At 44.4% G+C, this 68612-nt stretch overlaps 2 protein-coding genes and 2 long non-coding RNA genes across 4 annotated transcripts; 1 reads left to right on the forward strand and 3 right to left on the reverse strand.

The window, feature by feature from the left end:
• The first annotated feature begins 611 nt into the window (after positions 1–611).
• Positions 612–27896, forward strand: LOC146969672 (uncharacterized). Its single transcript, XM_085803671.1, has 16 exons — positions 612–665; positions 729–2415; positions 5843–6016; positions 9134–9307; positions 11346–11522; positions 12395–12568; positions 13664–13840; positions 14136–14312; positions 19306–19349; positions 21991–22865; positions 24690–24742; positions 24988–25202; positions 25382–25647; positions 25855–25968; positions 26056–26197; positions 27251–27896. The coding sequence occupies exons 2-16, from the start codon at positions 1220–1222 to the stop codon at positions 27589–27591; spliced, it is 4299 nt and encodes a 1432-aa protein (XP_085659797.1). The 5' UTR covers positions 612–665; positions 729–1219; the 3' UTR covers positions 27592–27896.
• A 6794-nt stretch (positions 27897–34690) lies between these two features.
• Positions 34691–35842, reverse strand: LOC146969673 (carbohydrate sulfotransferase 5-like). The gene has a single exon (XM_085804489.1). It carries the CDS (start codon positions 35840–35842, stop codon positions 34691–34693), a length of 1152 nt encoding a protein of 383 aa, XP_085660615.1.
• Positions 35843–50370: 14528 nt separating this feature from the next.
• LOC146969674 (uncharacterized) lies at positions 50371–52562 on the reverse strand. Its single transcript, XR_015038079.1, has 4 exons — positions 52502–52562; positions 51418–51620; positions 50714–50972; positions 50371–50563 (listed from the first exon to the last, which is right to left on the reverse strand). It is a non-coding gene; the product is annotated as an uncharacterized LOC146969674 (long non-coding RNA).
• A 5544-nt stretch (positions 52563–58106) lies between these two features.
• Positions 58107–60009, reverse strand: LOC146969675 (uncharacterized). Its single transcript, XR_015037992.1, has 3 exons — positions 59812–60009; positions 58568–58622; positions 58107–58162 (listed from the first exon to the last, which is right to left on the reverse strand). It is a non-coding gene; the product is annotated as an uncharacterized LOC146969675 (long non-coding RNA).
• Between the last annotated feature and the right edge of the window lie 8603 nt (positions 60010–68612).

The following is a 68612-nucleotide window of genomic DNA, read 5'->3' on the forward strand; positions in this document are numbered from 1 at the left end:
GATCAACATAAGATCAGTCTGAGGAGCAGATGTGAACGAGTGACTGAAGGAACTGAGGGAACAGGAAGTGGAACAGAAAGTAGAACCCTCCTCAACAGGGTCTACACTGAGCTCTACATCACAGAGGGACAGAGTGAAGAGGTTAATACCCAACATGAGGTGAGACAGCTGGAGACAACGTCCAAGAAGATGACCCTCCATGGGACTACAATCAAGTGCAACAGCATCTTTAAAGACTTAACTGTTAAACAGAGAGAGGACGTCTCTACGGTCTCACCTGTCCAACAGAGAGAGGACGTCTCTACGGTCTCACCTGTCCAACAGAGAGACAAAGTCTCTACGGTCTCACCTGTCCAACAGAGAGAGGACGACTCTACGGTCTCACCTGTCCAACAGAGAGACAAAGTCTCTACGGTCTCACCTGTCCAACAGAGAGAGGACGTCTCTACGGTCTCACCTGTCCAACAGAGAGAGGACGTCTCTACGGTCTCACCTGTCCAACAGACAGAGGACGTCTCTACGGTCTCACCTGTCCAGACAGAGAGAGGACGTCTCTACGGTCTCACCTGTCCAACAGAGAGAGGACGTCTCACCTGTCCAACAGAGAGAGGACGTCTCTAAGGTCTCACCTGTCCAACAGAGAGAAGACATCTCTACGGTCTCACCTGTCCAACAGAGAGAGGACGTCTCTACGGTCTCACCTGTCCAACAGAGAGAGGACGTCTCACCTGTCCAACAGATCCCCATCAGAGTGGTTCTGACCAACGGCGTCGCTGGCGTTGGAAAAACCTTCTCGGTGCAGAAGTTCACTCTGGACTGGGCCGAGGGCTTGGAGAACCAAGATGTCAGTCTGCTGGTTCTGCTTTCGTTCAGGGAGCTGAACCTGATCAGAGATCAGCGGTTGAGTCTTCTCAGGCTGCTCCATGTTTTCCATCCAACATTACAGAAGGTCACAGCAGAGCAGCTGGCTGTCTGTAAACTTCTCTTCATCTTTGACGGCCTGGATGAAAGCCGACTGTCACTGGACTTCAACAACAGGGAGGTTGTGTCTGATGTCACACAGACGTCATCAGTCAACGTGCTGCTGACAAACCTCATCCGGGGGAATCTGCTTCCCTCGGCTCTGGTCTGGATCACCTCCAGACCTGCAGCAGCCAATCAGATCCCTCCTACATGTGTCGACAGGGTAACAGAGGTCCGAGGCTTCACCGACGCCCAGATGGAGGACTACTTCAGGAGGAGGTCCAGTGATGAAGATCTGTCCAGAAGAATCATCTCACACATCAAGACGTCCAGGACCCTCCACATCATGTGTCAAGTCCCAGTCTTCTGCTGGATCAGTGCTACAGTTCTGGAGCACATGTTGACCACAGACCAGAGAGGAGAGCTGCCCAAGACCACGACGGACCTGTTCTCACACTTCCTGCTGGTCCAGACAAAGAGGAAGAAGAACAAGTACGGTGAAGGACATGAGACGAGTCCACAGGAGCTGATGGAGGCCGACAGGGAAGTTCTTCTGAAGCTGGGGAGGCTGGCGTTTGAACAGCTGGAGGAAGGAAACATCATGTTCTACCAAGAAGACCTGGAGCAGTGTGGTCTGGATGTCACAGAGGCCTTGGTGAACTCAGGACTCTGTACTGAGATCTTCAAAAGAGAGAGTGTGATCTTCCAGAAAACAGTCTACTGCTTTGTTCATCTGAGTGTTCAGGAGTTTCTGGCTGCAGTCTACATGTTCCACTGTTTCACCAACAGGAACACACAGGTCCTGGAGAACTTCCTGGGAGAAGACTACGTTCATTTAAGCCAAGTGAACGGAGAAGATCACAAACAGGGAGAATCAAAGCCAAAGCCAAAATCTTTCTTTAAGAAGTTTTCCACATTTTTTAGATTAAAGGCACACAGGCATCCACCAATCAATAACAGTCCTCCACCAATCAATAACAGTCTTCCACCCCTGGATGACTTCCTGCAGAGAGCCATGCAGAAATCCCTCCGCAGTAGAAGTGGTCACCTGGACCTGTTTGTCCGCTTCCTTCATGGCCTCTCTCTGGAGTCCAAACAGAGGCTGTTAGGAGGTCTGCTGGGTCAGACAGACAACAGTCCAGAAACCATCCAGAGAACCATCAACAACCTGAAGAAGATGAACAGTGATGAAATCTCTCCTGACAGAAGCATCAACATCTTCCACTGTCTGACGGAGATGAAGGACCAGTCAGTTCATCAGCAGATCCAACAGTTCCTCAAGTCAGAGAACAGATCAGAGGAGAAACTCTCTGTGATCCAGTGTTCAGCTCTGGCCTACATGCTGCAGATGTCAGAGCAGGTTCTGGACCAGTTTGACCTGAGGAAGTACAACACATCAGTAGAGGGACGACTGAGACTGATCCCAGCGGTGAGGAACTGCAGGAAGGCTCGGTGAGTTCAGACATGATCAATATGATTACCCCCTCCCCCATACAGACACACACACTTTATCTCCGCGCACCCATCTCTCTCTAGCTGTCCTTTCAAAATAAAGGCAGAGGGGGAAAAAAACGACTTCTGAGCTCCTGTACTGCGAAGGAGACTCAACAGATCCAGCCCCGGTCCGAGTTACCACGGTACTACGAAGCTGGTTATCAACTTGGTTTGTTAAGTCCGGCTCTCAGCTTCATGCTCTGTGCGCGTTCACATCAACGGTGTTTGGTGTCATATTATTCTACTTCCTCACTAAATGGAGCGACAACCGGCTGATTTCAGCCAAGAGCAGCAGGTTGTTTTGATGGAGAGAGAGTATGAGCGATACAAAAAAGCTTGATCGCAGCCTGAAGCAATGTTGCTGCAAATATGACGAAATGAGGCTGCTTTTAATTTCTGACAGCTCTACATTGCGCTACTTTTCATTTAAATATGAAGCTTTATTCATTTAAACTAAATAAACTACACAAACAACTCAAATTTAAAAATTTTATTTTATTGTTTTCATATCGCAATTATGAAATGCGAGTGGGTGTTTTATTGAAAGCGAGGCTGGTGTGCGTATGAAAATAGGTTTCAGTGCATTTTAGGTGCTGTAAATGTGAAAACAGCGGAGACCTATTCAAGATTTGCGTTTGGGCAACACTGACATATAACAGGCGATCGTAACATCGGAATTAATTTATTCATGGCCACATTAAGTCAAATTATTAACTTTACCGATTATCCATCTGATTATCTGTCCTGCTGCGAGCGGACAACTTCTTTCAGCATTGACTGTATATAAAAGTGAAATATAGGCTATAGCCTATAACGAGCCCCTGACGCGAGTCGGATCAACAGCTGAGCAGCGTATTCCCTCAGCTGAACGTCTGCAGGCGGAGACGCTCAGAGAGAAAGTTAACAGCAGTGGATCAGTGTGATCTCTCCCTCCGTAATCTAAGCATAAATTACCATGGTGATCTAGTCAGGTTAAAAGAGAGCCACCTTTGTAGTACAGGAGAGCCTGGCTTTAGACTCAACCTCGCTAACCCACTAAACTCGCTTCACCCCTCCGTCTCCTTCTCTCTCTCTTCACGCTGCGCCGGTGGGGTGCGTTCACGCTCAGCACAACGTCTGAATGGAGTGGAGCCTCAATGAGCCCCGTCCCCGCGGGCACACAAGCCGCACGCCAACATCATCTTGCGGCCCGGCCCGGAGTTGAAATCAAACGCACCTGCTGCGGTCGAGTTGAACCGAGTTGAAAACAGCGCCACTGAGCTTCCATAGAACTACCGTACATTGGGTCTCATTCATGAAACGTGAGTAAATCTGTGTGTAGATTTGCACATAAAAGCTCACTCTACTAAAACTCTACTCCGGATTCATGAACGGTGCGGGAAACTCAGATTTGATCGTAAACACGTGTGTAAGATGATGAATCCCAACCCATCGTAAACTAACAACACGCCCCCGGTGATCAGCAATTAGCATAGATCTCCATAAATGAATAGCCATATAAGGAGATCCTGACCACCATATTAGGAGGTAGGTGCATCCTGCTCACCTGCGGCCATGACGCAAACGAGGAAAGAGGGAGAGAGAGAAAAAAAGAGAGATCACGGATCGAAGTCATTTTGGGTGAAGTGGAGTCCAGAAAAATACTTAATTCTCTTCTGTTAGTCGTGGTGTGACTGGGACAGGTCAAAGGCTGGAGGGAAGAAACAGATTTAGTGAATTAAGTGGGCTTATCCTTGGTTGATTAAAGAACTGTTTAAGAAATAAAGCCAGAATAGTTTGATATGAAACATGAAAAAAATAAAAATAAAAATACACACAACTACAGAGCTACAGCAGCGACGGGAGGAGGAGGCTCTTCACAGCCTCAGCTGTAGAGGAGCATGGTTGTATCAACACATGAAGTTATATAGGCAGGTAACAGGTTATATTGTTACAGAAGCACCAGCCGTCTGTCACAGCTCCATCCAAACCGGGGTGCCGACTGCGCTGCTGCGCAGGGTGAAGTGTGCGCCCACCGAGCGTGCAGCAACACAAAAAAGTTTTTTCCGGTTTTATATCAGATTATTATCATCATTAGATGGAGCCTTGACGTGTTTGTGCGTGTCCGATCCCTAAAACGTCTCTCTCTCCAAATATTTCTAATTGTTTGTCATGTTTAAATTACGTGTTTCAAAGGCGTCGGCATATTTTGAACATGAGAGAGAGTAATACGGATTAAAATTGTAATTTTCAACAGTGACAAGCAGTATTTATTTGCATTCCTACATTTACACAAGCGCTACACACAGTCCGGAGCAGGTGTAGATTTTGTGAGTAGCTACGAAAAAATCAGCACTACTAAAAGATTGATGAATGCGGAAATCCACGTAAATTTGCGCTGCTCAGGGTTTACACAAAAATCCGTGCTGCTCACGTTTCATGAATGAGACCCATTGAGTTTCAATCAAGATTCCAGCGCGGCGGCAGACAATTTCAGCGAGGCGGCCGCCTCAAAATTTATAATGCAGAAAAAACCCTGGTATATGAGTCCTAAGCGAGATAGTAACTGGGGTCCACCTTCTTATAAACAGGTACCTACTTTTAGCTGTAACAGTTCAGTCATATAGTTAGTCATAACATGTTTTACTTTCTGTAACCACTGAGTGATCATGGGAGGGTCAGTCTTCATCCAAATGATAGTAACAATTTTTCTTGCAATCATCAACAAACCCCCAACCTCCTTGTGGCATCTGGAGCATATGTTTTCCCAAGAGTCATCATCTATTATTGCATTCAGCTCCAGTTCCCATTGTTGCTTGATGTGTAGTGTATTGTCTGACATATCCATCATTAACTTTTTTTGTACATGTGGGATATTTGTTTTTTGTTAAAGAACGGTGTTCAAACAGATGTATGAAATAGCTTTCTATATTTTTAGGTTACTTTTGTATATTTTCCCAATCTGTATTTTTTGTGACATAATGTCTGATTTGTAAGTATCTATATAGATCACTTGAAGTTAAGTCAAATTTGTTTCTAAATTGTGAAAAATATTTAAATACCTGTCCATCCAGGAGTTAATTTATTATTATCAGACAAGTCTGAAAAGCTGTGAGCTCCAACACGTGGATCTTTAGCTCGTTGTGATTGTTGTTGTTTAATCAACAAAAACACTCATTCCGATTTTGGTTTTATTCAAACCTGATGAATCTTCATCTAAAACACAGATCTAGATTAAACCAGTGCAGGTCTCAGAGATTCCTGTCAAACTCAGTCAGAGAAGACGAGCTGAAGCTCAGATGTTCATCACATCATCACGTCCTGTCATCAGATGCATCAACTGTGTTTTTACTGCAGCTTTCATCTCATTTGATTATGACACATTTGATATTTTCTCTCTTCACAGACTTGGTGGTTGTGGACTCTCAGGGAGTCACTGTGAAGTTGTGGCCTCAGCTCTGAAGTCCAACCCCTCCCACCTGACAGAACTGGACCTGAGTAACAACAACCTGAGTGATTCATCAGTGGAGGTTCTGTGTGCTGGACTGAAGAGTCCAAACTGTAGACTGGAGACTCTGAGGTGAGTTCACTGACCGGACCTGTTGGACTTTTGTCTGTGTTCAGTTCAAATGTGTGGAGTTCAGTTTGAAGCCGCGACTGATTGTGACTCCATGTTGGTAGAAGGTGAAGGGTCAGAGGTCAGTGTCGTGATGATGATGATGATGATGATGATGATGATGATGATGATGAGCTGGCTCTCAGATGAAGCTGCTAACAGAACAGCTGGATCAGCCACTGTAGCTGAAGCTGAGCAGATGTGATGTAGGTCTGAGTTTTCCCTCTTTGCTTGGTTCAGGGTCAAAGGTCAAAGCAGCTTCCCACTGTGAGAGGTCAGGTTAAAGTCCTGTAACAGTTTGATAATCCCACTGTGGAGACACTGAGGCTCATGAACATCAACACTGGGCCTCCACAGGAAGGGAGCTTCAGCTCATGGTCACATGACATTAAAGGAGTTTACTTCCTGTCCACAGTGTGTGTGAAGCAGCCTCTGGTCACATGACTCCACTGTCAGTGAGGGGTCAGAGGTCAGCTTCAGACAGTGGACAGTGTCTCCTGAGCGACTGTGACTGTGTCCACAGCCTCTGGACCTGAAGCTTCATCCAGCTTCAGCTCCTCAGCTGCTCTCTGCCAGTGGAGCTGTGAGGAAGAGACCACTTCACAGTCAGTGTGGACAGCAGGAAGCAGCTCAGACACAGCAGCTCTCCGGCTACCTGACAGGAGCCTGAAGCTCGGTCATGGCAACAAGGCAAGGCAATTTTATTTCTATAGCCCGTTTTTTACAAACTGTTTGTCTGAAAGGGCTTTACATGGCATCGCAACAACATCCTCTGCCCTTAGACCCTCACATCCACTGAGGAAAAACTCCATGGAAAACCCTTTTAATAACAGGGAAAAATCGAAGGTCAGCCATCATCATGAGAGTTCAGTCTCACATGTGTGTTGTCATGTCATCAGAGTTCAGCCTCACATGTTTGTCGTCATGAGAACAGAGTTCAGCCTCTCATTAGTGTTGTCATGGTAGCAGAGTTCAGCCTCACATGTTTGTTGTCTTGAGCATGGTCAGTAAATCTTTGATCAATGTGGCTGCTCAACATGAGTTTGTATGGACGGAGCCACAGGTGGAGCTGAGAAGTGAAGAGGCGGAGTCACTGCGTCTGTGTTGAATGGAACAGAGTTATTTTAGAGGGAAATTCATGCAAAACCACTGATGCACGTTGCCTTCAGGGACAGTTTTTCATCATCAGTCTCTGAATTTCCCTTTAAAACAACTCTGTCTGGTAACGTTGAGTTATTATCTCATAGCGTGGTGAATGTGCAGCTCACAACTTGTCCACCAGAGCGTTGTGGAGTTGTTGGATTGTGTATTTGATGAGTTTGATGAGGGAAACCAAGAAATCCCATAATGAGCCTCCGTAGCGTAGCTCTGAGCAGCTCACAGCTCTGCTCCGCCGTTCTAAAAACAGCTTGCACCGACAATTAAAGGTAACAAACCTACTGCTATGACTATAGGGATTATGGCAATGGGCCAATTTGCCAAAATGTTGAACTATCCCTTTAACATTTAAACCTGGAAGTCTGTGGGGACTGACTCACTCACTGTTGGAGACTCACTCTAGTGGTCAGGAGAGGAACTGCAGGTTTTTGAGCTCAGTCAAAAAAGGAAAAGAAAAAACTTGCCCAGCGCCAACCATTGACCGTATTATTAGTGTGAATGCTGAATGTTGTTTGTGTCCGCCATTTTCTTTCAGCATTCACACTATTGTTGTTTGTGTCCGCCATTTTCATGCTTTCACACAGCTATCAGTGAATAATTTCACATCCATCAAAGGCTCAACCTCTAAATTTCTGAAGTATTGCTATAGTCCAGTGGTATGGTGGCTGCTTGCTAAACCTAACCCACTGGTTCGAATCCCACCTTGCCAACTTTGTTAGTGTACCAGCCTCTTAGAACTTAAACTACTACCACTTGGTCGGTCTCATTTTCTAGCATTTTTCTTGGCTTTCAGCTATCATTGAATAACATCAAATTGATCACAGTGCAAAATCCCAGTTAAACAGTCTCACTGCTCAGTGCGTATGGTGTCAGCTTGGCAACACCAAGGTTGTGGGTTCGTATCTCGCTTCAATAACTTCGTTGGTGCATTTTCCACCTGATCTGTCTCTTTACCTCTTTGTTTTTCTCTCTGTTTAGATAATTGTATTTCTGACATTTTGACAACTGCTGCCTGAGTGATGACTCCCTGAATCTATTTGGGAAGTAACACACGAGAACTCACTTCCAGACAATTAGCTCAGTGAGTTAGGAGCTGGTTATTGGTGCCAGAGGTTGTGGGTTCAAGCCCTAGCAAGGGTAATGATGATGACATATCCAAATGCCAGATGTTGTCAACTAGTAACACAAGGCAATAGTCCTGATGGTGGTGTCACAGCATGTCTCTATATTTCAAAATTGGAAATAAATTCATAACAGATCAACCATATGTGCTATGGCTTTGCAACTTTCACTTTCAAGTTGCCTAATTTTGTCTATAAAAAAAATGCCCGGCCCCGACCATTGCTGCACAGCAGCTATAATTTAAACTAGTTCTTTCTGAAGCTTCTTCAGCTCTGAACCAAGGGGGCAGTTGTCGGTCTGAAGCTCACTTCAGCGTTCAAAAAACTGCAATCCTCTCGGCTGCCACTGGAGGCTGGTGCCAGAAAGCAGCATTCTCCATAGACCCCCATGTTAAAATTGCAGATTTTACATCAATAAACATGATGAAAGCCTGGTGTCAGCACGTTTTTTGGTCTCAACCGATAGTTTCTACCCCCGCACACACAATTTTTTTTTTATCTCTACCGTTTTACTATTATTAGGTTTAAAATTCTCACCAATTAGGGCATGGAAACGTTGAGTGACAGGTCCGGGGACCGCTGCTTCGAGGCCAGTGGGCGGGTTCTCGGCCGGTAAATCCAACATGCCGCTGTTCAGGCCGCCATATTTGAGTCACAAAAACAACTCCCCAAAACCAATGGGTGACATTACGGACATTAGGTCCATGTTTTTTACAGTCTATGCTCTGAACAGATGATGAGACACTGAACGCTGTCAACAAGGAGCTTTGTCCTCAACTCACTGCTTTTATTCTTTATTCAGATTGGAGGACTGCAGTTTGTCAGAGATCAGCTCTTCTTCTCTGGGCTCAGCTCTGAAGTCCAACCCCTCCCACCTGAGACACCTGGACCTGAGTCTCAACAAGCTGCAGGATTCAGGAGTGAAGGATCTGAGTGGTTTTATGGAGAGTCCAGACTGTAGACTGGAGACTCTGAGGTCAGTTCACCGACTGTTTCTTCTACTTCTACTTCTATACGCTATACGCTGATGACATCATTTTATACCTTACGTCACCAGAATACTCAATCCCAGAACTAATGAAAATAATAAAAGAATACAGCGACCACTCAGGGTATAAAATCAATTAAAGTAAATGTGAGGCTATGTGTATAGGTAAACAGTTTACAGACAACTTTAAAGGAAATCTCAGATTTAAATGGAATCAACTTCAATAAAATATTTAGGTGTAATAATCCATAATGATTTAGATAAAATGTATGATGTAAATTATCAGAATCTGGAAAATAAAATCAAACAAGATTTGAATAGGTGGAAAACAATACCTGAGTCGATATTTAGTAGAGTAGATAGAATAAAAATAATGGTTCTCCCACAATCTCTGTTTCTCTTCCAAACCCTCCCAATTGCAATTCCCCCACAAAGTTTCAAAATGTGGAACAGAATAATAACTAATTTTATCTGGAATAATAAAAGGAAAAGGGTTAAACTGAAAACAAAATCTAAAGAACATGGTGGACTAGCACTCCCAGATCTACAAAAGTACTATCACGCCACTCAAACCAGCATTATAATGAAATGGACCAATGATAACACAAAAGCTAAATGGTTTAAGATAGAAAAAGAACTAGCGCCACTTTCAATAAAGACTCTATCCTTCATAGAAAAGAAAGACGCCATAAAATTGAAAAGACAAAATAAATGGACGAATACCACTTTGCACAATTGGAAACAGGTTTGTAAAAGATATAAAATAGACAATGACTTACTCTACCTCAGAGAGATGGCATGGGACCCCCAGTTTAGACCAAATAAAATGGACAGTGTGCTAAAGGTTTGCATGATCTGATATCACCAAGTAATTAACAGCCCAGGAGCGCTGTTATAACCAACCGGTTAGGGGTAGGGTTGGGTTTGGGGTTAGGGTTAGTCCTGGGCTGTTCTTTACTTGGTGATATCAGATCGTGCCTAAAGGTTTGGGCATCAAAAGGATATATACAAATATATTCACTATTACTTGTCAATAAGGACATTGACTCATTCGAGGTTATATCAAATAAGTTTGACTTAGTTCAGTCAAATTTTTATAAATACTTGCAACTTAGAAATTACATTACCACTTTTCAAAAGACAGGGTCACCATGAAGACCATCAATTAATAACTTTTATGACAAAAAATTATAATTTAGATATTATAGACTCAATTAGGACAAAGTGGAATCAAGAGCTTGGCGTACAAATAGAAGACGACGATTGGAAAAATGCTTATAGTACAATACACAAAACAACAAATTCTGGATATTGGAGGAAATTCTCATGGAAGGTATACACACGTTTTTTTTATTACTCCAAAAATACAGTCTAAATTCACAACATCCATCACCTCAGACTGCTGGAGAAATTGTGGAGAGCACCATGCAAACCACTCACACATTTTCCATTTCTGTCCATCACTAAAACCATTATGGAAAAAAAATATAGAACCTATTTTTTCGTTTTTCCAATTTAAAAAAAACTTTGGAACCGCAATGCATTGTTTTAGGAATAACACCAGCTGAACTTACAACAGAAAAAGACAAATACTTATACAGAATACTCAGAATAGCAGCTCTGAAGCAAATAACAAGAAACTGGCAAAAATATTCTTTTAATAACTGGAAATTAACTGTAAATAATATTTTGGAAATGGAAAAAATTACATATAGAATCAGAAAAGATGGAATAAGTGGTTTGATTATATAAGTAAATAAAACTGGTGATTTCAGCCCTGAAGAAATGTTTACTAGATCTCTGAAGAGAACAAATTTGTGTATGTATATATTGTATTTTTGTTCTATTTGCTTTTTTTTTCAACTGCCTTTGTCCCACCTCTTTTCCCTCCCTTTATTATTAATATTCCCTTTTTTTTTTTTTTTCTTTTGATGTTTTTCACTACAAATAGCATAAATGTTGTAGGAATGCTCCAATGACTAAAAAGAAAAACAAAAACAATCTTCTTCTTTTATTCTTTATTAAGATTGAGGGGCTGCAGGTTGTCAGAGATCAGCTGTTCTTCTCTGGGCTCAGCTCTGAAGTCCAACCCCTCCCACCTGAGACACCTGGACATGAGCTACAACAACTACCTGCAGGATTCAGCAGTGAAGGATCTGAGTGGTTTTCTGCAGAGTCCAGACTGTAGACTGGAGACTCTGAGGTCAGTTCACTGTTTCACTGTCTCTCACACAATTCACTTTTCAGATCATTTCACTCCATAGTCAAATCTGATCACGTCAAGTGTGTGTGTGTGTGTGTGTGTGTGTGTGTGTGTGTGTGTGTGTGTGTGTGTGTGTGTGTGTGTGTGTGTGTGTGTGTGTGTGTGTGTGCGTGTGTGTGTGTGTGTGTGTGTGTGTGTGAATGATCCACAAAAACAGCTTTTTACCGTCACTATCAACTGGTTTTAACACTTTTTCTAACACACAACTGTTGAAACCGTTCATTTAATGCTCCAACTCACACACTGTAAACTACACATGAACACAAAACACTGACACATGTCGTCTTCAACAGAAACATAGTCATACAAACACTGACAGCTGATGGAGTTAGCTACACAAACTACATGTGTAAGCACTTTTAACACACACACTTGTCTGTGTTGATCATTACTTGTCTTTGACAGTTTATTTTGTTTCATCGAGTAAATGACTGAATTTTGTTTCTTTTTTGAAACATCCAGTACAAAAAGTGAACGACCCAACTCAGAGCAGCTTTACAGAATGCACTTTATGAAACAAGAAGACAGGAAGTCACTGAATGTTTGCTGTAAAAACTTTATTTACAAAGAAACAGAACAATCTGCATCATAGCAGCTGTTCACCAAAAAGAATCTTTGTTGAGCTTAAACATTTTTAAATGTTTGAATTTTGCGTGAAAAGAAGAAGAAACATGTTGATTGTTCAGTCCACACAGACTGATGTGATGTTGTGTTCACTGAGTTAGAAGACCCCCCCCCACACACACACACACACACACACACACACACAAAATAACAACAACAACTATCTTCTTCTTGTATTCTTTATTCAGATTGATGGACTGCTGGTTAACAGAGACCAGCTGTTCTTCTCTGGGCTCAGCTCTTAAGTCCAACCCCTCCTACCTGAGACTCCTGGACCTGAGTGGAAACGACCTTCATGATTCAGCAGTGAAGGATCTGAGTGGTTTTCTGGAGAGTCCAGACTGTAGACTGGAGACTTTGAGGTCAGACTCTGTTTTATTTTTATTTTTAATTTTTTTTAAGTATATTTTTTGGGGCTTTTTGCCTTTATTTGATAGAACACTATAGAAATAGACTGGAAAGGGAGAGGCAGAGAGAGGGGGGACATGCAGGAAAGGTCTGCCCGACGTGGGACTCGAACTGGGGCCGCCTGCGGTGAGGACTGTGCCTCTACATGGGGCGGCCGCTTTACCCACTGCGCCACACACCGCCTTGTCTTCTGTGCTCAGATGAATGTGATGAGACACCCCAGGCAAAAACACTGTTTTTTCATGCACTGATCAATTTAGAGATTTTTGGCTATTTCTCTTCCTTAAACCAACACTAAGGAATTTTTCAACCTTCATAAAATATTTTCATAACTTTTGTGATGATACATCGACTTACAACAAGTTGAATGACACCTCTGTCATGGCCTGAGGGGGTCTGTATCTCTTTCTCTGGCACTAAGCAGCTTTGAGGAGCATGGTAGGAACCCTGCTCTCACTTTACTTTCACTTTCACTTTTGCGAGTCACAACAAGGAGGGAACAGGCAAAACGGCACTTTAGCAATGGATTATGTTTGTGTTTTCACTTTGAAATGATCCACTGGAAACAGAAACTTAGTTTTGATGTCTTCTGTTAATTTTAATGCAGGATATTTACAGGGCTTCACGCTAGTGTTCATGGGAAATGGAGTCTTTCTTCAGGCAAAACACTACGGCTTTGGTCCACAGGCACCGCCAAACTCAACCAAAACTTAAAGTTCTTTAGTACTGCTTTAACATGTCTTCTTTCAGAAAAGTTAAACGGAATGGTAGAAAATCCACATTAAGGTGGTTATTTTACTTCATTTTGTCTCTTTTGTTGGTAGATTTCTCCTAAATTCACCAATCAATCAGAGAGTTGTAGTCAGTGTTTAGTCCAACAGGTATGGATCAAATATTGATGATTGATTGACAGACTGAGCTGAGGTCGACAGCAGCTGATGAATCTCTGCTGACATGTGGATGATGTGTAGAAGGCCACATGATGATGATCCACAACACATCTGATCAATCATCAATCATTCAATCTTCTTCTTGTATTCTTTATTCAGATTGAAGAGCTGCGGGTTGTCAGAGATCAGCTGTTCTTCTCTGGGCTCAGCTCTCAAGTCCAACCCCTCCCACCTGAGACACCTGGACCTGAGCAACAACTGGAACCTGCAGGATTCAGCAGTGAAGGATCTGAGAGGTTTTCTGGAGAGTCCAGACTGGAGACTGGAGACTCTGAGGTCAGTTTACTGACTTTACTGTTGTAGATCTTAGATCTTTGATCCACAATTGAACCTGATTGATCTTCACTCAGAACTTGAATCATTGACTTTGATGTCATGAATGAAGGACGTTTGAAATAGTTGTTGTCTCATGTTTCCACTTGTTCTCTCACACTGACAACAACTCTCTTCACTCCATAGTCATCAATAATCAATTATCTGATCCCTCCAGGTGTGTGTGTGTGTGTGTGTGTGTGTGTGTCTTAAGAGTTTTAATGTGAAAAAAGAGACATTTCTTTCATTCTTTATTCAGATTGGAGTTCTGCCATTTGTCAAAGATCGGCTGTTCTACTCTGGTCTCAGCTCTGAAGTCCAACCCCTCCCTCCTGAGAGAACTGGACCTGAGTTACAACAACAACCTACAGGATTCAGACCTGAAGGATCTTCGTGCTCTTGTGGAGAGTCCAGACTGTAGACTGGAGTCTGTGAGGTCAGTAGAGCGATGGATCAGTCCATGCTGCTCTCATCTCTGTTCATCCTCAGTGTAGATTATGTTGGCAGGTACTGTAGATGTCCAGGAGTGAGGCACCAATGACCTTTCTTCCTGCACTGCAGGGTTTTTCAGTTGGAGGTGGTTCAGTTTCTAAACCACACAGTGATGCAGCAGGTCAGAGTGTTCTCAGTGTCTCCTCAGTAGAAGGAACACATGATGAAGGGCTGCTGGGTTTCATTGGCCAGTGTTGTGATGTTGTTGGTCCTCTGTGACGTGGACATAACGTTACACATCTGGTCTCATTAGTGACAGGTACAGTAGACGTTCCTGTTACTGATGTTATGGATGAGCTGTTGAGTGTTGCTTTTACTAGTCTGCTAGCACTGCTGTAGTGTATCATGACAGTGCTAGTGTGGCAAGGTGAAGAGGGCCCGGGCGGGCCTCGAACCCCAGACTCCCGGGTAACAGTCATACGCGCTAACCATTCAGCCAAAGGGACATCCCCTTGGCCAAGTAGCCAGGGCCCATGATCAATTGGAGGCATAGTGACAGGACCCTCAACTGTCACACTAGCATGTGATAATGGGCCAATGGCTGAGGCTGGTATGTTTTATTGTTGACACTCAAGTTGACAGTAACAGGGGTAGGCAGAGGTTGGTGTAGTAGCTATAAATTTCACTCAAGTTAAAAGTATTTTTACTTTAGAATAATATTCCATCCATCCATCTTCTTCCGCTTATCCGGGGCCGGGTCACGGAGGCAGCAGTCAGAGCAGGGACATCCAGACTTCCCTCTCCCCAGACACTACTCACATATGGCGCATTTCCACCAGCATGGTTCGGCTCGATACGGCTCGGCACGGCACAGCTCGGCTCGGTTTGGTTGTGTTTCCATTACAACTGAGCATCACTAGTGCCGCCGTGACGTCATTTACACGGCGCCGAGCAACGCTCTAAACTCTGTAAATATATAACTTTAGCAACATTTGAATCATTTTCAGGCGAGAAAGTAGTCGTTTAGATCCCCAACGTGTTGAAAATCTGACTAAGCTGTTTACAATTTTGTTTTGACGAAGTCGGCGTTACTAAAGCTAGCCGTAGTGAAACAAAAATAAAATACCCATTGCCTTTTATCATAAGGAAAGCCACTGCGATAGAATTGGTGCTTTTACTTTGGAAACAGGAAGTGAACCTACCCTCGCTGTAGCTAGCTTTAAACCGCCGTTTTGACTGCTCTCGCCCCGTTAATGGCATTTAACCGTTCAATATGCCTTACCGGAGAGTCTTCCCAGTTCTGAGATCGGCCTGGTTCATTGTAAAACATTTATTTATTGATGTAAATGTGGTGTTTTCTGTGCGTACAGACCCCAAGGCAGTGCTGCTCTTCTGTCTAACCACAAACAAACTTCTGCAACCCTCCCCGGGGTGCGGACCGTAGGCTGACCGGCGGAGCACGTCAGGAGCCGGGCTGCTGCCTCTGTGATGAACCGGTCGCTGCTCGGACCTGGAGCTTCACTTCTCCGAAAAACATCGGGGCAAATTTCTAAACAGCCGTCGTTTGGATAAACTAACCGCACACTGGGTTACAGTAACTTTCTCGCATGAAAAAATATTAAAACTTAATAAAGTCACGTAGGTAATATCAGGCGTCAGCAGGAACATTTCTGTTGTCGGTCGTCGCTTCCAGTGACGACACTCATCGGCCAATCAGTGGAAGGCAGTCGGCTGACGTCACGTTTTAGTAACGCTTCGGCTCGCTTGGAACCAGGGCTGAGGTGATACCAAAACTGTACCTGGTTGCAGGTACTGCGTGCTAGTGGAAACACGCAAATAGCGCGCCGCGCCGAGCCGAGCCGTGCTAGTGGAAATGCGCCAATAGTCACTCCAGCAAGCCCTGGGTCTTCCTCTGGATCTCCTCCTGGTGGGACATGCCTGGAATCCTCCCTAGGGAGGCATTCCGCCACTTGTATCTGAGATCTTGTTCTTTCAGAGTCATGGCCATAGCTGAGGGTAGATTGGCTGGTAAATAATATTACTCAAGTAAAAGAAAAACATAGGCATCCAAATATTTCCTTGAGTAAGAAAGTAAAAAACTACCTGAGTAACCTCTGATTTATTGGTTTTATAGTCGGAGCATTAAAGCAACAATATGTAGTTTTCCGACCTTAAAATAATGTTTCTAAACTAATTGAAGTGGTAGAAAAATGGTTAATAATAGGATGAATGGTGCCGCCGCTGCAGTCTGAGCGGGGTCACGCTGGCTGAAACGGTATTATGTAACTTTCACTGTGCGGGTAGGAACACCGTGATTCTGGTACACCGCAGCTCCGCTGAGCTCCAGAGGCCCAGTTCAAGCCCAGTCTCCCTGCTCTCACCCACACGAGTGCCTTGTGCTGGGCTGCATGGACTCCCCTCTAGAGCTCACACAGGGGAGGCTGGCTGGCCAGCTCTGGAGCTTTGCTTGGCAATGGCAACGACAACAGTACCGGTACCAATGACTGCAACAGTGCCGGTACTGGTAATGACGACAGGCAGCGACGCACTGGCACCGACAACGGCACCAATACCCAGGGCCGCCCCTGCCTACAGATCACGCACAGTGCGTAGGGCCCCGTGATCCAATAGGGGCCCCGTTTTGCACAAAGGATGCGCATATGCAAAACCATGGGGTGCACTACTAGATCAGCTGTCAGCGCGAGGCAGGAGTATGTAATCTGACACCGCACGCACCGTCACTGCAATGATTGACAGCAATCAATCTGACCAATCACAAAACGAGAGGGAACTTGTGCTTCTCTCGAAGGTGGGTATTTGTTGAAGTTAGTGCTGGGCCGTATTAACGGCGCCATTAACGCCGTTAATGTCTGTTAACGCTGTTGTTAACGGCCGAGCACTAGTAAAAATGTAAAACTTTGTGGCATAAGCAAGCACTAAACCTCCATGCTCAGCACAGCTGCTGCTGCTAGGAGGAGAGATGCTAGCCTCCAGTCCATTTAGCTAGAGTCTAGATGTGGACTGGGGTCTGGAGATGAAACAGGGGTAGACAATAAGGGAAATTTTGGAAGATCACTGGCCCCACCATTCTAACCACTGGCCCAGGACAATAGGTATCGATCCCCATATTAACGAAAAACAACACATCCCAGCCAATTCCTGCAGTCTCGCCATCGAGGCTGGAACTTTCTTATATACCGATACCAATACTAGTAAATTTCCATGATTCTTGACAATTATTCGATACCACGGTTTAAGAAGGACAAAAAAAGTGCTTCTAAATTCATCAGGCTACTTTATTTAATAAATAACTGTTTCACATTAGACTTGTACAGTATTTAGCCTCCACTTTGGTTTAACAATGAAGTAAAAACAGAGTTAAAATGGTAAATATGCCTCAACACAAACATGAAGTTATGTAGTCATTACTTTTATCCTCTAAGTAGTTCAGTGATATAACTGTTGTTCTCATTCATTCACGTTTAGGCTGTTTCCACAGATTGGTGCAAAACTGACTCATTGTTTCATTTTCAGCTCAGTTTTGCGTTTACACACTTTTTTTGTTTTTTTGTTATTATGGTCTAAATGTCACGTGACGTGCCACCGCTGTGGCGCACACCGAACAGCTGGCGCCCCAGCGCGAGCTCTGGCCCGTGTGTAACGTTCTTTGATCTGATCCTTTAAACGCCACCTGGTCCAGATCAGGGGCCGTATTCACAAAGAATCTTAAGGTTAAAAGTAGCTCCTAAGGGCCGAATTTAGGAGCAACTCCTAAAAAAAGTGGGCGTGTCAGTCTTAAATTTAGGACTCCTAGTTTTTTAAAATAAGAGTAATTCACAAAGTATTTTAGGCCTAAAAGTAGCTCCTAAGTCTGGGAGAGCTTAAAAGTCCTGGTGAGGACTGCTAACTCAGTAAGACCCTATTTTCGCTATAAAACGGGAGTAGTGACGGTGACAGACTGTCCAATATAGGCGTCACAATGGTCGGACCGAGGTGACTGCAACCGCTGCGATGCAGTCGTGCTGATGTGATCCAAAAATATTTTTAAAAAGTTGGTGGGTGCGTTAGACACATACATCTATTAGTAGTAATAGCTCACGTGATAGGGCAGCTCTCCTAGTAAACCAAACTTGTTGTCAGTCTGGGTTCAAATCCTTCTATAGGCTACAAATTTGGGTAATGCATTTTCTTTTCTCATCATTATTATGATCACCATATATAATATTAGGGCTGTCAACAAACGTGAAAATTAATATTCGAATGTGGGAAGAAAAAAAATCAGCAGCTGCTTTGCGAGTGTGCGCACTGACCCTCATAGGAGTTACATTTGCACAGCGTCACTCTGAAAGTGGAAGTGACACGCGACAAAAACTGTAGCAGAAAGATGGCAGAGAGAAAGACAGAAAGTTGAGAGCCCAACTCGGCAGCAGAGAGAGTGGTTTGGACTCGAAGCAATCTAAAAAGCCCCGTCGCACCTGACGGCAAAAAAAAAAAAAAGTGAAGCAGAGCGGCGGCGGCGGCGAGGAGGACGGGGGGGGGGGGCGGGGGGCGGCGCCGGCACTCAACAACCAATCACCGTGTTGAGCGCCTCGAATTTGTGCACGAGAATTGACGTAATCCATAGCAACGGGGCGTCACCAGGGCGTCACTCTTACTTTGCTCTTAGTGATTTATCCTTAGTAAGAGTAGGTCTCAGCGGCTTTGTGAATAGCTTTTAAGAAAAAACTCCTACGTAAAAACTTTTAGCGCGAGTTAGGAGCACTCCTAGCGGTAAGATAAGAGGCTTTGTGAATACGACCCCTGATCATTAGTAAACATGGTGACACCATGGTAACCTGATTGAACATGAGACAAAGTTCACTGACTAACACATTGGTCAGGATTAGTTAGAACTCAGCTGGGTGAGTCTGATCCTGGATCATCACAGTTTGGTTTAATAAAACAAACTCAAACAAACTGATTATTTCCCTCTGACTCTGTTGTGTTTGTTCCTACAGGATCGGCTGGAGAGAGGTGATAAAAGCTTCCAGAGACAAAACCTGTGAGTACTGAACCTCTTCATCAGTCTGACTATGAAATGAATCTGGGCTCATTTCACCTCCAATAGTTTTATGAATTGCATGTTGTTTTTTTATACTTTCTTTTGTGGCTTGAATACAATACATAGGGACAAAAAATGAAACAAAGGACAACAGAGAGGGTCATCATAGGCAAGAAGTGATGTTTCAATTTCTATGTGTATGAATCTTTCATATCAGAAACTTTCCTTTGAAATCATCAATTTTCTTTATTTTCACTGATTATCTCCTGTGGCAAGACAAGGCAATTTTATTTGTGTAGCCCATTTTTACAAACAGTTTGTTTGAAAGGGCTTTACATGGAATCATAACAACATCCTCTGCCCTTAGACCCTCACATCCACTGAGGAAAAACTCCATAAAACACTTTTACCAGGGAAAAATTGGAGAAACCTCAGGGTGAGCAACAGAGGAGGGATCCCTCACCCAGGAGTCGGCAGACGGGACATAAATGTTGTATACAGACAATAAAACAGTTTACAACACAGAATATGTAAAAACATAGAAACAAGAGCTGATGGAGACAGCTTCTGGTGGGATGAAAGACAGGGAGGGCAGGCCAGCTTAATGGGAGGACTGGATGGCAGACTGGTTCAAGGGAAGGGAGGACAGGCCGGTCTAACAGCAGGGGAGAGGGGGCGATGCAGGTGGCAGTTGGTGCAGAGAGTTGGAGCTCCGGTGGATCTGTGAGACACAGAGAGAGAGAGACACCAAGGCCAAACTACAAAGTTAAACGGATAATAATAATGACACGAGGAGAGGAGAGGAGAGGAGAGGAGAGAGGAGGAGAGGTGTTTCATCAAGTGTCGGTAGTGTTGCACCGTGGCCGTGAAGCAGCCCCGGCAGCATGGGGGGGCATTGGGGGGCCGTGTCCGCCCTGGACTGGAAGCTGTTTATTTTGTTCGGGTTCGGTTTTTTCGCACTCAATCAACATGTAACAACAATATATTTTTATGTATATTTCATGTGCCGTAAAAACACTTAGTGATAGGTAAACTTTCATGTACGTAGGGATATGTGTTCTGTTACATTCTGTATCCATGGCAAAGTACAGGTTCTTTTGGTCAATGGGAAAGGAGCCATATGCCGATTGTTAGTGGGTCGACCCCCGTTTAAAAAACCTGCGTCGACCTGTTCATTTCAGCGGGAAAGCAGCACCTTAGATTACTTGCTGGCAGAAGGGTAACACTGCTTTGTTCTGCTCCTTGTGCTCCCTAGCTGCTGTAGCTACCTCTCCTAGTATGAACGTTTAGTGTTCAGCTTCACATCAGTGCTTATGTTTCCAATAAATGTGAAGCTGTATGGTGCTATCTGCATGCAGCAGCCCCTGTTGCTGTTCTTCTTGACATAAATTCTTGACTTGTGTTGTATAAATGGATACAGCACTACTCTATTGTTTTTTTTAGACTTTTGGATCAACTGCCCCTTTTTAATGAGAGAAAAATTCTCTCTCAGCACTGTAGGAGTGGTCACATAGCCATTGTTCAGCCTCAAGCAAATAAAATGTAGGTTGAAAATGTTTCCATAGTATCACGTTCACCCGTGCCCCAGTTCAATCTACAACATGTGAACGTGTGGTGGTTTTGCCTCTTTTCCAGCGATGTGAATCTTTCGGTGTCTCACGATTCGATTCAAAATCGATTCTCATATGCACGCCCTCATAAATGTTCATCGCCTATAACAACGGCGCTGACAAAAAAAAAAGAAAAAAAAAGGACGGCACTCCGCTCTCCAGCTCCACAGAGGCAAGGCAAGGCAATTTTATTTGTATAGCCCGTTTTTACAAACAGTTTGTCTCAAAGGGCTTTACATCCCATCATAACAACATCCTCTGTCCTTAGACCCTCACATCGACTGAGGAAAAACTCCATGGAAAACCCTTTTAACAGGGAAAAATCGGAGAAACCTCAGGGTGAGCAACAGAGGAGGGATCCCTCACCCAGGACGGACAGACGTGCAATAGATGTTGTTACAGACAAGAAAACAGTTTACAGTTTGTCACAGAATGTGGGAAACATGGAAATGTTAGCAGGAGTTGATGAAGGCAGTCTCTGGTGAGGGGGGGGGGGCAGGGAGAGCTGGCCAGCTCGATGGGAGGACTGGGTGGTAGACTGGTCCATGGGAAGGGAGGGGAGGCCGGTCTAACAGCAGGGGAAAGGGTGGGGAGAGGAGCTGTCAGAGAAGCTCTGCGGCAGGCCATCAACTCCCTTTGCAGTGCTCCAGAACAGTCCAGTCGCTGGCTCTGGATGAAGAGGAAAGACAGTGTCAGCAGTAGCAGCTGAGTAAGCAGGAGATCCAGTGCAGAGGGGGGCACACCTGGGACGCCAGGTGGTGCTGATGAGCCCTCTGGAGGTGTCGGGGGCTAGTCATCGAAACACCGATGAAGGAGGGTGCCCACCTGACGAGCCCCCCGCCCCCATCAGCATGAAGAACAATATTACACCTAATAACACCTAGTCGTATCTTTGAACTGAATTGAACTATTGACAGACAGCAGCATGAACCACATGGTCAGGTGGAGTTTATTTCTGACTTGCATATGATAAAGAGAAGGATAGCAAACACTGATTTCTGAGATGTTCCTTGTTTCTTCTCTTTCAACAGGTGACTCAAAGCTGAAGGTTTTTGGGGATGACACAAAGCCAAAGGTCTCTGAGGATGACTCAAAGCCGAAGGTCTCTGAGGATGACTCAAAGCTGAAGGAATCTGAGGATGACTCAAAGCTGAAGACCTCTGAGGATGACTCAAGGCTGAAGGAATCTGAGGATGACTCAAAGCTGAAGACCTCTGAGGATGACTCAAAGCTGAAGGAATCTGAGGATGACTCAAAGCTGAAGACCTCTGAGGATGACTCAAAGCTGAAGGAATCTGAGGATGACTCAAAGCTGAAGGAATCTGAGGATGACTCAAAGCTGAAGACCTCTGAGGATGACTCAAAGCTGAAGACCTCTGAGGATGACTCAAAGCTGAAGGAATCTGAGGATGACTCAAAGCTGAAGGAATCTGAGGATGACTCAAAGCTGAAGACCTCTGAGGATGACTCAAAGCTGAAGGAATCTGAGGATCACTCAAAGCTGAAGACCTCTGAGGATGACTCAAAGCTGAAGGTTTTTGGGGATGACACAAAGCCAAAGGTCTCTGAGGACAAAGTAGAGCTGAAGGACTCTGAGGATGAGTCCAAGCTGAAGACCTCTGAGGATGACTCAAAGCTGAAGGAATCTGAGGATGACTCAAAGCTGAAGACCTCTGAGGATGACTCAAAGCTGAAGGTTTTTGGGGATGACACAAAGCCAAAGGTCTCTGAGGACAAAGTAGAGCTGAAGGACTCTGAGGATGAGTCCAAGCTGAAGACCTCTGAGGATGACTCAAAGCTGAAGGAATCTGAGGATGAGTCCAAGCTGAAGGCCCCTGGGGATGGCTCAAAGGTGAAGAGGTTTGATGAAGACAGCTTGAAGCTTAAGGAAAACGCAAAGCTGAAGGTGAGAGAAAAACATTGTATCCTGATTTTCCAGACAGACTTCAGGGCTCAACAGAGGGCTAAAAATATTCAGAGAATGGTCTCAGTGACAGCAGGTCAAGTAGAGGGTTCCAGATGTAACGATCTGTCTGTTGATCTCCCACTACATCCTACCATCACTCAAGACACAAGATTTCTCAACTCCTTCACTTGGGGTAGCAACTCACCCCCAAACCAGAGAGAGAAGCAGTGTTTTCTGGCTGAGATCCCTCTCATGAATATCATGAACAGGATTGAGGACAAGGGACAACTTTGGTAAAGTCCAACTTACACTGCAAATATGTTTAGCTTTCTTCTGAGAATACAGACACATCACTCACTCTTTGGTTGTACATGGACCGAATGGCTTGTAGCAACAAGTGTGTTACCTCATAATGGACCCCCCACAGAGTGTCCAGGGGCACATGGTTGTAAGCCTTCTCCAAGTCCTCAATACACTTGTAGACTGGCTGATCAAACCCCCATGCCCCCCTGGTTTGCCACTTCACAGGTTTTGTACCCAACCTTCACATGACATTGAAAAGATGTGTAGGCCAAGACAGCCCTACAATATCAGGAGCCTTAACAAGCATCTCAGAGCGAATCTCCACCCTAAGTCCTCCTACTTCAGCTTGGTAGCTTCCCTCCTGCTGAGATCCACCAGTGAGCTCTCATGTTGCTACAGGTACTGATGACCTTGAGGCCACAGCTACCAATGACTGCCTCTGCAATGTTGGCTCTGTCTGTGACCTCGAGGGGATGAAGGAATACAGAAAATAAATAAGTACATGAATAATGTATAGTCGCTCACCCACAAGAAATGCAGCTCAAACTGTATGCCAACAAGAAATGTCATGGACCGTGTGTTTCACGTGAAAAAGGTCTACAATTAACAGAAAACCCAAATTAACAATGATAACCTCAAGGATGAATTTATTAGATTATAGTCACGGTTATGTCACAAAATAATTCTCTGCAGAACCTGCTGCTTCTCAGATGCAGTGTGTAAATTTTTACACTGACATCAAATCGCGGTGTCACAATCAGTACGTTTACATGCACAGCTTAATCGAGCTGTGCTCAAAATTCAATTTTGCCGTCTAATCGGACTTCTGTCCTTGTCCCAGTTTACATGCAACTGAGAAAATCGAATAACTGGCGGGAACGTGTCCTCTTCCTGAACACCAGATCGCGATAGTGCGTCGTTTCATGGGTTAATACGGAACCTTTTCCTGTTGACCTATTAGCCAGGCGGCAAACCAGCATTTTCGAACAACAGCAACAGCTTTGTTCATCTCGAACGTTACTTATTGTGCAGATAAGGTGCACGCTATCCCTCGTGGTCATGGTGATTTCAAGAGGCAGACAAGAATGCCATATAACGCTACAACAATAGCTTCTGCCACCGGCTTTCTTGGATGTTTTTGTTCCGGGGTCTTACACCAGTGTGGGGGGTGTGGAGCATGCGCATATGTGTTGTCCAGTTATACTCCGACTAAGGCGTATACATGATGGAGAAAATCGAATTCCAATCGCATTATCTGGGTGTCTTAATCAGAGTTCTCCAACTCTGATTTCAGTCGGACTAAGGTGTTTACATGCACTTCAGTTGTCTAGTTATAGTCGGATTAAGGCAATAATTCGGTTTCTTCAAGTGTCATGTAAACATACTGACTGTCAGTCCCCTCAGACTGTCCACTGTGCCTCAGGTCACTCAGGACTGTGAAACAAATCCGTTGGCTTCACTCAACACAGTATATTTTTAATTGTAATAAACCAGCTTACATTGTTTCTCTCTGAATTGCAGCAGTCAAGCTTCAAACCTGAACTGGAAACTAAATCTACACAAGTCTCATACAGGTAAACATGCAATAAACTCAGTCAACACAGTTTTTGCCAAAGGACCCTCCTCTTCCTTTACAGCTTCTCCTGAGCCACAGCAGATGTGTGTCTGCAGTGACGATCTCATGGTCGGCTGTCTGAGGGAACATCAGCTGGATCAGCTCTCGGTCAGCTGAGTCAGGAGGAACACAATGTTTTAGCCAATGTTGAACCTTTTTCATCTTAGGGTCTGAGGCAGTCACTCTGCCTTCTGTGTCCCACAGGTTCAGGTGTCCTGGTCCAGGCCAGTTCCAGTGTTCTTCAACTGGACTGGTGTTTGTTATGGCTCAGGAGGCGGAGCTGTTCTACAGGACTGTCCAATGGGATGAGAGCCACCTCCACTCAGTTGGCGAGATGGCTGCAGGACCGCTGTTCAATATCCAGTGTCCTGAGGATGCCGTCCGCCAGCTCCACCTCCCACATTGTGAAACAAAGGATGGTGAGCAAGTGATTGTGTTGTGTGACCATCTAATTGACATGTACGTTTATTACATGAATACACTGGAAAATCGGGGCACTGTCCTTCACCAGCCTCCTGATTAATCTTCTGATGTTGACAACAGTGACTGAAATGATCACTGCTGTTGTAATGAGGTTGTTGTCTCTGTGTTTCCACAGCTCTGCTCTGTGACGGTCTGCTGTCTGTCGCCCACATCACTGATGATGGAATGAGCTTTATCGAGCCCCTGCAGATCACAGACACTCATGTGATCATTTCAGTCCCTCATCTTTCTGCCTTTGGTCTGGTTAAGAGGATACAGAGGTGGTTGAACAACTTGAAAACAGTTCGCAGCCAAATTCTGCTGTTCCACCAACCAAACCTCACGGCACGGGGGAAAAGCCTCAATGTGCATCTGCTGCCTCATAATGTCCCCCTGGATGTGGTAAGGCTACTGACTGAAGTGTTAGAGCTTCACTTTGCTTCACTTTCCAAATTCATCACTAACAGACCAGATGTCATGAACTAACACATCCACTTTGTTTCATGGACACCGTGTCTCGCCTGGTCACCACTTCAGCAAGTCTTACACAAACATTCACATGAATTCAAGGATGAAGGTCAAAGATCTAATGAAATACTGGTTTTCCAGGTGAAAGCGAAGCACAATAACTGTGAGATCATCACGACGACTTCTGACAGCACACTCGTCAAAAATAAAACTTACAAAGTTCACTGTCCTCTCGCCAATAGAGTCCAGCCTAAGGTGAGTGTTTCAGGCTAAAGCTGACATGATTCCTCAAACTGCTGTCCCTCACCTGGAGACACTGACGCAGGTGCTGCTGCTTTTCAGAAAAAAGACTTTGACCTGGACTATGGACCAAATTACCACCCGACGTTTCAGATCATCCTGCCTTCAAGCGCAGAGGAAGCCGATGTAGAGGTCCGAGATGAAACCGAGACAGCTGTGTGGGAGTGTCAGATTCTTCTGCCAGGTAAAGTCTTCATCCACCTGACGTAGACCTGACTGCTGAGTGGTGTCTCTGTCTTATAGGGCCTCAGATCATCTTCTGTCTGCCTTTGTTCTGTGGTCTATTCTTGTTGACAAGTGAGAGTCAAACTAGTTACTGAGCTATACGGTATCCCACACTTCAGTTTCTCCAAGTTCCTGTTGATGTGTCTGTAACTTGTGAGTCTGTCACATGTCATCGTCCCAGAGTCAGAGCTTGTCACCTTAAAATCATTAGAGCTGAAAATGCTCAGAAGTGATGTTGGATGGACTTTACAGTTGTGTTCTTCGGCCTGGTGTGATCACTGGTGACTTCTGGGTTACTGCTGTAAGGACTTTCTACAAGAGCCCTGAACTGAGACAAGCAAACTGGACGAGACAGATTGTTTTTCAAGAGTGGTTCCATCCCAACACTTGTTATTGAATTTGCTTCTAAAGCAGGGGTCTTCAACGTTTTCCAGGCCAAGGACCCCCAAACTGATGGAGAGATGGAGCGGGGACCCCCTACTTATATATATTGTATGAAATTGTCTTTTATATTTAACTGGTCATGTAGTGCCATGTGCCAAAAGTGCCATATTCTGGACTATAGTCACCCCGTTTTTAGGAGTTTGGCTTGTCATGCCACATATATTTCGAAGGGACTTGCATAATGTCATCTATGATCACATCAGGTCACAACTACGCTCGTGGTAACTGAATGCTGCTACTGCACCAATGAAAGAATTACAAGACTAAACCATAAAAAGACAGAGAACACAAAGCAGTGTTTCCCCTACTGCATTTATTTTGAAAGGGCAGCTGGAGAGAGAAGGACTTGAATGTAAAAATCCGATGTTCAGCAGCAGGGAACACCCCTATATTCACAATGGATATTTTTTTCATAACTTCCATATCTTTTTTCATATTTTCTTTCCCTCAACCAAAACTTTCACGACCCCCCTGCAGTACCTGGGTCGCGGACCCCCTGTTGAAGACCTCTGTTCTAAAGCACAGATGTGTTTTTTGAACACAAGTATTTTTCTTGTTCACCTTCCAGGTCCTCGTCAAGAACCAACTCCAAGTGTCTCAGCTCCGACTCCAAGTGTCTCTGCTCCGACTCCAAGTGTCTCAGCAGCAGAGAGGCTGAAGTCTGCTCGGACTGAGTTCATTGAGAGAGTGACCGAACCAGTTCTTCATAAACTACTGGATAAACTCCTGGACTGTGAGGTGGTAACTGACGGTGAAATGGAGTCTGTTGCTGTGATAGCAAACAGGGAAGACAAAGCTCGAAAGGTGATCGACACCGTACGAAAAAAAGGAGAAGCAGCTTGTTCAGATCTGATCAGAGTTCTGTGTGAGGTGGATCACTGCATATCAACACAGCTGAAGCTGAGTTAGAAACAGTCTCTCCTGTGTTTGTGTCTCACACAAATGTCTTAAATGCTTTTTGTTATTTGTTTTGGAACATTTGGTAAAACCCTTTAAAGTCCCAGACTTGTCAGAGTCACCTGAACTAGGGGTCGACCGATAGTGGATTTTAAAGGCCAATATAATAACAATACTTTGGAGAATTGAAAAGCCGATAGCTGGTTAATTGGCCCATTCCTCATTAACTGCCCAGATAGCACACATACGTCGTGCCGACGTATTCCCGACGCATCAAGTTCCGTCGCCAAGACGTCGCATGGAGAGCGTTTGCTCATTGGCAAGATATCGCAGAGACGTCGGCCTTTGATCGAGCTCGACCACCGGCCGACGTCTCGGCGATCAATAAAAGCAGGAGCGGGAGCGCCAGGCGCTCCATATATTTAGCCTATAAATAATTCATACGACCTTTATTCATTTAGGTCGGGCCTTTTGAACTAGGTAGCCTACAATATTCTACAATCCTACGTAAAAAATAAATAAATTATAATCCCTGTGTGCTGCATGTACAATTAAGAGGCAAAAGTCAAGTTTAAAAAACTTTATTCATGCTTCACTCAGGTTACAGAACAGCCTAAATTCAATCAATAGTCATCAATGAATTAAATAAATATTTAAATTCAATCAATAAAACAAAACAGCCATCAATATAACTTGTGACTCCTCTTCATCAGCATCTCACTCCTCGAAGGCTCCGCTGGCCCCTGACGAATCAAATGGCATTAGGCTCCCCCCTCCTCATTTCATCTGCAGAGGCTGAGAACTGCGGTGAGGAAGAAAAAGAGGAGAAAGATGAGGAAGAGATGTCAGGGCCAGAACAGCAGAGTCACGGAGTGTCTACACGTACAAAGTGTGTGTGTGTTAACGATTATAAATGACTGAAGAGGGACAGGTTTTAGGGATCACGCACGCAAACGGAATAACCTGAGCTGATTCCAACCGGAAAACTTTAATTTCATATGTGCAACTGATATGCGAGTGTGTTGTTGTTGTTGTTGTTGTTGTGTACACTCGGTGCACTCGCACTTTATCCTGCGCTTCATCCAGCTGAGACTGTGAAGAAGAGCTTTCATGAAAAAGTGACAGTTTATTTTGTTTTTATTTTTTAATCTAACACAAAAAAAACGAAAACATGTGGTTTTTCATAATTAAATTTTAGGCTCAGATCAAAAATACGAAATGGGGAACAGGCAGCATGACTGAATTTGATTTTAATAGCCTATTTAATTGGTCGGGTTTACGCGGTTTGGCGATATCAAAGAGATGTACAGAGTCACAAAGATCATTCATAGTTTTCAGTGACCAGGGGGGTATTCTCCAGAAAGCGGGTTATGTGAAAACTCAGAGTGAACCCTGAGATGAGGGAAACTGAGTTTTCAGTTCCAGGAAGAGAGGTAACTTAAACTCAACTGACCCTGTGAACATAACCTGCTCGCTGGCAATGTCTGACGGGACTGTCCTTTCCTTCTCAGTCCGATCATGTTGAAGCAGAAATAATTCACTTAGTTTTACAACAGGAGCAACATTAAGATTCATTTAGACGAGCTCTCGTTCTCTGAGCCGAACGGTTTCGCTTCCCCAGCCGCACATAGCACTTGCAGGTTTCCCACAGATAAAAATATTATTTTATTATTATATTTTTTATAGCCTATTATATTGTTTTCCAACAACGCAATTTCGTGTTTCTAATTTGCCGCTGCATTTAAGATCAGATTAAATAAGTGTCCTTCTCTGTTTTCAGCAGGATGAGAAGTGTGTTGTTGGTGCTAATACACGTTGAAATATCCTGAATGAACTTTTACTTTGAATATGAATAAAAGCAAAGTGAGGAGCCATCGCAGACTGTTTTTATATTTCATTCAGCTGATTGCAATTATCTATCTATAATAAAACAAAACAAAAACATTGAGCAACATCCCACTTCCTCAATATTAAAAGAAAGTTATGTTAAAGCAGAAGTAAGTGATATATTTGTGTTAATCTAAGTCTTAAATAGTTGTATCTTCCGACAGCAATCACTTCTATAGAGTGTTTGGTCTGAAACACGGGTCTGTCAGTCACTCTGCTCTGCTCTGAGCCCAGGAGAAAACATTTATCGTATCCTACAGTTTTTATCCAATGAGGAGAGAGAACGGCATGCAGGGCTGTGTGTGCAGCCAAGGGACGCCGTGAATGTGGCGACGTAGGGACGAGGACTGTTATGGTGCGTTCAAGGAAACTCGTATTTTTCCGACCATGAAGTGGTACCAGTTCGATCTGGTACCAGTTCACGGGTCAGAAGTTACGAGTGGCCGTTATAGTGACTTTCACCGGTAAAACAGGTCGGAGAAACACGAGTGGGTTGCCTGGAACGCTACAAAGTCGTAAGTCGTGACTTGAAGCTGTAATTTACGATTTCAAAAGCCTGACTGGAACGCAGCATTAGCCAAAACCACCGGATCGCTTACTTCTGCTTTAACTCCCCAGAAGGCGGTGTGTGTGTCTTGGCAGGATAGAATGGTGTGAGATTTGCCAAGACATTGAGGACAATGATGTGTAGCTACATACTCACACAGCAGTTGTGTGGTTTGTGTTTGAAAATAAAATATTGCACACAATATATTTGTTGTTTACATACTTTTTAAATAAGTTTGAGACCACCCCTAAAAATTACATGAAGAAATATTCCAATAGAAAATTTGTGAATTAATGCAGAGATGAAATAGAGATTTGCTTTAAAATGTATTCTTTTTTCTCTTCAAATCCCACACAACAAGACTTGTGATTGTAAAGTAAAGGCAGCTATCACAAGAATAGCCTAAGTTTATTTTCCAAATGAGTATGTGCTTCCCAGAGCTATAAAACAACATCATAATAAGGACATATTTCAGAATTACCTGAATGTACTACTTTTTTCTCTCAAGTTAACTGATAGTGGGGGAGAAAATCTAAAAAAAAACTTGTTCATTGTAATGCATGGGTACCCAACGGTTTTCTAGACTGAATAACATGTTAACAAGCACTTAATACAATTTGCACTCATTAATAAAACAGTCATTCGTGGTAATTTCTTTGTAGTTAAACTCACCGTCCACTCCCAAAACTTAGGCAATTTGGTTCCATGCCTTGTCCTTTCTGGTTGTGTCCTTGTAGTGATGTGAGGTGTCATACAAATGTAAAATCTCCTAGTTTATAATATTCCTTCACCTGAGAGGAACACCAAACTTGTCGGCAGATTCCTGGAAGAATGCCAGGGTGGTTGAGGCCTGTTGTTTGAGGCTGCACCAAGATACACTATCTGCAGCACAGCACAAATACCATTACATGTCTATGGGGCACTCAAGTATTTAGTAATTATAGATATATGTGCACTTCGTCCAAACAATTGTGCTAACCTTACGAGAAAAACCATCAATGCCTCCAATGACAACAATGTTGTAGCTGAAAGAGTTTGTGAGGGAGCGTCTCCGCACATCTATTTTTTCAGGTGTGTTGGACTAGGATCCATAGGTCCGGACTGATCATGAGAAGAAAGTGGAGTCCAGCACACTGAATAACTTGGTTCATCGAATATTTATTGCTGCAACGTTTCGGTCTAAACGACCTTCATCAATCAGGCAAACCAGCTGGAAGCCTTAGCATCGTGAAAACTACAGCAAGGAAACACAGAAAAGGGAAAGAAGACATTCAAGAAATTACACAGGCAAAACATTTAATTTACAATTTCCCAATTATTACTGGTCACAAAACAACCCTGAAAACTTCACTGCACACAAATTTCATATAGTCTTCAGATAAAAAATTCCACCAATGCAATTAATCCCAACTGAATAGAAAAATAAAGATAACGTGAGCATGACTCCAATAAATCCAGAACATCCCAAGGATTTAATAATAAAACAGAAATTGAGAAATAATCCAATTCCAACAAAGGCGAAAGAAGCTCAGCAGCACAGAGGCAGCCCCAACCCAGAAAAGACAATGGTGATGGAGTTGGTACAGGTGGAGATTACAGGTCTCAATAGTCTCCTCCTTTTTGTGCCTATGACTACTTACAAAGACTGGTCCCTAGATGGCAGTCCAAGACCATTTATTGATATTCACCAGGCACCTGAGCGAAGGGAGGAGAGAGGCTCGACAGATAGAAAATACAGAAACGAGGAGGCAGAGGTGGAAGCCAAAGATAATTAACTGTTATTCAAAGTGTGGCTCTGCTGGTTCAACATTGAGCTATAAGTAAACTTACCTCCCCTAATGTGACTGTCACCACCAGAAAGATTACACTGTGCAAAACCCAGCCCCAGATTCACTTTGTACATGGGAGTGTGCAGCTATCGCCAAAAAGAGCCCACATGATTCACAGGCTAGGCAGATAAAGTGGAGAACTACTCAGTCATGAATGCTGTTGATTTTTGGGGGTCATTCCTATGTTCCCACAGCCCTATGTTCCCACATTTCTAACTTTTGTTGTCACTGAAAATTAGGCCCTATGTTCCCACAGCCCTTTGGTCCCACCATCGGTTGGGTTTAGGCAATGAAGAAAAGAGTTGGTTAAGTTTAGTAAAAAAGACAGGCCAGATAGGTAGAGAGAGTCCAGTGGGAACATAGGGCCTAATTTTAAGAAAAATCTTGTGGGAACATAAGGCTGTGGGAACATAGGGCTGTGGGAACATAAGGCTGTGGGAACATAAGGCTGTAGGAACATAGGCATGGACCCGATTTTTGTTTTAAATAAAGCCTCTTCGTCATCTCACTTATATTTCAAACTGAATTATTTCTATGTGTGGCCTTGCAAATGATTTTTTCAGGCTGCTGCACAGAGCCATGTGTGATGTGTAGTTCAGAGCATCAGGTGATGCTTGGTTTCTACAGAGGCTTCAGGGCACAACTTGCTGTCAGCAAATCTAAGGGCGTATTCACACCAGGAATGTCCCATAGTTCACTTGCTTTGGTGCGGACTACATTTTTTTTTACTTGGTGTGGTTTGTATTCACATTGCATTTTTTCACAAGCGGATCAACTTTGTAAACAAAAGCACGTGTGTCCCACAGTCGCTCAATCATTGGATAAAAATTATCAGCGGGATCTTCCACGAGAAGTCCACAATGGAGGTCATGAATGCGTTTCTTGCTGCCCTTTCAGTTTGGTAGTATTTCCAGTTGCACCTGTCCTGTGCTTATTCATCACTTGGAGGCTGTATATGTGGCCGTTATGCAGCCGTCACCATGACGATGGTCAGACAACAAACACACACACGTCTGCATGTGCGTCTTAAGGATGGTGCGCTAAAAAAAAAAGAGAGAAAAAGGACGGCACAGCAAAAAACAGACAAACAAAAAACATAATAATTCTCTCAGGATGCCGCGTTGCCGATCGGCATTTAAGCCGAGTCACATTCTGTTAACGGTTATTAATCGGATAACGACTTTCTGTTATCAGTTTTAAAAAAATATTAAGAATGTGCATCGTTAACGGCTGTGGGTGCGTCCTCTCCAGCATCTGATAAATGTTTTCCACTGACCAGATATCAAGGAGGCAGCGTGTCTATCTGTGCTCCATGTTGACCCACGGCTCATTGTTGATCATTTCCACATTTTCTGACAACAACGGAAGCCTGTTGAATCCAAAAAGGCGCTTGGATTTTGCATTTGGTTCGGGAAAGGTTTGGTTTGCATTCACACCGTAGGGGAGAGTGGGGTAATTTGTGCCATGGGGCAAGTAGTTCCACCCCTGTTATCTAGAAAACCATAGAAGAAGTTGGTCATGTGACCACATATTTTTGAAGGGGCATCCATTTCACTCATCCTATTAAGAAGGGAGACACATGGCTTGAGAGGAAAGCACATTTATGTTCAAAAAACAAGTTTTTGCCCTCCAAAGTAAAATTTCTATGATCAAGGTTTTTTGATTGCCATGTTTGAACAATTATAGATAACTTTGAAAACAGTTCACACATGTTTTAGTGCTTTATTAAGCTACACCATGAGTCTATACAGTTAGCATGATGCCAGCTCAAAACAGCAGGGGAATCCTTTTTTCTCAAAATGCTGGGCTTGGGGTAATTTGTGCCAAAGGGCCTGGGTTAAGTTGTGCCAGTGGCAGTGCTGTCTGTGTATAGGAGAAACGTGGCAGTGGGCACGGATTTGCTTGGAACTTAACATGTGTGATGAGGGACCGCCCCTGAACACACCTGCCCAGTCTGGTTGTGCTCGTAGCCTGGTGGATGAACAAAACATGGCGTTTCTTTGCGCCACAGCCCCCAGTGTGCCTCAGGCCTCCGCGACTACATGGGGACAAGCGAGGGCCCGATCATCGCCGCTTCCGGCTTTAATTTTGTATTGAATGTCTTGCTTTTATATAGCATTAACATTTGTGACATTAAAATGATCTGTTTTACTTCAGTTATCAATGGCACAATTTACCCCAGTGTATTCTCTCTAATGGCACAATTTACCCCAGTGTATTCTCTCTAATGGCACAATTTACCCCAGTGTATTCTCTCTAATGGCACAACTTACCCCAGTGTATTCTCTCTAATGGCACAACTTACCCCAGTGTATTCTCTCTAATGGCACAACTTACCCCGCACCGGGGGCAAGTTGTGCCAGAATTTTTTTTTTTTTTCTAAAGCTATATTTCTGAAACAGTTGATTTAAGATTCAAAGTGATTGTTCCCAGGGATGCACAACATCCTAAACTATATGTACATATATTAGTTGGGGGCATTATTATAATCCCCTTGCTTTAAAGGCAGTTTAAGTAAAAATTGGCACTACTTACCCCGCTCTCCCCTACGCGAATTGCACCAGGGTTCGTTTGGGACTCTGGTGCCGATCAAACAAGTGGACCGAGTCCCAGCTGCAGAGGTGGTCTCGGTTCACTTGTTTGATCCACACCAGAGTCCGCTGGTTTGTATTCACACCTCCCCAAAAAGTCCGCACCAGAGGAAAAGTCTGTTTCAAGCGGACCAGACGAGCCTGGTGTGAATACGCCCTCAGTGAATCTGGTTCTCTTTTGCAGTTTGGCTGCACATCTGTCTAATATCTTGCATCAGCCCCTCTGTCCCATGTCGTCTGCCTTTGTCATTCATGTTTTAACTATCACTTGGATGCTCCGTTTGGTTCCGTGGCACCAGCAGGTCGATGTCAAGTTTTTTCTGTTCTTCTTCACTGTTAACTGTCCTGTACCCGATCAATGACATGGCCTCTTTACACACCTCCTGGAGGCGTTTGACTTTGCTGTGTGGCAGCAGGGTACGCCAAGCCTCAGGCACATGAGTGGTGTTTCGTAAATAGCCTTTTGCTCCAGCATCTTTGTCTGTTCCATGGGTAACTCTGTAGATCCACTCCCCCACCTGCAGGGTCATCTCAAGACCTGCAAATTCATACATTTCAGATATTTTCTCCAGTGGGTTGCGTGCCACATCCTCATAACGGACCATTTTGTAACGCCCTTTTAGAAAAGGAGGGGGTTTCAGGACGGCCCTGTCATTGATGCGCACATGGCTACGGCAGATTTCCTGCATGACTTCATATGGCACCTCATCAGGTGGGAAGTTTCTCTGCTCCAAGACAGCACCGTTATCTGCCTTAAAGTGGGGACCCACCACCTCCCTAGACTGCAACACAGCCCGTGGGTCTCGGACCAGGTGGATGATGCGGAAGTCTAAGCTTGGATCCTGCAGAAGTGGGTAGAGGGATTCCAGCTCAAATACACGCACTACTTTATACACCACATGACTGTAAGTGTGGCAGGCTTCCTCCACCTGCTGCATGTTGGGGGGCCGGCACATCTGTTCGCAGCGATCCGGGTCGCCTAAGTGGCCGCGTGGTGCGAAAGAACAGGCTGGAGGCGAGCACAGAGCTCGACTTTGAGACCACACAAACATGGACTGGTTGCTGTGAAGGTAGGGATCCATCACGGAGAAGTCACACTGGAACAAACTCCGCAGTAGATCCCTCAGGGCCATGCGCAGCTCCCCTTTCTTGGGTTTCTCCAGCTTAACCCACACGTGCAGAGCGGGCTCCATAAGATAGAAGACAGACGGGTGCTGACTGAACACCTGGCCGAGGAAGGACGAGCCTGATCGCCAGGACGACAGCAGCAGAACGTGAACCTTGTCGTTGGAGGAGGCAGAGCTGCAGGGATTGAACTGGACAAACCAGGCACAGAACAGCACCACTGCTGCACCCAGCAGGATCACCAGGTAAAGCATGGTGCTGAGGCTCACTCTGCAGCGGGGCATCATGGGTAACGGTCTCTGGCAGTGGCCTCTGCGAGATGTGGATGGTTTTTTTACGTCTTCTGTGGAGCTGTGTTACCTCTGCAACAGAAAAGACAGCGAGAGACAGATATTAAACAGCTCTTATGGTTGGTTTGATCGACTGATACAACAGATAATATGTTCTATACACAAATAACATGGATGGACAAATTAGTGAAACATGATTAGTTTGAAACTACAGTTCTGTGTTCAGTATTATGAACGAACTGTGGTTCATTTGGTGGCTTGACTCTGATTCAATCAATCAATCAATCAATCAAACTTTATTTATAGAGCACTTTTCCTACATAGACATGTAACACAAAGTGCTTTACACACAGAGAAAAAAGAAAGAAAAAAAATAGAAACATAGAAAAAACAATTACAAATAAAGCCCCTCCCTCCGTACTACACACGCACACACACACATGCACACACATGCACACTCTCACTATTGACACTAGGGAGACATAGCATGACAGGTTACACCCCGCCTTTTCGAAACCCCGCCTTTCCGAAAGTAGACTTCCATTCATCGTAATAGGGGGGTTTTCTACTTTTTTCTAAAGACCCCGCTATTCCGAAAAGGCTATTGGGGGAACCCCCCCACTCCGAACGGACAGACGGACCTAATCAGAAAGGAAACGGAGGCTGTGCAGTGCGCAATGATCCTTTTTTCCTTTTTGGGGTCAAACGGATCATGTGCAAAATTAACTGCAAAACAAGCAAATACTTCATATTAATGTAACGTTCATTCTGCTTCTAGCCTGTCTAGCCTCTACCTGGGCTTTTTTACTAAACTTAACCAACTCCTTTCTTCATTGCCTAAACCCAACCAAAGCATCTCCCTCAGTCAGCTGTCAGCACGAGCGGCGGCTGCAGCAGCCTTGCACCCCTGTGAGCTCAAGCCGGGTTCAGCCGGAGCAGGGGGGAGAAAAAAAGTGTATTTCTTTTATTGTGTGGGAGATCTCCAACAACGGAGTCGGGGAGAAAGCAAGTGGGACAGATCTGCCCAGTCCCTGAGCAGCGCGTTTCACAGACAAGCTGCAACAGAGTAAACAACGTCACGTGGGACAGCGGTGTTTCGGAGTGGGGGTATTTCGGAACAGCAGGGTGTCGGAGTGGAGAGCCGTCCCCGGCATGGACACTGAGGATTGAAGAAGCGCTATCTTTGGGGCCGTCCACACTGGGAGGAGTCGCAGGCCGTGCCACAGGGGGCACCAGCGCCCAGGCCCCCCGACCCCGACAGACCACAGCCAGCCGAGCCGAAGGGACCCAGGGACAGCGCCCCCAGCAGCAGCCCAGACACAGCTCCCAGCGTGGAAGACCCCCCTGAGGAAACACTGGAGTTAAAGCTAAAACTAAAAACATAAGATAGGGTAAAAAAAAAACCTGACAAAATAAGTAAACAGAGTGAACAGCTTAAAGCAATACTTACCTTTCTGGAACTTTTGCACATTTCTTTGTCTAAGTTAAAATGCTATTAATAATCTGATGATACATTAAAATGTAAGAGAAACCCAACAGGGTTAAAAACTCATCATTTTTTCATTCTCATATAATTCTGAGAAAAGTCTGACCAATAATATTATTCGGTCCGATTAATAAGATTTGACGAGCGACCAAACCTACTTAATAGAGAGCCTAAGCGGAAGCAGGAAGTAACGGTCACCATGGGACCTCAACTCTGAAAAACTCGCCATTCAAATGAACGGGACTGAAAATTTTATTTCGTGATCCGTTTGAATTGCGCCATGAGAAAAAACTCTGTCCTCTACCTGTTTAAAACATCACGTTTCATCCCGAGAAATCAGCAGTTTGTTGTAAAGCTATTGTAGAATAAAATTCAGAAGAATCTGTAAGCAGAAAGACTACAGGTGGCGTAGGTGACGTCACACACCAAATGCCGCCCTTTCCCGTGTCAGTTGGTGACGTATTTCTTGTGGGACACAGATCTGTAGTCCGTAGAGCGTCTTTACACAAAATACATTCTTCTGTTGCCGTTTTATGATAAACGGCTGATTTCTCGGCATGAAACGTGATGTTTTAAACAGGTAGAGGACAGAGTTTTTTCTCATGGCGCAATTCAATCGGATCACGAAATAAAATTTTCAGTCTCATTCATTTGAATGGCGAGTTTTTCAGAGTTGAGGTCCCATGGCGCCGTTACTTCCTGCTTCCGCTTAGGCTCTCTATATGTAATCACTTTGTGCACCCCTCTCCTCCTCTCCCCCCTCCCGACCAGGAAGAACGCTTATTGACAGAGCAGTAGCAGGACATGAGCAGAGGAGACTAGAGTCACAACACACAAGAAAGAAGGTTTTTGGAAATAAGGGACCGTTCGTTATTTATGGAATGGGCCACCGGAGGAAAATGGGGGGGGGTCATGTCATAATATTCTTTGTTGAGGGGTGGGTCCACTAAAAAAAAAAGGTCAGCAAGGGGGGGTCATTCAACATTTTGTCTGGAGGACACTGCAATGCCCGCAAAAAATAAAAACAAAACAAAAACGGGACATTTCTAAGCTACAAACGCTGATGACAACGAGACCAACGGCCCAAATCACAACGTTATTTTATATTGCTCTGGTCTGCCCTGAGTGGGGTTCGAACCCGAGTCTCCCGCACGGCAGGCGACGATGCTAACCGCTTCGCCAAGAACTCAATAAGGGTTCTGCCCGCGGCTTAGCACGTCTTTTATGGGTGAGTGAGTTTAACTTCAGTACCTCATTGCGTAACTCTACATAGTCTGAGCAGCACGTACGTTCACGTTGCTTTCGTGAATTGTAAACAAACAGACGCCCCCTCGGTTCTAGCGTCCAGCAGTTTAGCGGCTAATTCAACTGCAGTGATGGATAACTGTACCAGAGAGGCTCAACAACTTCATGAGCTTCATTTGAGGAATAAACGGCAGCTTTTACCTGACGGGAGACCGACGCCTGAGCTACGGTAGCTAACAGCTAGCTGGTTTTATCTACTTCTCTCTCTCTTTCCCTCTCTTTCTTACACACACACACACGCGCGCACACACACACACACACACACACACACACACACACACACACACACACACACACACACACAGAGTTGTCTGTCATATCTGTCGTAAACCTTGTAATACGTTGTTGAGTGCAGTTCACATTATTGTTGCTTCGGTTTGAGTGTGGAGGGTTTGAGTGTGCGATTCTGTTATTGATGAGTTGGGTTTTAATAACAGCTGATAAATGCCATGGATTGATGAGAAGGTGTTGCGCACACATGGTTGTCAAAATGAAATAATGTAGTGTCACGCGCTACGTGATGCGATGTCACGTCCTTGATGGCTGGGGGGGGGGTCATGTATCTTTTGATAAGGCTTAATGCAGGGTCATGTTAAAATTTACTGACTCCGACAGGGGGGTCATGAAAAAAAAAAAAAAAAGTCCTGTGAATCCCTCCGGTGGCACTGATGATAAATAACGAACAGTCCCTAAATCGTTTTTTAAAAGACCAATAACTGCAGCCGCAGCTGGTCGCGGAGTTTCATGTCTGATATTGTAACGTTGATAGTGATCAGCCCCGAGTGATACGTAAACACAGGAAGTCACATGTGTCTATAAAGCATCCAGTGCTAACGGCTAGAGGGCTAGGCTACTGTTAGCTCTGTGCTAACGGCTAGGCTACTGTTAGCTCTGTGCTAACCGTTAGGCTACTGTTAGCTCTGTGCTAACCGTTAGGCTACTGTTAGCTCTGTGCTAACGGCTAGGCTACTGTTAGCTCTGTGAGTTCTCAGCGGTCCGGACCCGGTTGAACTCCGGACCGGCGCGGCTCGACTCGGCTCGGTCTGGAGCATCAGGTGGCGCTGGTCGGGCCGCCAGCCCGGCTCGTTGAGAACTGTAATCTGTAACAATCACTTCCCCTGCGTCTCCAGTAGCAGTAGGCTAACAACAGTTTATTATAAAACTCATCAGTCATCATCACTGAGTCCGTTTATACGGTTTAAAACTCCGGTGTTGTGTTTGTTTGTGTTGTTCCCGTTTCACTCGCGTTCCTGTTCTGTTTACCGTTGCCATGCCAACGCATGCAGCGGGGAGGGAGGGGGCTCGTGGAGATTAGAGTGCCTATTGATAGCTTTCATGTGACGTCACGGCCCGTGTGGAACGCCCCCCTGGCGGTCAAAACAATCCACTTCCCCGCTGTCCGCGGCTTAGGACAAGGCAGAAAAACACACACTGCTCCCTGCTGCTTCAAAAATACCGGTGTTATGGCCCAACTGGTGTCTGATTTAACTGGTTACCGTACCGAACAACAGCTGTGCTGCACTTCCGTCCGCAGATTTGTCACAAATTCACAAATCAAGCCGCAGTTCACATGTTACTGCAGCCATATGCTTCTGTGAGTGAACCTGTTCCTCCAATCTACAGTCAGTCAGCGCCACACTACTCTCACTCTGCACAACACTGCACAGTATGACAAAGCCTGTCATGTTAAAGTTACCAACTAATGGAAAACACTCTGAAAATACGCTAAACAATACCGGTCATCGTCCTCGCCGCGCCGCGGTCGGTCCCTGCCCCCGTTACCGTGTCGGCGGCGGCGGCGATGATAACAAAGGACCGCCGCCACCGGACACCCCGGCCGCGGCGGTCCTTTGTTATCATCGCCGCCGCCGCCGGTCCCGCTGCTATCGGACCGCCGTCATCGTTGCCGTCGGTAGCGGTGCGTAGCAAAGCTCCGGGGGGAAGGGGGGGGGGGCAGCTGGTCACCGTGCAGCCCAGCTAAGGGCTCTGGTTTGTGGGTGAGAGGAGCAGGGAGCCTGGGCTCAGCGGGCTGGAGCTCAGACTGTGGAGCTCAGCGGAGCTGCGGTACCAGGACGGTGTTCCCGCACAGGAAAGTTATGTTTGCAATGAATTAAAATTAAACTTTAATTTATTTGCCATGGATTTTCTATTAGAGTTATCATCATAATGCTGTTGTGTAGTCAATTGTCAAATCATAGTCACTTGTTACTCTGCCTCAACCAAGTCTGAAAGTAAAAAAAAGAGGAAATATTACAGTTTTATTGCTGTCAACAACAGTAAGGGTTTAGTCAAGTTAACAGAGTTCAAAGCAACACAAGCATAGCCTAATAAGAAGAATAGTTAACAAATAGTGATAGAATTACGTGTATTTACAATGAATTCAAATCAAATTTTAGCATTTGCATGGATTTCCTATTTGAACACGGTTGTCATCATCATGCAGTTGTGAGTCCAGACATGTTGTCAGTGACCTGTCAGTTTGCCTCATTCAAGTCTGAAAGTTTGATAAAAACAGAGAAAATGCTACGATTTTATTGCTGTTGATGACTGTAGGGGTTAAGTAAACTTAACACAGTTAAAAGTCATTAACACAAGCATATAAATACCGCAAAACAAAGCATTTATTGACCGTTATTTAGCAATTATCGGGGTTTTCCTATTGCTTTCAATTGCCCGCCAAGCACTTCCGGGAACTTTCTGAGGCTACATGGACCACGTGATCGGCCAGCATTTTGAACTTCCGTTGTCGCCACTCTCTCTCTCTAGGCACTCTAGTGGAGATGCGGCAGGAGGGAGAGGTGGGTGGGACTTGTGAGGGAGGTGGAGCTGTTGATTTTCAAATGTTTGTGCTGTGCTGAGTGAAATGCCAGATCGGTAAGTATTGCTTTAAAAGGACGAAAATATGTAAGATAATAAAAATAATAATAATAATAATACCAATGATAAGTAAACAAATACAATTATTTAAGATTAATATCATCTTAAAAAACAAGATAGAAGCAAAAATATAAAATAACCAGAACCACATAAGAACGTAAGAAGAATTTAAAATACTAGTTAAAAGCCTGACTAAAAAGGTGTCTTTAACCTTCCTAAAAATATCAACTGTCTCTGCGGTCCTGAGGCTCTCCGGCAGGCTGTTCCACAGGTGGGGGCCATAGTAGCTAAATGCCGCCTCACCATGGGTTTTGGTTCTGGGTTTTGGTATGGATAAAAGGCCGGTGCCGGAGGACCTCAGGGTCCGCGAGGGTTGATATGGTAAAAGCAGGTCAGATAAATAAGAGGGCGCAAGGCCGTTAAGACATTACAGATCCTGAAGCGTACGGGGGGGAGCCAATGCAGCGACTCTAAAACCGCTGTGATGTGCTCCCGCCCTCTGGTCCTCGTCAGCACTCGTGCTGCTGAGTTCTGTGATAATTGGACATTTAAAATACTCTTTTTGACTGGACTAACTGCATTAGTACTGATCAAACTAACTCCTGCCACCTCATGATGACATGACATTGATGTGATGTGATAGAAAAAACAATCATTCTTTTAATATTCTTTTTGTTTTGTTTTTTAAGAAGGTAAATAGTGTGCCCATATCTAAATTAGGGCTGCCCCCGACCAAAGATTCTGTCTGTCGACCAGTGGTCGTCACGACCCCCCGGACACGTTCCGCCATAGTAGCTTACACACACACACACACACACACACACACACACACACACACACACACAGCTTATGAAGTTGATTAACAGTTAACTGTCTCAATACCTTGTTGCTGCTTCTTTTTCCTGTTTGTTTTTTGCCCGTGGTGACACTGTGAGACTGACCGCCGGTGAGCGCTGTGGGACGGGACCGGGGCTCAGACAGCACCCGCTAGAGGGTGGGAACTGACCTGGAAATGAAGCCCGTGCCCGGCCCGAGCCCGAGACTTTCAGACCCGACCCGACCCGACCTGAGCCCAAATTAATTAATTAAAAAACCAGGCCCGACCCGGCCCGATACCCGAAATATTATTATGCAAAATTCACGTTATTTTCAATGACGACAAACAGCGGCAGCGCAGCGTCGAGCCAGCTCTCTGTCCACACTGAATCCGTGCGTCTGTTGGAATGGAAGCACATCAGCTGTGCGCTCGTCCGACTGGAGATGTAACTACCCGGTTAAAAGATGGGTGAATACTTGCTTACGTTTGTACCTTTTAAACAGAAAACAAATATAATGATATATAATAATTGTTGGAACACGAGGAGCAAAAACATAATGCAGGGTTTTCTGTAACATTAAAAGACGGCGCCACAGTCATATGCGCGTACAGGGTCCGGCTCCTGTTCTTGCATTTTGTCATGTTTTAAAACTAATAAACGCAATGTCTCGGCATCTGAAGGAGGCGATGCGTGAACGGGAAGCAGACCGTGGTAGTTTTCATTCACACACTCCCTGCTTGTTGCAATTTTAGAAAATATAATCCAGGAAAAAAAGACTTACAAACATGGTCCAAAATAGCTCCATAATACGCACAAAAATCCAAAAGAAACGAAAACAAACAAAAATGTAATTAAAAAATGTATTAAATAGCATGAAGGGCTCCATGTGCATGCCTCTGTGACGCACAGAGAAATAAAAACACACTTGCAAACTGAACCACTGCAGGGGGGTCTGGGGGCACACTTATTATTATTATTAATATTATTATTGTTATTGTTATTATATTATTGCTGTCAAATACAACGAAGAGCCAGTCGCTTGAAACGTTGTCTTTTGAATAAAAAATGATTTTTCTACTTCGGGAGAAGTTCTCTTTCTGCATCATAAGTATATGGACAGTGCCATGGATTTATCGGTGAAGACTCGGTGAACTGCTGATATTTTGTCTTAGTGGTGCTGAAGTATTACCAAGCCACTGTCCGCTGTCTCAGTGCTGAAATAAAGGGCAGTGGAGCATAGGGGAGCTCTCCCCGGTGCTGAACGCCAGCGACGGATGCATTTATAGTCTGCAATCCAGAACATCATACAGATGCAGGTCCCAATAGTCAGGACCAGTGGAGGCTGGTCCATAGAGGCAGAGGAGGTTGGTCCTCCTCTATTTTTGAGAGGCCAGAGGAAGCTCAACATATTTTTAAGAGAGAGTAACTGGTTGAAATAAACCTTTACCAAATCATTTATAATATATTTTTAATCTCTTTTATGGAAGAAAATCCACTAAATCCACTTAAAACAGCTCAACAGCGCCGCCTGCAGGCGGAGGGGACAGGGCAGTCTGTGTGAGGAGCAGGGAGCAGGAAGGTGGGGGCTTAGGGGAGGACGGAGGGCTTCTGTCCTCCTCTAGACGCCTCGGGGCGGGATCTCCTTCCATTCTCTCAATGCATTTAGGATCTTTTCATGCTGATCTGTGATTGGCTAAGACACATAAAATGACGCGCTAAGGGAGAACGTCCTCCCTTACCAACCAGTTCAACCAGAACACAAGATTGATATCAGGTTGGTCCAATGACAGCTCTCCAACCCCCCTTGGTTACTGTTGCTATGTGCGCCAAACTTTCACTCCGAGCCTCGCTGCTCATGCTGCTTCCAGCACAAGAAATACAGAGTTTTCAGCGACATTGGCATCGATTTGAAAGGAAATATCAGCAGATTTCTGGATAAACTGTTGGGAGATATCATAGAGAAGCATTCAGGAGGTACTATACCAGTAAGGAGAAGTGACAGCGTGTGGTGGTTAGTGGTACTGACAGTAAACTCACTCACCCATAAAAGACTTGCTAACCAACCTGCTAAGGGTCTGTTGGGTTCTTGGTGAAGCGGTTAGCATCGCCGCCTACAGTGCAGGGATTCTGGGTTTGTCGCCAGCTTAGGGCAAGCTACTGATTAACTTTTTTTTTTTTTGAAATGCTCTGTCGTTTTCATTTGGCCTGTGTTAATCTGAAAACAGTATGATGTTGTTTTTAAGAAATCTTGTAAGACATTGTTTAATTTTCATTGAATAGGCCTATAAGAAAGTAGGGATAAGTAGTCAACTAGTATAAAATAACGTGGCGCCGTGGACTGGTGTTCCTTCTGTCCTCCCCAATTTTTTCAGTCACCAGCCGCCACTGGTCAGGACTGAGTTGGGGAAAAGGGCATTTACATTGTCTGCCCCAGGTGACCCCTATAGATGCCTATAGATGTCTGGGTGTGTAAACCTGTTGAACCAGCAGAGCCATCAGCATGGAGAAGGTCATGTTCTACTGTGACGACTGATCACAGAGGAACAAAGGTCACTTCATCATATTACAGAGAAGCATTACCAGCTTAAAGCAGAAGTAAGCTAAGATATATTAGTGTTAATCTAAGTCTTAAATAGTTGTATCTTCCGACAGCAATCACTTCTATAGAGTGTTTGGTCTGAAACACGGGTCTGTCAGTCACTCTGCTCTGCTCTGAGCCCAGGAGAAAACTTTCCTTGTATCCTACAACCTTTATCCAATGAGGAGAGAGAACGGCATAAAGGGGCAGTCCTCTCTGTGTGTGCAGCCAAGGGATGCGCCTGAATGTGGTGACGTAGGGACGAGGACTCTTATGGTGCGTTCAAGGCAACTCGTATTTTTCCGACCTCTGAAGCCGTAGCCTACCAGTTCGATCTGGTACATAGACTGTAAAAAAAGACGTACTGGTACGAGTTCACGGGTCAGAAGTTACGAGTGGCCGTTATAGTGACTTTCACAGGTAAAACAGGTCGGAGAAACACGAGTGTGTTGCCTGAAACGCTACAAAGTCGTAAGTCCTGACTTGAAGCTGTAATTTACGGTTTCAAAAGCCTGCCTGGAACGCAGCATTAGCGAAAACGACCGGATCGCTTACTTCTGCTTTAAATGAAATGTAAAAATATATAGGATAACATTATCATCATTTACCTTATGCTGATGTATTTGCAGGGTGTTAAAATAGGGGAAAACGGGAGTTACAACACCCAAGTGTTGAATTAAAGCCCCTGCAAGGAATTTTTAACTGGATATGCAAAAATCTCTCGTTTCTGTTAATGTGTCTGCTGTGTGACCTGCAACAGCAAATGAGCCCATCTGTGAGAAGATAAGCTATTTCTAAAGAGTAAAACCAGACACGGCACTCAGACCAGAGACGGCACGCGCTGCAGGGGGGGTCCGCCCGCTATTCAGACATCCCGCTATTACGACATGTCTCTATCTAGACATGCCGCTATTCCGACACTTTTTGGTATCGCTAGTCCGACACGTCATCTTTTTTTTTTCTTTTTTTTTTTTTTACAGCTGCGATACCCAGGCGCGTCTCTCTCTTTTTTTTCTTTTCAGCATGCCTATCACCGGTTTGATGAGGGAGTGATGTTCTTAATCTCAACAACTATCAAGTCACAAACAAAACTGACACATGATAAACAAACAGAACTATGCTGCAGTTTGTTTGTCAGGTTAACCTGTGACCTTCAGCACCACGGACAGCGAGAAGCTGCAGCTGTGAGCGTCTGGGCTCTGGGCTTAGGGCCTGGGGCCTCATTTATCAAAACTGTAAGTAAGCAGTGTAAAACTGCTGCTATAAAATGTTTTGCTTAGGCCTACGGCGAAAAGACACCCAAAATATTTACATGGATACATGGCATCGGGCAATAAATCAGTCAGAAAAATCATCTTGCATTTTAATAAGCTACAATAAAAACAAAAACCTCCCAAATCTCAACAAAAGGAAGCAGAAAGAAGAATAATCTTATGTAATCTGCCCCTTTATCCCAGAAAATCTTTTTTTTTCCTTTTACCTATGTTAAAACAATGTAAAGCAGGATTTCCAGGATGACTTTGAACGCCTTTTCACAACACAGTTACAGCTCTACTGGACTCAGTTTAGGTCATTTTCCATTACAGCTGAGTCCTTCACAGTTCCTCCTCAGGGCCGCGTTGTCTCACTCTTTATTCTCTCGTCAGCTCCAAACTCACGTGCACCTCGTTAACTGACAGAATAATAACAGTCTCAGTAGCTGCAGATCAGTGTGCGCTGCTGCCAGTGTGTTTTTAAACTTGGAGGGTTTGTTTTTTCTTCTCTAATAGGCCTATGTATTTGTGTATGAGAAACAGTGTCTCAGATGAAAAATCAGAAGGACACTCTGACTATAACGTAATCAATCAATGTCGGAAAAGCGGAATGTTTGAAAAATAGTAAAGTGCCGCTACTCCGACAATGAAAAAAAAAATGTCGGAATAGTGGGACGCTTGAAAAATAATGTTAATGCCGCTATTCCGACAATTAGAAGTCAATGTCGGAATAGCGGCATGTAACCGCTGCAGGGCTCAAGACCTTAAGTCCTCCCGGGGACGTAAAATATGTATTTACGATGATAATTAACCCCCAGGGCACAGTTGGGACAATGTTTTTTTTTTCTTTTAACTGAAAATGCACATAACACTGTCACTACACAAACGGTGCACAAATTCTTGCAGCAAGAGCCTCCTGCAGACTACCTGTCTGCCACAGCTGCAGCCACGGAGTGAGAAGGTCCTCCACACGGGAGGCTCGGTCTCACTAACCTCAGCGGTCCTGGTAAAAGGTTTTTAAGTGTTTAAAATACATTTCCAAAGTGATTTGCCTAAAACTGCTCACAAAAAAGTTAGTCTGGAGCCTTGACGTGCGAGCCAGATAAGTGTCTTCATGACAATACGTACTAGCTCATGGGAAATGCAGTCTTCATTCTGGCAAAATGCTATCGCTTTTGGCCACAGGGACTGCCAAAATCAACACAAACTGAAAGTTCCTTTAATTAATTAAATACCGATCAGCTTTAATTAAATACCGATCAGAGGTGGAGCCAGTAGACACCTCTGGCAGCTGTCAGTGTCAAGTTTTTGTGGTTTTTGGGCGTGACAAAAAATTCCCCCCATATTTGTGCCTACACATGCGTAAAACCTGCAGCCATTACAGTCTACAATCCCAGAACATCATACAGATGCAGGTCCCAATAGTCAGGACTGAGTTGGGGGAAAAAGGCATTTACATTTTCTGCCCCAGGTGACCCCTATAGATGCCTATACTCAGGCACGTGCACACATAGGGCCCAAAGGGTGCTTGAACCCCTGCCCTTTTTGCCCCGTATTAAAAAGTGCCCTTTTTTTTCTCAATAAATGCATTCCTGTTGTGCATGAGGATGTAAACAACCGCGCTGTTATTATTCAATGAGCTTAATGAGTCATATTTCAGAAAAGCGCCCATTTGTGTTTGTTTAGCTAACTGCTTGTTAAGAGTTAAGCCCCGCCCCCTCCTCTGTCTAACATCACCTGAATGTAGTGAACAACAGCAACAGGAGGAATCACTCACTCAGCTTGATTTCACTGACTATTTGAATTTGTTTCCAGATGTTGAGTTACTGGTAATTGTGACTTTGCTGTTGTAAATATTGCTGCTGTTCTGAAACATGCACAGTAGCAGTCACAGTAGTCATTCCTTGGTTGTGTGTGTGTGTAGCCTACTTCTATTTTGCACTTGCACTCACATGATTTTTTTTTCTGCAACGTTAATGTGCACCCAATACCATATTAGCCTTAGCCTACTAGTTCAGAAGTCATGACTCTGTTTCGGGAAATTGGTCCAGCGTGTTGACTGCAGTCCTGAAGGTGTGCAGGCTTTCTCTACCGACTAAATAGTAACTGTAATTTATTTTTATTTATTTATTTTGATATTAAGGCCTGAAAAAATTGTACATACTGATCTTTTCTAATGTTGAGGCCCTGCCCCTCTATAGTCATGTGCACGTCCCTGCACACACTGTAGATGTCTGGGTGTGTAAACCTGTTGAACCAGCAGAGCCATCAGCATGGAGAAGGTCATGTTCCACCTCGACGACTGATCACAGAATAACAAAGGTCACTTCATATTACAGAGAAGCATTACCAGCTTAACTTTAAATGAAATGTAAAAATATATAGGATAACATTATCATCATTTACCTTGTGCTGATGTACTTGCAGGGTGTTAAAGTAGGGGAAAAAAACAGCAATGTATTCTTAACAAAATTGAAAAAACTGTAACACAAATTGTTAACCCCTTTATAGTTTTTACACCCAAAATATATGTATACAGAATGTCAAGGCTATTTTTCTTATCTCAGCCATGCATCCGTCAGGACCACTGTAGATTTGACTATAAAAGGCTAGAAATAGCAAAAATGTAACAGTGACATTTTTTACATTTCAACAAACTGTGATATCCTCAGATGTACAAAGATATTCAGTGAAGACGGGAGCACAAAAGCACAAAAATCTATTCACATTGTGTCGTTTTGTTACATCTGTTCCGTTCACGTTTTGTTAAAATATTTTTTTTTCTAATATATGAAAGATATCTGCTTTTTTTTCCACTGCCTTGTCCTTGCTTCACATTACCACCGCCTGGACGTGATTAATGTGATGTTGTAGAGCAAACTTTAGGAGGAAACTTACCTTGCTCTCTGTGGTTCGTAACGCTCTGTGTTGGGATGCCTGCAGTCCTCTCCACCTCTTCCCTCTGCTCTCAGTGTGCAACTGCTCCACTTGGTAGGCCTACCACCTTAGTTATCAGAGCTTGTACAGCCGCACGCCCTAGTGAATTTGGGTTTGACTGGCAGTTGGCTGGCAGTACCAAATAGAGACAGAGCCTTCTTAGTAGCGGCCCCTAAGCTGTTGAACAGCATACCTCTCCATGTTAGAGCTGCACGACCAAATTGGTTTTCCTTGCTCGGGTAAACTGCAGCAAATGTGGAAACCAGAGTGATTGATATAACATACTATTAGGCTACATCAATCGCTCTGGTGGAAACTCATGGAGGGAGGCGCGACAAACAGGACAAACAGCCATTTCTGAACACCTTTAACCCATTTTAACCTAAAGACAACACCCTGTCAACACACCCATGTGGGGCCCATGTGGGTTGGATGTGGGCCAGTGAGTGGGCCCCATCTGGGCTGCCCAGGTGGGTCCCAGTCAGTTTTGTCCGGGGGCTCCATGGTGGCCCCATGTGGGCAAGCCCAGATGGGCTGAAGGTGGGTTTCAGATGGGCCCTATCTAAAACCCACATGGGCAACCCAGGTTTCTCCCACATGGGGCCCACACTAGGTGGGCACTAGGTGGGCCCCATGTGGGCTGATTATGGGTCCCAGCTAGGTCTTACACTGTACCCATAAGGGTAATAACCATTATTTTACAGTTCTTAAATCAAGCTGCAATAATGAAGAGACAAGCAGTACAATTAATTATCTTTTTATTAAAGTAAAATTAAGTAAACATGCTTTTGATGGATGAATCAGTGTTCCAGCAATGTCACAGACAGAAAAACTGAAAATAAATTAATGTTAACACTGAACATTTTGGGATGCACTACCTATTTCAGACCCATGTCTATATTCCCATTGGAAACCACTGTATTTCACTATGACTTAGAGAGGCTGCCAACCGGTAAAGGGACATTTTTAGAATAAAGTGCAGATTTTATACTTTGCACTGAACTATCTAGATTTGGATCATGATCATTCAATAACATTATTAAAAGTATATACACCGGTTTTCTGCAGATGTAAATGGTTTGGAGGTTTATCTAGTTCAAAGTATGTGAAATGAAAGGGTTCAAAGTGCAGATTCTGAAGAAGATGGTCGTCAGCATTCACACCGAGAGAGAAATTAAGGATAGTCATAGTGTTAAACATCTGGTGGATCTAATAGTTAAAATGTTACGACAACTAATTCATACCAAGTTCTTTTTCTGTGAGGAATTGCGTGGTTCTTTCAGCTACTCCTCAAAGTGTTCCACCTCCTCCAGTTAGCCAAAGGGAAACTGAATGCCGTCAGGTTCTTCAGTTGGAGCAGTTCATCAGCCATCCTCCCAGGGATCAAGCTGACCATTGCAGTCAGTTGTGTTAGCTGGTGCTTCATGTGTTGAAGTAGTTCCAGGATGTGGAATTCAGCAGCTGAGGGAGAGTGAGAGTGGAAGTTGGTTACTTGTTTATTGCCCAGCATAAACACAACATTATATTAAGAGGAATGATAGATCTGCAGATTGATGAAGTAATGATCACTAAGCTGATGTGGACTTAGGAAAAACAATTGTGGAAACTTACCAGAGCAAGGTATCTGCTCTACTTCTGATCGCCCCACTCTCAAAGATGGCCTGAAGAGTTCAGGAGTGTCTTGAGACCGACTGAGTGGTGTGCCGAGGATGAGGAGGGCTGCAATGATGGCGATGACCGATGATGAGGAGATGAGACTGGGCGTGGTGATGACCAATATGGAGATGATGGAGATGTCACCAAGTGTGATGAACGATGAGGAGACTGAATGGGGCTCAGAGATGACCAATTTGAAGATGGAATTTGGTGTCTAAATATGGGGTGTAAAGAAAGGAGAGACATGAAGAACTGGTGGAGTGAAGGCATAATCAACAGAAACATATAATAGGCTTCATGCACAGCTCCACTACTTCCAGAACTTAAACCGGCTCCTTTATTTCCTGTCTTACATTATAGGACAAACTGATTAATCCAGGTGTGTCTGACTCTGACCTCAGTAGTCACAACAGTGGTCAGACACACCTGGATTAATCAGATTGTCCTATAATGTAAGACAGGAAATAAAGGAGCCGGTTTAATGCCGCGTTCCAGGCAGGCTTTTGAACCCGTAAATCACGACTAACGACTTTGTAGCATTCTAGGCAACCTGTAACCCGTGCTTTTCCATAAGTTCAGTAAATAGTGGAGCTGTGCATAAAGCCTATTCACTTATTTTATAACAATAACTCAAAACAATCCAGTCATCTTTGATTTACCTTGGAGAAGATTCCCGGGGAGAAGACACTGGTGGTCGTGGAAGTGACCGTGGCCTCTCAGGAAGTGATGACTGGTAAGGGGATGGTGCTGGTGGTGCAGGGCACGACGAGGACTGCAGAGAATTAGATTTTGAAGGCTGTGGTGATCGGGCCAGGTTGTTTTGAGGAACCTCTTCCTTTAATCTGTATCACCTGAGCAGTGGCTATTAACACAAAAGAAAATTAATACCAAAGAAAATATCAACAATAAATATGACTGCTATTGAATGCCAGTTGGCATTAATAATTTCAATGCAAATGTGCAATTGCTCTGCCTTTTCCAATGGCAATGTTCTTCCAAATCATAAACCACAGACTGCTCACATCCCATCAAATATATCACGTTGAACAATGTTACCTACTGTTTCAATCTTTGCAGTAAAGGCATGACCACAAAATATCTACTTTATACTGCTGACTTGAATGATCAGACAGACATCCTGTGATAAATCCTATATTTAACATACCCTTTACAGCACAGCTGACACAACACATGCGGGAGAAGCAGTTGTGCAGGCGGATGTGCACAAAAACTTTAAAATGAATGCATGTTCTGAACCAAGCATAACTCACTTTTCGTAGCATTAAAGCTCATGTTACCGACATTATAATTAAAATTCAGTAAGGTTAAGCAGCCTTTGGCTTCTGAGCTGTGCTAAAATTAACTTTGACACTTCCCGATGAGGGCAGACACACAGTTTGATTCATGGTAAAGCTAATGTGTACAGGCTACATTAATGATAACAGTTTGTAAGTTATGCTAGTTGGTGCTTGAAAATGTTTGCACTGCTAACACTTTCACAGTCATGCAGTCCGAACAGAAACAGAGCCATTATGCCACTTGAACTGGATTTATGATGTGTGTATAGTTTGTTGTAACATTTTCAGTAAGAAACTGTAGCACGTTATGCTAACGCTAACACGCTAACGCTAGCAATGCTAAATTGTCTCTCATTCAAAAGATAACTTTAATGAGAGCCCAAGAATGAAAGAGAAAAACATACCAAAACTTTCAAGTATTTTTTTTTTAAATAAAAGGACTTACTTTGAATGTTTCTCACTCCTCATGAGCCACTGATCCACACCTGCTGCTTGCTGTCCTCCCGATGTCCAACTGCTGCTTGCTTTTTTTTTTTTTTTTTAACTGCCGCTTGCTCTGCTCGCTGCTGTGACGTCATGCGGACGGTTAAATTTCAAATCGTGGGCGCGTTTGAATTTTTTTTTTAAAAATCGCGGATCTGCTCTGCTTTAGGGTTTTAATATTGAGCATTTTTCTGGGAGAGTTGTTGAAAGTTGTAATTCATAGTGGTTAAGACCACTATTCAATTGCTATGGCATAGCCATCTTAATTGCTCAATATTAAAATTCATATAAAAAGTAGACCTATTGCCCAGTGGCTGTTGTTTAAATATTTGAATTTTGAAATGATGCCCAGCTGGAGCCCACTTATTACCCATGATTAGTTTAGCCCATCTACTGCCCATATGGGTTGCCCATGTGGGTCCCAACAACAAAGCCCACTCTGAGCCCATGCCCAGCTAAAGCCCAACTTGCCCAAGTGACCCACATAGCAAAAGGAGTCCGCCTGCAGCGCGGCTTCCGGAACGGACCCGCGAAACGGACCCGTATCGGAGTCCACTTGCACTCCGTGACGGATCCGCTACGAAGGCGGATCGCGGACCCGTCCTGGATCCGCGCTGCATCCGGTCCGCATCCGCGATTTAAATCATACCTCCGCGGCGGGTCCGTTCGGGGCCCGCAAATCCGCCGCGGATCCGCAACGGACTCATAATAACCCTCTGGCCCGGATCCGTTTGGGACCCGCAACGGACTTATAAATTACCTCTGGCCCGGGTCCGTTCGGGACCCGCAAATCCGCCGCGGATCCGCAACGGACGCAAAAAAAACCTCTGGCCCGGGTCCGTTTTGGACCCGTTCATCATTTTCAAAATCTCCATAAAATAGCTTAAACTAAAACTATAACTATGCCTAGCCTAGACTTCTACACCAAGCTTAAATCTGCATTGCCTTGCATTTTTAACCCAACACTATTGTCAATATACAGAAAAGGTTCAAGTCAAGACATCAATTTACTGTACAAAATGAGGCTACAACTTCAATGAAATGTGAAGCTAAAATATCAGAAAATGAATAACTGGTGAACGACAAGAAGTTCAATACAAATATTGTTTATTCTTTTAAAGTACATGCTACTGGGGTTCTCGCGTGGATGGAGGCGGGACACGTCTCCTCGCTGCACAATCTGCCGCAAGGTGGATGGCGTGTTTGGTCACCTCGTCATCTGTGGCTGACCTGTCACTGTATTTTTTCTTACAGCACCTGTAATCAAACAGACAGATATATAGGGAGTCAAGGTCATACCATGTTTAATTTCGAGCAAAAAGAAAAGAAGACATCAAACGTTAAAAAAAAAAAAAAAACAGCTGATCGCTTATGTGACAGGGTGAGGGTAAATAAAGTTCAGTTCAGTTCAGTTTTATTCATGTCCCGAGGGAAATTGGATTTGCAGCAAGCATTACAGACACAAGACAAAAAAGACAGCATCCAAGACATCAACATGCATTAAAAAACAGTACGAGTAATAGAAACATACTACTAATAATAAATTACTGTTGATAATAATAATAATAATAATAGCATACATAATACATAATGCTCTGCGCAAGTGAGAATGCAAAAGTCTACACAGTGCATTAAAGTGCATAGTGCTGCAAGAATTGGAAATAAAAATAAAAATAAAATAAGATAAACAACACTTAATACCCAAGTGCATTTAAGTGCAGAGGCCTGAGAGAATAACCAAGCCTAGCCCAAGAGATTAAGCCTGTCTATAGCAGCAGGGATAAAGGAGACCCTGGCACGCCGCGTTCTGGTCTTGGGCATCCTAAAACGGCGTCCAGATGGAAGGAGGTCAAACTCCTGAAACACAGCTGATGTGAGCGCAGACCTGTCAAAATGCCCTGTCCTGCGTCAGGTGTAACTTAATATGAACGCGGCTCAAAGCGCCTCTCACGGTGACCAAGCTCAGATAAATACATTGGATCAGCTGTAGTTTATCGCGTGTCCTCCCGCATAAAGCCGCAATATACCGGAGCTCCTAAAAAAAACGCTACGTGCGGCGGAGCTGAAAACAGCTGAGTTCTCCTCTACTACAGCTGAACAGCTGACATGTGGTCAAGACGTACAGAGACCTGTCACAGTGTCACCTAAACTTCAACCTCAGACTGTCTGCTTCCCAGATGATCACACAGGGAGAGCATGAATGTGTGATGAGTTGTGTTACAGAGTCCTGTATCAATGTTTAGGCTTATTCGTCAGTGCTTTATGTTGTCATGATAACACCTAAGCCTCAAATGGCCGTCTGGACCTTCTTTTGCTAATTTAACTATAAAAGGCCCTGAAAATGTCCTGGAAGTAAGTGCTTTTGCCCATTTTTTCTAAACACTTGGAGCTTTCAATGTTAGGCAGTTATTTGTCATTCACTAGATGTTAAAAAAGTGTTTTAGCTGTTTTAAATGAAGAAAAACCAAAAAACGGAATTTGATTTTACAGATTTATTCAGTGAAAAACAGTGTAATTGGACAGATTGAACAGATATTGCATATTAAAATTGAAAATAGAACTATATAAAACATATTTACAACATTTCTCTTTTAGATTTTGATTGTCAATGTGCAAAAACAGAAACATAATATAACTATATACAGGCGTTTTTTCCCCCTCTCCTCTCTCCTCACTTGCTGCTTTCACTTTTGGTGAAACTGCCAGTGACAGTTTCTGTCTGGCTGCAGACACAGGCCCACATTGCAGGCTCTCTCTCACTTTCTCTCTCTCTCTTCCTCTTCCTCTTCCTCTCCCAGGTCTTTCATTTGATGGCTGCTCCTCATCACAAGACAAACTGAAAGTAGTAGAGAAAAATATTCAGCTATCACACTCACTACATAGTACAAATTAGGCATGGTACATGTGTAAATAAACACACAGAGACAGACACACACACACATAGAGACAGACAGACAGACACATAGATACACAAACAGAGAGAGAGAGACACACACACATAGAGAGAGACAGACAGACAGACACATAGATACAGATACAGAGAGACACAAACAGAGAGAGAGACACACACACACACAGAGAGAGACACAGACAGACACATAGATACAGATGCAGAGAGACAGACAGACACATAGATACAGATGCAGAGAGACACAAACAAACAAACAAACAAACAAACAAACAAACAAACAGAGAGTGAGACACACACACACACACACACACAGAGAGAGAGGGACAGACAGACACAGGCACACACACAAATCAGGACTTGCTAGCCTACACTATGCTAAAAAAAAAGTCACCTAGCAATACTTCGTCATGCCCACATTTACAAATAACGTAAAAATACACATACACTGTACAGTCTTACTGACTACCGACTTACTAGTTGATTTACACATATGATAACGGGACAAAGTAAAAACTAAATGCTAGTGAACTTTTCTCTGGATGAATGAAGCTCTCTCATCTAGAAATTCAACACGGAAATTCAAACGGTCTGACATTACCTTTCTTCGCCAGAAATCGCTCCATCAGCTGCTCCGTTGCTCTCCAACCCGTCTCTAAACCTCAGTGGGGTGGTAATTACTCGAGATGATCGTCTTCTATCCATGTTTTTGTTTGTGTTTCGCCGCTCTGCTCCTGTCACTGCCGCTACCTCACTTCCGCCGACTCGCTCCGCCGTGTCTGTGTGTGTGTGCGGGGAGGGAGACAAAGGGGCGGAGGCGCGGGCTTCCTACAGCAGCGGGGATGTGATTACCGTAATGGCGACATGTTGGCTGTAAAGCGCAACTTCTCAGCTCTCAGTCGCCATTTTATTTTTTCAGATCGAACAAAGGGTCGCGTATTTACGGTAATGTAAAGCGCGCATGCGCAAACGTGTCGGCGCCGACACGTTCGGTTTAAAAGGCCTATATGCTGAGAAATAAGATTGTAAATAAAACAAATCCTACAGGGAAGACCAATTTATGTTTAACGAATCAAATATTGTTTTGGTCATAGTAACTGATAATAAATAGGCTATGTTTAATTCTCTCTCTCACACTTTGAGAGTTTGCGGTGCTGACGAATGTAGTCCGGTTAGTTGGCTGGGGTCACGAAAATAAAGCGTTTTACTTCTCAAAACAATATGCGTTCAAAAGAGTGATACATTTGCATCACAAAACCGTTGTCCACAAAAAAGTCTGACCTCACAATCGCTTGCTGCTATTTTCAGTGCAGTATCACTGCGCGCTGCCGCCTGTAGACGGCTGTGCGCATTTCCACCAGCTGTTTCATGGAGTTTATTGCTCGGATAGTTCACATAAACATATCTGATTATGACACAAGTGATGAAGCCATCCCTTGTTTTAGCACAGAGCCAAGGGGAGACCTTTATGAACCTGATGTGATGCTGAACCTCGTCAGATGGAGTTAGAACGGGCAGACACAGAGAGGAGGGACAGGGAAGCAACAAGCTGAAGTTAGACCACAGCTGCAGCTGTGACAGACAGGGTGACCGGGTGATGATCAGTAATGCAGCGCAGTCCGTGATGGAAGATCAGCCCGACAAATGTACACACTATCAGGACGATTATTTTTTCTTGCCGTTATAAAATAGCGAGCCTACACACCAGCCACGTCCACTCTGTTAGCTGGCTCAGCTGACCGGTGGTCAGATGGTGGTTAGATCTTCACATGTTGAACAAAGTGCATCCAAACGCCAGGCTAAAGAAAGAGCGAGGATCCTCTGACAGCTGCAGGTGAGCTACACGTCAGCTGGCTGCAGAGGAGTGCTGTTCTTTTTTTTTTTCCAGCAGCACCATCCTTGGAGGTGATGCACGCTGTCTGTCTGTATATTTGTTGGTCTGATCTTCCACCATGGACTGCGCTGCAACGATCACTCTTCTCTGCTCTAACCTCTTTCCTACAGTCTATGGAACTCCATCTGATGAGGTTCAGCATCACATCAGGTTCATAAAGCTCTCCCTTTAGCTCTGTGCTAAAACAAGGGTATAGATAGATATCGAAAGACCCGAACTATCCCTTTAATGAAAAATAAACACACACTTTGATATTAAGAGCACTACCATATTATCCTACAACTTAGCTGACTGTAAAGTAATTACAATGAGTAGATGTTTTAAAGTTTATATAAAATACGAAAGATAACATCTCAACATACTAAACCTAAGTAATAGCTACTTACCACATACTCTCAATAGATTCTCCGGGTCCTCATTCAGGTAAACGCAGAGGGTCTTTAGGACGCATTCTCTTCCCAGATCCACGTCGTCATCCTACGGCAGAAAAGCAGAGGCACAAGTTGTGTTGTTTGAGTTCATGTCTGTGAAAATTCTCATTTGTCCTGGTAAAAGGCATTTTTGTCTTGAAGACAATCAGTTGTTACACCCCCAACCCAGAGAATGTATTTACTTCATCCATTGGTGCAATGATGCCCCCTATTTCTTTTTCATTACTGAGTAATTTTTTAAAAATTATGTACATAAATGAAAACAAACAAACTCAGAAAACAACAAATGATTTAGTAATACTCACCACTACTGCAGAGCCTTTGACACAGCACCCTGAGACATGTCAAATATTGCACAGCAACTGAACACCCTTTACACTGCCACATTCACTAGAGAAAGAAAGACAAATGGAAATTGGTTTAGTTTGTGGTGCCATATTATTTTGTGTTGTAATGAAGACTGATTATTAGACATATCTCTCCAAAATAGTTTCAACAAAAAAAATGAACATTAGAATCTTAAAGGCAATTGGACTTGCAGTAATTATCTTTACTTACAATATTAAAAAAGGAATAATATCATAAAAGAAGGTCAGACAACAAATGTAGCCTACAGGGACATCGATCTGCATCACCTGTTACAACAGAGCTGCGCAAAAGAGAAAAAGTGATCGCCCCCGAGAGCATTGTAATCATATCGGTTAACAAGCGTTGGTTATCATCAGTCAGAAAAAAAATTCAAAATGTGCATCCCGAAAACCAACAAAAGCAATTGAATAGTAGGCTAATACTCACCACTACACAGCAGCACCCAGAGACATGTCAAATATTGGCCTAGCTGGAGGATTATCTACACAGTAAAAAATAGAAAAAATGTTGAAAAAAAGTCAAGTATGTGGGTGTGTAGACAACATAAACTCAAGGCAGGACATAGAAGACACAAAATAGCTAACTTTAGTTGACTTAAGCTTAGCAAAAATGACAGCCCTCATTATTTAAAAAAAAAAGTTAAAAAAAAGAAAAGAAAAGCTGTGTGCCCGCCCCTCCTCCCCAGCGAATTAAACATAGCCTATTTATGACCAAAACAATATCTGATTATATTTGATTCATTAAACACAAATTATTGGTCTTTCCTGCTTGATTTACAATCTTGTTTCTCAGCATATCATCATAAAGCACTGACAATCTTAAACATTAATATTGCCAGTGTGCATGGCATGTGTGAGTGTGTTTGTACTGCTGCTGTAACTTGTGAATTTCCCCGTCGTGGGATGAATAAAGGCAGAGGGAGTGCTGCTGTACTGTATATCAGCACGGGTGTGCGGCCTCGTGCCTACGACCGAATCACACCCGTGCTGATATGTACAACAGCGCCGTTAGCCGCTCGGCTAGCGAAAAGTCACGGAGAATTACGACATGAGGAGCAAAGAGAGGCTTAAAAAAGTCATTCTAAACTCCGTAACGTTGGAGTTGGTTGCCCTCTTCATAAACATTACGGTGTTTTTTATTTTTTAAATAAAAGCCGAGCGGCTAGTTAGTTTTAAAGAAAAGAAAATAATTATTAAAAAAAAAAAAAACACCGTAATGTGTATGAAGAGGGCGACTCGTAATTACTGGGAGTCGGAACACCGGGCATAGCCTACTTAAATCGAGGAAATGGGAGGTCGAGGTCGGAGAAATAGCAGCTAAGTTACATAAGTTACCGCTAGCATAGGCTAACGTTACACAGCATAACAGCTGCGATACATTAAAACAGATAACCATAACGTTACCAAATAACAATGTGTGTTTTTTTAGTCACACAACCACAACATATTCTCCCGAAATTGCTATCCCATTTTAAAACAAAATAGCTACAGACGTGCATCATCACATCTCAACTAGAAGCTAACCTAGCCTGTTGCACAAAACTACAAAAGTTCTAACAGTGCTAATATCAAACAACGTCATTACAAGCATTAATATACATGACGATTAAAAACACAAAGGCCAATGTTTACTGTGAATGTCGCAATACATCAATAAATCAATAAACTTACTAGAGGCTTCAGCACAACCGTGTCCCAGCAAAGAAAGATGACTCCTCTAGTCTCGGCTCGGTGTGGACTACTGTGTTCGACCGTTACAGTAAAGGCGCGTCCGTGTCCACACGTCCGACACGGGTCCGTTCGGGATCCGCTGTTTGACGGTAGAATAACGGCTCTGCCTGGAGGCGGGGCTGATCCTCTAGGCGGCGGCCAAACGAGTGTGACAGTCACGCGGGTTTGGTGACTTGAATGCGGATCCGCGTCGGAGTCTCCTGCTGTGTGGGGAGGCCCACGTGGGCCCCAACTGGACGTGTTTGCAGGGCAACCTCTGATAGAGCGCTGTATATAGGACGAATCGCCTTGTTGTTTACAACTACTTCCTGGTAGAAAACCAGCATGAGAACAATAGTGACGGACGAGAGTTTCGCTATATTTATCTACTTTTTCATGTTACTATATCACCGTTTAGACTAATCTGATGTTTGTAAAGTTTATAAAACCAATGATTGGACAAACATTACTATTTACATGTGCACATTTTTGTAATTAAGTTAGTCATGGGGGGTCATGCCTATGTTCCCACAGCCCTATGTTCCCTCAGCCCTATGTTCCCTCATTTCTAACTTTTGTTGTCACTGAAAATTAGGCCCTATGTTCCCTCAGCCCTATGTTCCCACCATTGGTTGGGTTTAGGCCATGAAGAAAAGAGTTGGTTAAGTTTAGTAAAAAGACCAGGTAGAGGCTAACGGTTAGCTACCTGTTTAACTTTAATAACTCAGTGACTCAATAAACGCTCCATGAAAAAATATTTTCTCCAGGGGATATCTGAGTTCCAACATGACTGAGCTAACTGGTGTAGTTTCATGTCGTGTCCCACAACGGGAGGGTTTTAACAGCTGACGTCCTGCTGTTAGCTTAGCTACCGCCGTTAGTTTAGCTACCGTTAGCTTAGCTACCGCTGTTAGCTTAGCTACCGTTAGCTTAGCTACCGCCGTTAGCTTAGCTACCGTTAGCTGTCCCTGTCAGCTGCAGCCACTGATGCTTTCTAGACACTGTGATTCCCCCAAACTGAATAAATACAACACATAGCAACACAAACATGTTTCTTCAATCATTTCAGATTTGTCTAAACGGTGATAGGGCGTGAAAAATATGATATATAGCTAAACTCTCGTTCGTTACTATTGATCTCATTCACATTACAGCTGGTTTTCTACCAGGAAGTAGAATGTAAACAACAAGGCGATTCGGTCTATAAGATCCTATTTAACATCAAATCACCATTTTTAACCGTTCCTTTTCAGTCAGATATAAGTTCTAACCTTATCAAAGCTGAGGATAAAACACACAAATATGTCTCGTTGTAGGCTATAATAGAATGACCAATGAATTAACTGGCTTTATCTTCTTTAATCTAGACCGAAACAATGGCTCGGCTAATGCTGATCGGCGCTCCCACTAGCCGAAACACATTATCATAAATGTGATGTGTGAAAGGGTTAACCCTAACCCAGGGGTCTGCAACCTTTAACACTAGAAGAGCCATTTGGGCCCGTTCCCACCAAATTAAAACCCACTCGGAGCCACAAAACCTATTGCACCACTAAATTGAAGATATTACATAGTTTCTTTAAACTTATGCTTTATGAGAGTGCATTACCTTTATGAAATAAATAAAGAAAATGTCTGTCTTTTATTCTTTTCTTTTTTTTTTTTCGTTTTTAACACCACCAAACGTCAAATTCTTATAATGATAATAATTAATTAATTACCTTTTTTCAACTAAAATATCCAATGCATGTCTGTTTGAGTCTGTTTTTAACTTAAAGAAACCTGCTTGCACCAACATTGTAAAATCTGAACATTTCAGGGCAAACAAAAAATGCCAGTTTTAGTCATGTGCCATCATACTTTCCTCAGGTGATGTGCAGCATCAGTTAAAGCAGAAGTAAGCGATCCGGTGGTTTTGGCTAATGCTGCGTTCCAGGCAGGCTTTTGAAACCGTAAATTACAGCTTCAAGTCACGACTTACAACTTTGTAGCGTTCCAGGTAACCCACTCGTGTTTCTCCGACCTGTTTTACCTGTGAAAGTCACTATAACGGCCACTCGTAACTTCTGACCCGTGAACTCGCACCAGATCGAACTGGTACGACTTCACAGGTCGGAAAAACACGAGTTACGGGTTACCTTGAACGCACCATAACAGTCCTCGTCCCTACATCACCACATTCAGGCGCATCCCTTGGCTGCACACACAGAGAGGACTGCCCCTTTATGCCGTTCTCTCTCCTCATTGGATAAAGGTTGTAGGATACAAGGAAAGTTTTCTCCTGGGCTCAGAGCAGAGCAGAGTGACTGACAGACCCGTGTTTCAGACCAAACACTCTATAGAAGTGATTGCTGTCGGAAGATACAACTATTTAAGACTTAGATTAACACAAATATAGCCTATCACTTACTTCTGCTTTAAGGGGCTGATATAGAAATATATATTTTCAAAATACCGTATTGACCCGAATATAAGACGACCCTGAATATAAGACGACCCCCCTTTTTCAAGACCTGTCTTTGGAAAAATACCTTTTTCAGACAAAATCAAAGAAAAAATTAATCTTTTTAAAATCATGTTTTCAGTATCTGTGAAATAACGTTCTGGTAGATTGTAGCGCCCACTGATCTCTCTGAATGTGTGTAGGTGTGTGTCCATCTCTCTTGCGCTCTGTTTACACAAAAAGGCACAAGCATCAATTGCGGTGTTTTATTTTGAAAATTGTTTTGATTTTGAAAGTTGAGCGGATTCTCTCGTGTTTCTTTGTTTGACCTGCCGGCTTGACGCCATCGCTCGCAGCTCGCGCACAAATAGACCAGACACCGAAATGATCACTGCAGGACGTCTGGTGTGAACAACACAATGTTAACATGAGCCCCGAAAGGAAACGGGCTCAGCTTCTCGGCGCTTCGCAGCTATTCGGCGCCTCCGTGTCCGGTGTGTCCGGTGTGTCCCTGTCCCCGGCGACAACGCGGCCGTAGCCGCTGTGATACGACGACCCCGCCCCCGGAGGAACTGTGAAGGAGTCAGCTGTGATCAAGATCAGCGCTCAAGCTTTTGAACTTAGACACCCACACGTCTTTGTCAGCCAGTTCAAGCTCAAGATCGGGCTGACTTACAGCGGTAAATGCCATCATATTTAACGGGTACATGCTGCCATTCTGAGATTCTACTGTAGTATATCATAATCCTTAAAGGTTGACTATGTAGAATTACAAGAACAATTATAGCTGCTGCGCAGCGATGGGTCGGGTCCGGGCTACTTTTGGGCAAATTTAGGCAATTCTGAGCAACAAACAGGAGAATAGGAAGACAAGACAGTTGACCTTATAATGTTCAATTTGCATCAGTTGAGGATTGAACCCACAACCTCGGGAACCAAAGACCGTTGTTTATCACACTGAGCTAATTGACAAGAGGCAGTTCAACAGTGGCTTCACAAATTGAGTAAACCATTCACTGTCGTGCAGGCAGATTTGAAACCACAGTAAAAAGAAAAATCAGTTTTTGAGGTAAAATAATGATATGTATTTGTCAAACATCTACTATGAGTCTAAGATGTTAGGAGCCTTCGCACATGGTCCAGTCCAAGCTATTTGGATTTTTAAATTTAGAGGCTTTCTGTGACGCGATAATTAGGACAATTGTCTTGTGTTTCGTGTTGAGGACAACTGACATTTTGATCTGTCATCATCATCATCATCATCATCACCCTTGCTGGGTCTCGAACTCACAACCTCTGACACCAAGAACCAGCTCCTAACTCAGTGAGCTAATTTCATCATCATCACCCTTGCTGGGTCTCGAACTCACAATCTCTGACACCAAGAACCAGCTCTTAACTCGCTGAGCTAATTAGCTGGTAGTGAGACCTGCTGTGTAGCTTCATTTATCCACTCAGGTGAGCCAGTGCCCGGGCAGCTGTTGTGATGAAATGGTCAAAATTTCAGAAATTCAGTCATGTGACAACCCCAGGTGGTTGTGTGTATGTGTGAGCGTGTGTGTGTGTGCGGAGATCGCCTTCTCCCTCTCTCTCATCCCATTCATGACCTGGCGTCCTGCAGCTCCCCCGCTGCGACCGTCCTCTTGGTTTTAATGCACAGACAACACCTACATATCCATCCATGCACCCGCACTCACCACTGATATCCTCCACTACTGATTGTTTACCTTTGATTGTTGTTATAAATAAATAAGATTATTGTCGGCACCTTCCCCTCTCCGCGTGTCGTTTGTCAGGAAAAGGAGCCAGTCCTGACAAATGGGGGCTCGTTCGAGTTTTTGTTCACCTGTGGAGGGTAAGTGATACACTGGATGCGCATTTTTTCTGGAGGTTCCCGTTAGGCGAAGGACACGTCTCCTTTGGGATTGTGTCTGTTTGTTTTGTCAGTAGTGTTGTGGGGAGCGGCTAGTGTTGGTTGCGCGAGCAATCATCTCGGGGGCACTCCGTGGGGTCGCCGCTGGTGGTCCCCGCTGGTTTTGTGCTTAATCAGCCCGCTGCAGAACCACATGAAGACCAGGGTTGAGTTTAGTTAGATTCTGGATAGGCAGTGAGGGGAACGCTCTGGGGGGCATTGTCTGCTTAAGTGCGCATAGCGGTGTGGATCCGGCTCTACGGTGAATATGAGTGATTTGTCAGCTTTCTATGGTGCGCCCTCTGCGGTGTTCTTGGAATCATGTTTGAAAGAGGAGTTGCTTGAAATTGCGGAACATTATAAGATTGAGTTGGAAGAGGGAGTCCTGAAGGATGAGTTGAAGGTGTTTGTGTTGTTGACATTGTATGAAAGAGGTGTGTTTCCGAAAGGGCCAGGGGTTGGGCCAGCTGGATCAAAGGGAGAGCCGGGGGCTGCGGCGCTGGTTGAGCGGGCTGAGAGGCTCACGTTTGAGCAAGAGAGGGAAAGAGCAGCATGGCAGAAAGACCACTTGGAGTTGCAGTTAGAGATGCGGCGGTTAGAGGTGGAGCAGGCGAAGCTGAGGGTTGCGGACCGAAATGAGAGGGATTCTGGCGCGTCTGGGTCTGTGGCTGAGCGTGAGGGCAGAGACTTGACGGCGAGTCTGCGCCTTGTGCCTAAATTTAATGAGCGAGATCCTGATACTTTTTTCACGTTGTTTGAGCGCGTGGCAGATGCCAGGCAGTGGTCAGATGTTGATAGGGTTCTCCTGCTGCAGTGCGTCCTCACGGGCAAGGCGCAGGAGGGTTTGACTTATGGCATGGTGAAGTCAGCCGTCCTCAAGGCATATGAGCTCGTTCCAGAGGCATATCGCCAGAGGTTTAGACAGTGGGTGAAGGTTGATAAACAAACTAATGTGGAGTTTGTGCGCGATTTGACCACTCATTTTCACCGCTGGTGTTCCGCGGAAAAAGTGAATTCATTTGATGGTCTGTGTGAATTGATAATCAAGGAGCAGTTTAAAAATGTTGTTCCTCAGCGCGTAGCCGCCTACTTAAATGAAAGAGGGCCAGCTACTGCGCTTAGAGCAGCTGAGTTGGCTGATGATTTCTTGCTGACGCACAAGTCTGGTTTTGCTGAGGGGCGCGAGCGCGCTGTGGATGACAGTAGGTTTACGCGCAGCCGTTTTTCCAAACCTGTTCCGGCCCGTGGCGCGCCTGTCTCTGTGCGCCCAGGACGTTCAAACTTGTGCAATTTTTGTCGTGGGGAAGGTCATTGGAAGGACCAGTGTCCTTTGTTCAGGCGGAAAGATTTTGCGCCTTCCCCAGCTCCTGCTATGTTGTGTGCAAGTGTGCCAGAAAAAAAGGCGGTGGAGGCGACCGTCAGTGACAAGTCTGGGTTTGAGCCTTTCATCATAAAGGCACGTGTGTCCTTGGTGGGCAGTACTGAATGTGTTCCTGTGAGAGTGTTGCGTGACACAGGGGCCCGACATTCTTTCATTGTGCAGTCTGTGCTCCCTTTTTCCTCTGATACGCAGTCTGGAGATTTCATTGTGATGCGGGGGATGGAGCTGGGCTTCGTTCCCGTGCCACGCCATGATGTGGTGTTGGATTGTGATCTGGCTAAAGGTGTGTTTTCTGTGGGCGTGCGGCCTGAGTTGCCTTTGCCAGGCGTGTCAATGATTCTGGGAAATGATATTTGTGGTGGTCGGGTTTGGTCCAGTGGTCCCCCGCCACCTGTGGTGGTGTTCGAACCGGTGGCGTCTGGCAGTTCAGCGCTTTTTTTTTTCCTGTTTGTGCCATGACGCGCGCTCAGAGTAAATGTGCGTCTGTGCCAGCGGAGGCTGCGGCCTCGGTGGAACCGGTTGCGCTGCCTGATTTGCCTCCACTTGTGGAAAGAGAGGAGTGGATTAAGGCTCAGAAATCTGATGTTTCGTTGTCCTCACTGTGGGATCAGGTTGTGCCGCGTCACCAGGTTGGTGATGTAGCCCAGGGCTATTTTGTGCAGGATGGGATGTTGGTTCGCAAATGGTTGCCTTGTGATGAGGATGTTGTGGGAGCGCCTGTGTTTCAGGTGGTGGTGCCTCGGGGTTTTCGGTATCCGCGGGTCATTCCGACATACCGCCACTCCGACATTGACGTCTAATTGTCGTAATGGCAGCACTTCCATTGATTGAAAACGTCCCACCACTCCGACAATTTTTGTTTCCATTGTCGGAATGGCGGTACTTTCCTTTTTTGGAAACGTCCCGCCATTCCGACATAAGGTCATTAAATGTGTAGGTTAATAATGATCACCGCGTCCCTGCCTGCCCATCTCTCTCCTCTAACAGCACTTTGACTCTGGTCAACGCCCTTGTCACATCCATCTCGATTATAAAATGCATTATTATTATTATTATTATTATTATTATTATTATTATTGGCGCTGTGCTACTTAGTTTGCAGCTGTGGTCGAGAGAGCTAGAGAGTTAATGAGAGAGGGACCGCTACGCCGGTGAATCAGTGATGTTGTTTTTTATTGTATCACAGTGGTTACAGTAGCCTACGTTCAACAGGATCAGTGGTTCTCATGGGGGTCCTGGACCCCTGCATACTTTTGATCTCTCCTGTAGCCTGGCCGGGTCTGGCTCCAAGTTTAATTATAGACAATTTGATCTGCAGACGCACAGAGGCATGCGTAAAACACATATTCACTACGTCGTGCTGATGCTATTTTTTTTAAAGTTACCTTTCGTTTCCTTTGGATTTTTGTGCGTATTATGGAGCCGTCCTGGTCCATGTTTGTAAGCCTTTTTACCAGGAGTAAATTCCCCAAAGTTGCAACAACTTGTAGTGATCCACTGGGTTTTGCCTGGCCATAGTCTATTGGAGCTGGGGTAGTTGATTTGCAGGTTTGCTCCCCAGGTTTTTTTCATTGTGCATTAGGCCAGGGAAATGATCAATTATCCTTGTGGTTTGCGCACTGGGACGTGCGGACCTTTAATGAATGAATGAATGAATGTTTCTTTTTTGCTGTAAGTTGTGTGCGTAATGCGTAAAAGTGCATTAGTGGGGCCGAGGGTTCAAATGGAGAAGTGACGTGGTGAGAGGGGAGGAGAGGCGGCATAGTGGATTATTTTTCCCAGTGGATTTCCCCGTGGATCATAACGGCCCGTTTGGACACCTCACAGCCCGTTTTCAGCCAAGCGGGACGAGGGAGAGGACTGGTGGTCACCTCGGAGGAGCCGCGGCGTCTCTCCCGTGTGGACAGTAGGACAAACGGGAGCGTGCCTATGTTCCCTCAGCCCTATGTTCCCTCTGGACTCTCTCTCTCTCTATCTGGCCTGTCTAGCCTCTACCTGGTCTTTTTACTAAACTTAACCAACTCCTTTCTTCATTGCCTAAACCCAACCATTGGTGGGACCAAAGGGCTGAGGGAACATAGGCATGACCCCGGACAAACAAACTCTCTCTCACTCACCCTCACCACGCACCAACACACACACATACGCACGCACACGCACACACACACACACACACTGACTGTGAGCTCGCGCAACCCCGCACACACACATACACGCCGGCACGGACAGTGACAGTGCGCTCGCACACACACACACACACACACACACACACACACACACACACACACACACACATTCCCACTCGGACTTAATGGACAGCGGGGGGGGGGGGGCTTTCAGGTTCTGTTGATCTGTGTGTAATAGTTTACTATATGCCGCCTGTGATGGGCGCGTTTTGAGTTAAGTGAAATACAGAGACTCAGACTAAGTAGCGACTTTGATTATTGCTTCCCTGGACGCACCAGTAGCCGAGCCTAGATCCGCCTGCAGCAGGACTGCGTTGTGCCAGTTCCCCTTATATCCTTATTGTAAGGGAAATGGTTACAAACTGACATCGGAGTGTGTGATTGTACATGGCGAGACTTTGTGTTTGTTTATTTATTAAGCTTCCACTGACTGTATCACATCTGTACACATGTCTTAAAACATGAAAAAACAAAACAAAAAAACATACACACATACACCTAACCGCCGCTCGGAGTAACGCACATTTCCTTATGGTAATTAAAGCCTTGTCGGAATGGCAGGACGTTTTCATGTCTGAATGGTGACATGTCTGAATAGTAGAATGTCGGAATGGCGATATGTCGGAGTGGCAGCATGTCGGAATGGCAGCATGTAACCGGGGTTTTCGTTCCCACGTTTTGAAAACAGCACATGATGAAAGTGGTCACTTTGGGGTGCGTAAAACGTATCTGTCTGTGCTTAAACATTTTTTTTGGCCGCAGGCCAAAAAAGAGGTGGCGGCGTATATTAAAACATGTCACGTCTGCCAGCTGACGGGGAAACCCAACCAGTGCGTAAAA

Source organism: Trachurus japonicus, chromosome 17, assembly GCF_045865225.1.
Source record: "Trachurus japonicus isolate A0001 chromosome 17, Traja_1.0".
Taxonomy (NCBI): Eukaryota; Metazoa; Chordata; class Actinopteri; order Carangiformes; family Carangidae; genus Trachurus; species Trachurus japonicus.

Bases quoted from the DNA above. Each gene is read 5' to 3' on its own strand.
- LOC146969672 (XM_085803671.1), top strand. From the start codon at position 1,220: ATGGAGGACTACTTCAGGAGGAGGTCCAGTGATGAAGATCTGTCCAGA. The intron at 12,569-13,663 runs GTCAGACTCTGT...TTCTTTATTCAG, and splicing joins TGTAGACTGGAGACTTTGAG to ATTGAAGAGCTGCGGGTTGT. The intron at 25,203-25,381 runs GTGAGCAAGTGA...GTGTTTCCACAG, and splicing joins ACATTGTGAAACAAAGGATG to CTCTGCTCTGTGACGGTCTG.
- LOC146969673 (XM_085804489.1), bottom strand. From the start codon at position 35,842: ATGCCCCGCTGCAGAGTGAGCCTCAGCACCATGCTTTACCTGGTGATC.